The sequence below is a fragment of the Corapipo altera genome, unplaced genomic scaffold (assembly GCF_003945725.1).
Source record: "Corapipo altera isolate COAL_440 unplaced genomic scaffold, ASM394572v1 55, whole genome shotgun sequence".
NCBI classification, from domain to species: domain Eukaryota; kingdom Metazoa; phylum Chordata; class Aves; order Passeriformes; family Pipridae; genus Corapipo; species Corapipo altera.
The window spans coordinates 15,652,325-15,724,413 of record NW_020884882.1 but is presented as its reverse complement, the minus strand read 5'-3'; the positions used below and the strand labels follow the sequence as shown (position 1 = coordinate 15,724,413).

At 42.1% G+C, this 72,089-nt stretch overlaps 1 long non-coding RNA gene across 1 annotated transcript; it reads right to left on the bottom strand.

The window, feature by feature from the left end:
- Positions 1-21,780: 21,780 nt before the first annotated feature.
- Positions 21,781-65,860, bottom strand: LOC113945955. Its single transcript, XR_003527234.1, has 3 exons — positions 65,782-65,860; positions 25,722-25,957; positions 21,781-21,862 (listed from the first exon to the last, which is right to left on the bottom strand). It is a non-coding gene; the product is annotated as an uncharacterized LOC113945955 (long non-coding RNA).
- Between the last annotated feature and the right edge of the window lie 6,229 nt (positions 65,861-72,089).

Below are 72,089 nucleotides of genomic sequence, written 5' to 3'. Positions count from 1 at the left end.
AAGAGCCCAGCTTTCAGCTGCATCCTTGGAGCTTATCTGTAACAACCACAGAGCTGTAATAAAAATGAACTGGATGGGGATGCATGAGTAAGCTCTTCAGATGTAACAAACTGACTCGTGAAAAGAGCAGAATACAGTGGTGCTCATGAAACAGTACTTTCTTCCCATCAGAACTTGGTGCAGGAGATGGAAAGCTACAGCCACAAATGTATTCCCAGCATTGTGATTTAAATAACACATCTGCACTGCAAGGCTGTATCTACACAGACATAACCAGCACCGGGGCTTTGCTGATATCAGTCACAGGCAGTGAAAAGGACTGGGCTGAAAGCATCGTTTATTTTCTTTAAAACTGAACAATGAGAGGCTGTTTATGCAGGAAGAACTGTGGAAGAGACGTCTTGGGAGAGAAAGTTGCCTGTGAGCGAAATTCTCCCGGAAGTTGAGAGCGGATTGTTTGGATTTGAAGAACGTTTGTGCTTTGGTGCTCCCCGGTTCTCTCCTGCCTGGTCCATCCTGCTGCAAGAGCTGGGCAATCCTGCCCTGGGCAATCCTGCCCTGAGGCAAGTGGGACTTCACAGCAGATCATAGATCTCCTGTGCCAAGGCATCATTTCGGTCACTTCTGCAGTTGCTGTAAACAGACACTGTGATTTTCCTATTTGCTCCTGTGATTTCCCTATTTTCCTATTTGTTTCTGAAGCTTTTTGCTCTTGTTTTGTTTGCTTTAATTGCATGACCTGCTGTCTTTGCAATTAAGAGCCAGCAGTGCCCAGAGCATCTGACTGGTGAGTCTTACACTTTTATAAGTTCAAACAAATAAATACCTAATTAAATGCAGAAACAATGACCTGTAGTAAGTCTTTTTTCATTTCTTATGCCTGTGACTGGAGAGGCAGAAGAATCAGAGGGCTGTTTGCACATCTCAGTTTAAAAATGCCATCACACTCCTTTGACTGTACTAGAATAAAAGAACTGAGAGGGAAAATGGAAAGGACAAGGCAGAGATTTGGAAAAAAACATTCCCCCAAACCCCTCTGAAGTGAGGCATTGTATTACAGTAGGGGTAAGCTACTTCTAATGATCCTTAGTAGAACAGCATCCCTTTAATCTTGAATGGTTTTATTCTTATAGTGCCCTGAGGGCAGGGAAATGCTATTCCACTGTAGAATACGGAATTTGCTTAAGTCCAGAATAAAACCCCCTGATCCCTCACTAAACTGCTGCTGAGGCTGGATCTGACCAAACTCAGCAGCCTCAGGACAGGTTTGCTTTTTGATGTCAGTCCTAAGTGTCAAGTAGGCTCAGTTCACACCCCCACGGGGGTTCTGTCACAGCACAGCTGAGCAAGGACATCTGACAGGTCTTTGTGACCTCAATTCCCACAGCTTGGGTCTCACTTGGACCTTTCCAGCTCATGCAGCAGATCTAGGACTCTCTTATGCCTCCTAAATCCAAGAGTTGAACATGATCTTCCCAGATATCCAAAGCATTTGTGTGGCAACACATATTTGAAATCAGAAGTTCTGCTTTCAGATTTAACCACATAGTCATTTTTGTGGACTTCAACACCAGATCACTCACAAGGATGTTTTTATCAGCTAATTTGGACTATAACAGCTCCAATTACAGCAGAAGTGTTTCTATATTTTCCTGGATTGTTTTTATCCAGCTTTCCCACTGCTGCACTGAACAGGTAGGAAAACCAAAGGCACTTACTGTCCTACTGATTACAGCCATAAAATTATCCCCAGGGAGCAAGAACATGGAGGGACACAGCCTGGAATTAGGAGTGGATGGTAAACAGAATGTGAATTTTAAAAGAATTATTTTTTTTTGCAAAACAAACCACTTTCTAATCCTCTCTTGAGCATCTTACCTCCAACAGATTCTCGGAGAAAGGAGAAGGAGAGGAGTTTGTTCTGTGGTAATTTTATCTGTCACATCCTGTGTCAGAGCAGTGCTGACAATGAGCAACCCAGTATAAACTCTGTACTAATCAGGGGCAGAAGGGAGTTTTGTGTGCTGTTGCTTGCCAAGAAGAAGATGAGAAGGAGCAGAAGGCAGCCTGTCAGCCTGCTCAGATCACACAGGGCTGCAGCAAGGCTGCTCAGTGAGAGTTAGAGCTCAGCTTTGTTAAACTCGTGTGGGCTCAGACTGTGACCCTTTGATTTCAGGCTTTCCAGTAAGTACAGAGTGTTACTCAGATGTGTTCCAGTTCCCCCATCCCAATGGAGTGTTTGTGAGCAAGAATGATGTTCTTTATAAGACTTCCCATTCTTGTAGTAGTAAAAATAAGCAAACAAATCGTGAGCAGCAGCCTGAAGAACACGGTGTTTTACGAACCCTTCTGCTGGTGAGGGGAAGCCTTTGCTGACTCCTACTGCATTTAATTTTGTTATGGAGAAATGGCCATTGTGTGACTGTCTGCAAAGATCCCTCTACCCTGCATTTACAACATCACCAGGTCCTAAAATCCCCTCTAATTACCTTCCAAATATTTCCTCTTTCTTTGGAGAGATCTCCCAACTACTTCCTTACTTTCACCACACCCACCCCATACACACTCTCCACCCTGTTTCTTAGAGGAAAAACACTCCAGAAAAAAGAGAAGGGTTAAATTATTCCAATTTCTACCCTAAAATATTGCCAGTGAGGAGAAGAGAAAGCGATGTTGCTCCATGGCATCTGCAGTGGCAGCTGGAGACCAGCCTGACCCTGCTGCCAGAGGGACAGTCACGAGCTGGCCATCAGGAGCTTCCAGGAGACAAAGATGAAAGGAAATAACGACAAAGAACAGGAATGATAAGCAAAGGTTAAGTGGAAGGTCAAATAAACACGTTCAGCAGGTGAAGGAAGGGAACATGGGGTTGACACTGGAGTTTCAAGCTGATCCAGGTAGCTGAGTGCAGGAAAATTGCTTGGAACTGTGCAGGAGCACAAAGGGGGATTCAAAACTGCAGTGGAAGGAAGTCATTAAGCAGACAACTACCTTCAGCATTTGTTTATCTATCTCTATTACTGTTTGCCTTGTTTATTAGGATTATAAACTCAAGAGGCTATCCCAGCTCTGGAGTGACTATCCTGTGTTTCTCCCAACACAAGCTCAGTTCCTGATTACAACGCTCCTCTGGGGTGCTGCTCCAGGAAAATAATATAATAAATAATGGAAATGGACCCAGGAGGAAACTTAGATGTTAACTGTGTAGAAACAGGAAACCTGAGGCTTCATTGCTATATAAATTTAATGTTGGGTTTAAAGCTCATGCTGTTCGACGGGGAAGGCTTTAGAAACCTGAGCAGGGATGGGATGGCACTTTTAAAATGAAAAGATTTCCATTCTGTCTGCTGCTGCATTAACACCAGCTCTGTCTCTTCAAATGTTTCCTGCTGGTTCTCCTAGAGCACAGGAAGCAATGTTCTGGTGATTAAACAGCAGTATCATTATAAAAGCCAAATGAATAATCATTGTGTTAATGAACTTTATCTTCGAAAAGATTAGAGTTTTTTTTTAATGTTAAGCCTCTTTCTCTATGAAAGAGGAAATGCACTCTCATTTCATTTAATCAACTCTGAGCTGATCATGATCTATACAATTTAATTTTGTCTGTATTCTTCCATATCTGCACATCCAGTCGCTTAAATGATGGCGTCAAACCATTTTAATACATCAGGGATGATGCCCTTCTCTGTGTGCACTGCTTGCCAGATTACGAGTGCAGAATAATCTCCCTGCAAGGGATTTCCAGAGGTCACAGCTTCCCAGACCACTGGCCCACTGCTCTGTGGAAAGCCAGTGATGAATTATGGTGAAAACCACATAGGAATGGGATACAAAACAATATAAGGTGAAAAACACTTTATAAGTAAAAGAACACTTTATAAGTAAAAGAATTAGGAAAGTCAAGGGTTGGAACCACAAAATTCCAGAGGAAAATGATGATTTGGTGAGATCCTGCCTTCCAGATTGAGAGAACCACCAGCAGCTCTTTCCTCTGCCTAGGAAGAGCTAAACCTTGGGAGAGCAGCTCCCAGCATGCTCTGCTCTACAAGATGTTTTGAGATGAGTCCAGCTGTTGGTTTGGACTATTTGCGCATGTCTGACATCTTCTTTAAGAAGGAAAAGTAAGATGTGAGTGACAGAGGTGTCACAGCAGGATGTTGGAGCAGTAAAAAGGGACAGGTTGTGGTCACAACCATATCAAACACTGTTTTCAGCTCATTTCTCTGAAAGTTCCCATTCAAAGCATGTCCTCAGCTTGCAGGAAAATCCTGATGCACGAGAGAGGAGCAGAATACCAGGAGGGACTGACAGAAAAAGTCCTTCCCGGGAGCAAATCGTGGCTGGATGTGTCTGGTTGCCTGGGAAGCCAAGCCTGACCACAGCATGTTACTGAGAATCACAGGGCATATAAAGGAGAAAAAGCAAAGGCATGTTAGAGATATCCAGTGCCTGGGCTAATTTTCCAGAAGTGGAAAGCACAAGGTCATAGAAGTGGTCAAAGGAAGAGAATAATATTTTTATTGCCATAAAGTAACTTCTTTTCTTGTCAATAAAAAAAACAAAACAAAACAAAACCCCAACCACAAACAAACTGCTTTTGCCAGAACAGAAACATCTCAAATTTCAAAGTGGTTTTGGGACAAGAAAGCAGATGCATTGGAAATTCAGTATTAATTTAAGTCAATGGATTTCAATCAAACCAACACTCATAGTCACCAAATCTGGCCTTCAGAAAACATTGTGTCAAGTGAAAATATAAACTCTTTCTGGTCACAAGGATACCTTTATTAGAAACATAAAGGTCTAATGGATTCATTAGGGCAAAAGAAATATTTAGGATTCATTTTGGGTGCTCAGGAAGGTGGTTCTAAAATGGAAATGGGTCTAAAAACGAGCAGCACACGTTTCCTGAAGTGACAAACTTGCCCCACACGGCACCCGCTGCCTCCTGCCTTTCTGCACCTAATGCAGCGAGAAATGAAAGTGTTGAGCTGTCTTTAATTAGTATATGTTGTCTGGCAATCAGTGCAGCACTTTGGTACCCACAGCATTGTGTTGCCATGGCATTTTGCCCCCCGTAATGTCAGGAACAGCACGACAAGCACGGCCCAGGCTCACGTGAAGGAGCTCCGGTCGCTGACTCCGGGGAAGTTCTCGTTTATGGGGCTGTAATAGATTTGGGAAATGGGTAACATATGCTGCAAAGAGAGAGCCAGACACCAACACATGCTAAGAAGTCCAGAGGGAAACACTCAGCTAATTACAAGCTTTTTGTGGATTAATCAGCCTGCAAAAATGTTGGAGTGGTGTTAAGCACCCAAACACCCACCCGGCTCCCACCGAGACGCGAGGAGAGTTGTCCCACCCTGAATCTCCCACAGCAAAGGTGCTGGTTGCCTTTTCAACCAACTCTAACAGGGGACCAGATCCATTTGTGGGGCTCCACGGCACCAAGTTCCCCTGAGGGACAGCAGGAGCTGCACCACAGGGCTGGTTTTGGCACAACCCCCCTCGTACCAGGCGCTAATCAAAGAGGCGCCATCTGGAGCTGCCGCGTTGGCACCGTGGCAAATATTGATCCCTGCTGTGACAAAATGTGACAGAAAGTTTGCAAATGACAGGATGGGCTGGCAGGAGCGTTTTTGTGTTATTGGGACAGGGAAGCATCATAACTGCAACTGGATAATTTGATTTTTTTGTTTTTTATGTTTGAGGTAAATCCCCCCAAAAGGCCGTTATTAGGGAAAGCGAAGTTCTCAAAACTGAGTCTGGCTTAAAAAATGCCTTTAGAACAAGAAAATAAAATAAGTTGGTTTGAAAGTCTTAAATGATTTCCTTTGGAGTACTTCCAAAATGAAGTCTGATGTTTGGAAGAACACAAAAGACTTTCATTCCTCTTTTCAAAGGGCTAAACTTGAAAACATTGCTCACAATGTAAAAGTCCTTCTTGAAATGTTTGTGATTTGTTTTGGTTTTTTTTTTTTTTAAATGAAATACTATAATTAAAGATTTTTAAGGAAAAAAATTCTATTAAAGTTCAATCTGACACTCCCACTCTCCACCTTGTAAAAACTGCCTTTGAATTTCACTGAAGTGACTTTTTCCTGACAACTTTTACTTCATGCATGAATCTCCAAATTCAATACCTTCAACTGTAATAGAGAAAAAAGGGCCCAATGTCATGATTTTAGGCAGAAACCGAAACTAAAACACAGATTCTTTTCCCCACCCTCCTGTTTTTCTCTCCCTTAACTCCTCACTTGTCTTCTCTATGTAAATTAGTTATAAAATTATGAAGAATAAAATTTGTTAAGAAAAAGTGAATTGGGTTGAAAGGCAGGAAAGTTGGTCTTTAACCACAGCTTTCTCTGAGTTCCAGGAAAAGTTAGAGAGAAAAATCTGACAAACAAACAAAAAAAGCTTTCCACGTAGGCAGATGAGGTGAGCCAAAGGTAACAAAGTCAAAATATAAATGTGAAGAAAGAGAGAGGAAAAGCAAAGAGAAATCTGCCATTTTATTTTTAAACCCTATATTGAAATAGAAGAGCAGAGTGGGAGAAGGTATTAACCCAGAAAAGAGAACAGATTGGCAGGAAACAAGGCAAGGGTAAATGCCATCTGTATTTGTGGTATTACCTACCCAAATAATACTGGATGGAAGTTTTCAAGAAGAAAAAAAAGAGATAGCCAAGTTTTTGAAACAATTTCTAACTCTAGAGCAGGTTGTTTGAGGAAGAAAAGCTCTCCCCCCCAAAAAAACCCAAACCAAACCCAAAACCCAACTTGCACTTGGGCAATTTCTTATTTTCATGTTTCTGGAGTAACCAACAATCTCAAGTAACTTCCCAACCACAATACCCAACGTTCCCTCTCTTCTGTCTTTGTCCTTAGAGATCTACCCGACAGTTTCCATCTGAGCATCTGATGTAAATGTGATTTATGGGCTGTTTATTTCTCCCCTTCCCTGCCATTAATAAAAGGAGGATCACTACTTTTAGAGTAACAGTTAAAATAAATCAACGTGTTAATTGGAATTCAGGTGGGGACCTGCAGCAAACAGGATGGAAAGGCAAAGATCTGTGGGGTTTTACACCTGAAGCAGGACTGTTCAGCAGGGAGAGCAAGCAGGAGAAGACCATTAGTCTTCAGACTTGTCACATGGAAACACACCCAAACCCCTCCCCTGGGCTGCAATTCCCCGCATTCAGGCACCAAGGCTTGGCAAGTATTAGGAAGGAATTCTTCCCTGGGAGGGTGGGGAGGCCCTGGCACAGGTTGCCCAGAGAAGCTGTGGCTGCCCCTGGATCCCTGGAAGTGTCCAAGGCCAGGTTGGACGGGGCTTGGAGCAACCTGGGCTGGTGGGAGGTGTCCCTGCCCATGGCAAAGAGTGGAACAAGATGATCTTTAGGTCCCTTCCCACCCAAACCATTCCATGACTCTATGGTTGTGAACCCAGCAGGGCCAGAAAACGAGAGTGGAAACTACAGAAATGAAGTTTTAGGGAGTTTGGGAAATATTTATACATCAACAAAAAATGTCTTTACATTCTTTTTAAAGATCCAGAAAGTTTCCTTTGGCTGTGCAAAGCTGAGCTGCTTTGACTTGCTGAGCTGTGTCTGGATATTACATTTTCAGAGGGGGTCAGAGCCTGCTTTGATGTCCCAACTTGCATCACAACCACACCATGTGGATACAAGGACATTCCAAGTCTGGAATTAACAGCTTTCTCAGCACTGTCTGACTGGGCTGCATGGGCAGAGGGGGGTGTGTATGGGCAGAAAAGGAGGGGTGGAATTAGGGATTGATGCCCTTCATGGAATTGCTCCCTCCTACCCAGTGGCTCCACCATGAGACTCATTCCCACCTTATTATTCACTGCTTCCCTCCTCCTCCTCCTCCTCCTCCCAGTTGACTGAACTCCTGAATCACATTTCAACCCTCTTTACATAGAAAGCATATTGGGGAAAAAATAGGAATTGTTATATTAAAATCAGCTCAATAACAAGCAGCAATTAAAATATACAGAACCTGCAGCATCTACTGGGTTGTTCCTTTCCAGAAGATTTGGTCCAAGAACAGAGATACAAGAACAAATAAGCAAAAAGAACTCCCAAACCAAACCAAAATACCCCTGGATATGGGGAAAAATAACCCAAAATTTATACCTCTCAGTTGCAACAAAGCCCTTGTTTCAGTAGTGATGGAGCCCAAGCAATGTTTAACCCAAGAATTATCAAATATTTGAAACTACTCACTCTTTTCTCCAAACTTTCCTCAAGCTGATCTAAAAAGCTCCCAAACAAACAGAAATAGCAATTTATTATACTGGTTTCATTCCTTTTTGTCACCATCTAAATTAATGCACTGAACCTGGAACACCTTTACAGATGAAAAGCAGCTTTAGCATAAGAATGGGACAAGTCAACAGAAAGCAAGGATGCCAAGTTCCAAAACAGCCATTTATATTGTCTGCACCAGCAATGTGCTGAGAAAAGAGGTTTAGAGAGCCAATAAAAGCTTAAAAAATCCAAACCTAGAGCTCACACACATATCTTTTATACTAAAACACCAGCTGAGGTGGAGGCTGGACATGCATACACCACCCTGCCCAGCCTGGCATGAGCCAAGAGGCAGAGAGATGCACCAGAGCTGAGCTGAAATCCAGCCAACAATGGCAGGTTCCATCCCAGCAACCGATGGTAATGAGGGAGATAAAGAGGTTTTCCACAGCTGATGAGAACCTGCTTAACAACAACCTGCCATCAGTCTTTGTAAATCCTACCCAAGATAAGCACCAAGCTCAGCTTAAGACACTGACCTCCGTGGAAAATGGTTTAAAAAGTGTTTCAGCTCAAAGTGTGCATTTGGTGTGTCCCCTCTCCATCCCTCCCTCCCAGAGCCCTCCTCTGGACCTAACTGCCCACGGGGTGGGTTCCCTCTGTCAGTGCTGGGGGCTGGGAGGGATCAGCAGCACAGCCTTCACCTGCCAAAGAGAAGGTTTATGAGGATCATCTCATGGAATCATCATGGAATGGGTTGGGTTGGAAGGAAAATTAAAGCCCACCCAGTGTCACCCCCTGCCATGGGCAGGGACACCTTCCACCATCCCTTCCAGGGATCCAGGGGCAGCCACAGCTTCTCTGGGTAACCTGTGCCAGGGTCACTGAAATTATTTGGGTTAAGATTCCCCCTCCAATTCCCACTCATAAATAAATATGGCCCATGGAAATCAAGTGTCCATCACAACAGCAGGTGAAAAATCCCTGTTCCTTTGCTGGGAAAAGGCCACATGATTTTCTCTGGCCCCTTGCTCTGGATAAGCATCTCTGCTTTGTTTCCTTGCATTGCTGAGCAACCACAGAAGAGAAACCAAACTGTTCCATTATTCCATGTAGCCTACAAGGTTATTTGCCTAAGGACTGAAAAATAGAGGCAGGAGAGAGACATATATATATTTTTTTATGAGTTTGTCTGATTTTGTTCTCGCTGGCAGACTTATTCTCCTATTTTCAGGGCAGCTTAGTGTCAGATAAAGCACACCAAAAACATATTATTTAAAACCTGTCAAAGAGAACTTGCTTGTGTCTGTAGTAAGAATCTGGCACACTGCTGAATCCTAAAGTTTGCTGCTGCTTGAAGGGAACACAATAGACTGTGCTTCAGTGACACCAGACATCTCTCCCTTTTGTATGCTGGGAAAGACTAGGCAGCAGATTAATAATTCAGTGCTCATTAGAAAGTACAACATGCAGCAAGCAATCAGATATAACTAGGCAAAAATATATACATGATTAGAGAGTGAGCAAGATCCATGGATCTATTCCAGGTGAAACAGCATCATATTTTCAGTGGGAGGGTCAAGAATAAAGAATGCTGTGAAATACTCAGTTTAAATGCCTTTTTATTTCTCCTTACCATCATCTGTCTGTTAGAATAATTTTTCACTAGGAAACTGCAACTACATCCAGCATGTTCAGGCTCACTCCAGGTTTCTTTTCTTGCATTAAAATCCATGAGAAAGCATGTTTCTCCTCCAGATCCTTATATCACATCGGTGTACCTCGAGGCGAGTATATGACCACATAATTGAGGCAGTAAATTGATGACAATTAGCACATTAGCAGTGAATAGCAGCAAGTGATAGTCTTAATTGACAATGCAGTGGTTAGTAATTGATGTTAATGACTCAGAAGAAGGGGAGAATAGTGACTAATAACTGCAATTTTTAGCTGTTTTCCCTGCTGGTAAAACATTGGGGCAGGTGGGGATGTAGGTTGGTCAGGGAATTGGCAGAATTGACACCTGAAATCAAGAGGCTGAGGGTTTAACCAAATGTTTTGTGCATTATTGAGAAGCAAATACAGCTTTTGACAGCAAAATAAAATAAACTACAAAGTGCTGCGTTCACCTCCTTAAAAAAAACTGGTAGTTTCCCCCCCCCCCCCCCCCCCCACATCCACAATTCCTAATTCTCAGAGATTTTTGGCAGAGTTGTGGCAGTTCTTTGCCAGGCTGGGAGTGCAGCCCCTGAGGAGTGCACACAACAATTAGGGGATGTTGTCCCCTCTTCAAAAATGTATTAAAGCAGGACAGGAAAAAAACCCCAGGCATTAAAAACAATGCCTATTGAAAACTCCTAAAAACACTGGTTCTGCTGCCTGGACAGATGGTAGATTTTGGGGTCCTCCTGTCACTATAAACAACTCAAGGAAACTAAAACCTCGATGGCATTGACTGGGCTGAACTTGCCCTGGGGAAGGGCAGGATTAGGAGCTTTATTTTCCTGTTACACAGGAATTTTCCTGCTCCTAAAGATATATTCCCCTGCATAAAGCACATATTGTATTGAAGAAGAGGAGAATTAATCATCCTTCACAGCAAAACATATGGACAACCATGTGGGTTGCAACAATTATCCAAAGATACTTAACACGATGGCACGGAGAGAGGGCTAATTATAGCTTTGGTCTTCCCTTCAGTAGGTGATGCACAACCACATGCATGGAATAATCCCTTCCTTAAAGATTACTGCCACTGGAGAGTTTTTGACACGTGAAATGTCTCCCTCACTTCAAAGCCAAAAAAATTCTTAAGGATGAATCTCTTATGAAGCTTTTTATTTTTAATGTTGGAGCTCCTCTTCTGTATTTTATATCGATTTTTTAGAGCGATTAAGAGCCAGTCCATGCCTGGGCTTCTGTCTGAGGGTTATCATCTTCCAGGTGATTGTTTCCATTGGAGTTTAAATGATAAAGGACTCCCATAAATTTGAAAATTAACTCAGTTCTCTTTTTATTCCTCCTTGAGTGCTCATGACTTTGCTCCAAATGGTGGCCATGTGTCTCCACAGCCTTGGCAAACCTTCCCACGGCCAGTCTTTAACACCCAGAGCTGGATCCTCAGCCTCAGGGAACCAAATTTGATGTATTTAGGCTGATTTGCACAAAGCCAAGGCTTTATCCTGCTCCTTGGAGTGCTGGTGATGTCCCAAGAGCGGGGTCTAACTCCAGTTGTCACCCCAAGAAACCCACAGTGGGTTTTCCCAGTGTTGCTGCACCTTGGGATGAATCCCAAGGACTTCCACAAGTACTTTAGTGCTTGTATTTCCTTCCCATTATCATGAGAAAGAAATTTTTGGCCCCTTTTTGCTGCAGTTAAAGACACAGAAAAAGGGATGGAACTTCTTCCTGCTGCAGAGCTGTAGGAATAAATATTCATGTTTTGTGGGGTTTTTTTTATTCCTTTCTCCAGAGGGGATTGTCCCTGCGGGGAATTCTGTGCTTCTGTGGTTGAAGGAGAGTCTGGTGGCAACAGGTTTTACTGCAGCTTGTCTTTCTGCTTAGATTTGGAGGAAGACAGATGAATAATCTATCAAGAAAGAAGAGAACAAGAACACCTAAGGGGCCACTCCGAGTCGCTGAGGCACCTGGAAAAGCCAAACTGGGGAAATTATTCAGGTGCAATGAAAATGAAAACTTTTTTCCTGGTCAGAGGCAGTTTTTGTAGGTAACTCTTAAGCATGCAGACCCACAGAGTGCTGCATTAATGAAGGAAAATGCTTCATTCCCCAAAGGTGATAGTTTGGAAAGTATCTTAACCAAAAAGTCAAGGACTGTTTGCATACAGCTGTTACTCCCTACTGTACACTATTTTAAAGGACATTTTTAACAGCGCTGTGCTCATTGCCTCTTCTGTAGGTTTTTCAGCTCCTGTGCCTGAAGATTACAACGGCATTTGTCTTCACTAAATGCACTCATTAATTATTTATTTTGCAAGAAAATTCCCTCATTAGGTAGGATTCAGGCACACACTGATGCCTGTGACCTCTAGTTGTGGCACATGTTTCCCGGTGCTGCTACACAGTTTTCTTAAACCTCCAAAGCATATAAATGTGATTTCCATCTCTTCCCTGGAAAATCACAAACGACCAGGCTGAAAAAGGCTGAAAACACAAGGCAATAAGAGCATTCCAGCTGTTTTCAGGAAGTGGAAGGCTCTGTGGTAAAGTGCTGGGACTTCTTGTTGATCCTGAAGATGCTCAGGCAGAGATGGAGCTTTTCTTTCACTCAGTCAGTGCTCAGGTGGAGTGAGAGTTGCACAAGGATTTCTTCAACAGGAATCACAGGGATGGTGTCTCTGAAAAGACAGGCACCTGTCACACAGAGGGAAGAGGGGGTTGTGTATCACACAGCTCTAAAGCTGCTGTGCAGGGAAGGAACCTCCCTTTTGGTACAAAGACACCTCAAGTTCCTCAAGCCTACCAAGGAACAGCAGTGACTGAAGCACCTTAAAGAGCTGCCGTGTCAGGCTTTAGGAGAAATGATCAGAGAGACACGAAATCTTCCGCTGCTACTCTGATTTTATTTTGGAATTTTGTTCTCAGCAATGGACTCCTGTTGTGGAGTTGAGAACAGGCTTTCTCATAGCTGCTTTTCCCAGCCACCAGTCATTTTCTCAGCCTACCCAAGGCAGAACTGTGAGATAAAAGAGAAAAAGGCAGTCCCTTTTTTTTTTTTTTTTGCTTTCCAGGCATATTTTGCAGAATAAAGCACAGAGATTCCAGAGCTGCCCCCCGTGTGGTGGTGGGATGGCTCAGGTGCCTTCACCCCTAAGCTGGGCATGGATGGGTGATCTCTGGGCATCCCTTTGCTTGTTTAACACCATTGCTGGAGCACAGAGGTGCCAGGGGCTCCCTCTCTTGTGCTGAGAACAGTCAGGAGGGAAGGTGCCAGATCTTCTCTCAGGGTAACTTACTGTTGGTCCATGACCCTCAGAAAGGCTCTCGTGGGTTCAGGCCCTCTGGACCAGCCTCCTGTAAATCTGAGGAAATGTCAGATGGCTCCACCCAAATACAGACCCTTCTGATGTGTTTTGCAGCTCCAAACTGCTTTCCTCAGTGCTCATGACAAATTTTTATAGGTGTCACTGTAAGCCAAGGACCTGCAGCAAATTTTGCTTCTCCTGCTGATTAAAAGAAAAAGACCAAAGGGAGAAAGAAGAGAGAAAACCTAAAAGTTCAGTACAATTTTAAAGTATTAATTTTGCCCTGATTTATTGGCTGTATGTTCAAGATATACACAACAAAACCAAAATATTTCTCAGTGACATCTCTGTCACTGTCTGACATCAGTGTCCAGCTCTGTCTGTTGCACTTGTTTGGAATTATTCATTTACTTTGGTCACAAAAACATTTCAGCAGCTTGTAGAAAGTTAAATAACTCCCAGAAATGTGAATTTGCATATAACTTGAATTTATGAGCTTTTATAAATCCTATTTTGTGCAAAACTAATTATTATAATGATGGCTGAGTAAGAAGCAACACCACACAAGACATAATTCAAATGACATTTGTGTTATATTCTCTTGTTTTAATTTTGCAGCTTTGCTGAATAACTCGAAACCTTCACAGCTGTAGCAAAGTGCCTCATATATAATGTATAGATCTCATCCTCTCCCCATTTTTCACAGGTGCCTGGCTATTATATGGTTCAGAATTCATTCATAGTGCCTATTAGAGGTCTTTATATGTAACTGCCTTCCTTTCTTGAATATTTATAGCTTTTATGAGACATTTATGGGCAGACCCAACAAGAGTTTCTGAGGAAATACTGGGAAATGGTTCTGTATAACATCATTAATATACTGTTCTTTGATGGTAATGGCCACAAATGTCATCTAATTGCTATGTTCTTACTTCGTCTGAGCGTGGTATCGATGGGGAGGCTGCTCCACAGAGCCTCTCCAGCCTAAATCTTCTGGGAAACCATTTGGCTCCCAAGGAATGGAACACATTCCAGCCTAGAAATGAACCATTCCAGTCAGGATTTCTGCCTTCCAGTACATAAGGGGGGATTACTGGAAGGCTGGAGGGAGACTTTTCACAAAGTCATTCACTCTGCTTTTCAAAGGCGTGGAGGGACAGGACAAGGGGAATGGCCTTAAGCTGGAAAAGAGTAAGTTTGGATGAGATATTGGGAAGAAATCCTTCCCTGTGAGCATGGGGAGGCCCTGGCACAGTTGCCCAGAGAAGCTGTGGCTGCCCCTGGATCCCTGGAAGGGTCCAAGGCCAGGTTGGAGCAACCTGGGCTGGTGGAAGGTGTCCCTGCCCATGGCAGGGGTTTTGAATTGGATAATGTTTAGGGTTCCTCCAACCCAAACAATTCTGAGATTCTCTCTTGCCAGCAACCCCTGTGTGTTGCCTCAAAGGTTGCAAACACTCGAATGAGAGACAAAACACAGATTGTCCATGTAAAAGTGTCTGTGGAGCAGATAAGGTTGACTTGGCTCATGTGGTGACAAGGACAGTCCTGAGAGCACGAGCAACACTGCAAAGACTAATGACTTAATGTCTGAGAGGGAGAGAGGCTGTTTGGTGGAGTGATAGTGAGATTGAAATATCAGATAATATTTGTCAGCAAATTCGGAAAGGCAAAGCTCCTTATCAGAGATACCTCGAGGGTTTAAGACAACATCTGCTTCTTCTAATAAAGTTGTATTCATCAGTGACATCAACTAGGTTATAACAAAATGACACTTTTTCCTGCTCTACCCTTATTAACCACTTATGTGAGAGAGGAGGATTGGAAATGTGCTTGTGCATATATATATATATATATACACACACACATATATCTATAATTTCAGGCTTTGTTCCCTGTGTGTTTATGGATTTACCTCTTCAGGTGGCTTTGCTTTAGACAGTATTGTATCAAATAGAAAAAAAAAATATAAGGTAATTAATATTTGTATGAAAACACAGAGTCATATTTTTCCATCCTGAAGTTCTGCAGTGAGAGGGTTTCATACAGAAGGAGCTGCTGCTCAGCACAGTGTAAATCAGGAATTGTGGCATCCACACTATTTGAATGCCAGAGTTGGCCAAATAAATGGATTATAAGGTAAATTTGGGTGTGTGCTAAGACCTTTCATAAACCAAGCAAACTTTCAGAGTTCCTCTAGATGCAGAGCCTCACAACACATGTACAAACACTCTTGCTTTTGCTCACTGGCTTAAAATGACAAAGATCTTTCTATATTTTCTAGATAGAATATTAACAAACAAGGTGCGAAATTTCACAGACAATGAGGGTAAATATTATCTGTGATATAATTCACAAGAAATGAGAATTCAAAATAGTATTTGGTTGGTTTTGGAGGCAAACATTAAAGGCTTTCTGCATAATCTTCCCTTTGTCCCTCCAAGTGCTCAGTGTACTTTCCTACCACTCCCCGTTGCTGGGATGAGACTTCTCTCTGGAGTAGCTCCTGGCATCTGGAACAGCTTTTCTGCAACTTCCATGCTTCACCAGTTCCATCTATTTTTATATCTCATCTCTTCTCCCCTGACTATCTCTTTTAATTTCTCTCCATCTGCTTTTTATATTAACTTTATAACTCCATATAACATTTGTGAGGCAGTTTGCATGTAAAACACCAGCTACCCAAAATAAGGCTGGAGTTTAGTGTTAACACCACGGGATGGATTTGCTGCTGGGAGAGGCTGTTCCTCCTCTGGCACAGGCAGGAGCAGACCACTGACAGTGGTCAGAGAGGAGAATCTCAGCATTTTAATATTTCAGCATTAATCCTCGTGATGAAGAGTTGATTGCACTCACTCTTGGGCAAATATATAAACCAAGCTCGTAGACAAAAAAATGTAAAATATTTATAAGCACAATGGTGGCGATGATAGAAGAGGAAACATTGAGCAAACCCTGTTTTATTTATCCAGACCATGTCTAGAGCTCAGCTGACTGACAGCCCTGTTCATGGAAACTGCTCAGCTCCAATGCTTCAATATTCAGCTTTTTACCCCTAATTTTGCCCTCCTCATATTACAGATTTTCACAGCAGAGGAACAAACCTCTCCCTACAGAGGAAAAGTCCACATCAGTCAGTTGACTGTCAATGGACAACATTTACAAGAGGTTCCAGGTGGGTCATTCACCATCTCCAATACTGTGAGTATTAAAATAAATAAATAAATAAAGAAGAGTGCACTCAGCTGGTGCTGTAATTTCCCAGTCAGTTATAACAATAACACAGCAAAGAATATCCTGGATTTGGAATTAAACCTGATGGAAATCTAGATATAGAATTACTCTAGTCAGTGTAGGCTGGTTTTCACCAGCTCTGGAAGCCCTGTAGTGGTTCAGCTGCTGCCCATAAACCTGCATTTCGTGCTCTCCAGTGCCATAACAATTATTTACTCCAGCTAACAAATCTTCAAGGCCGTGTAACCTGTGTTTCACCCATCCTGACCTCCCCCACAACTTACCAGAGAGGTGTAAAATGCCATAAGTGCATTTCCCTGTGCATTGGGCAAAGTCCATTTTTCTTCTGGATGCTGCTGAAGTTCATTTTATCTACGGCCAGTATATTAAAAATCTATTAATGTTTCACCCATAAAATGAACACAAATTGAGCTACTGTAAGATTTATATTGCAACGTGGAGAGGCCCCAAAGTAACTCCAGCGTTATTATGCCCCTGCCTGTGCCAAATTGAACTTCCAACACTACTGACAAATGTTCCAAAATTCACATGCATTTCTCCCTGACTGCTCTCCCAGTTCCCACTACAAGTCAAGCCAGTGAATTACACCTGCAAGAGCTGCTTTCCAGTCCTACTCAGAGACCCCCTCACCTGCAGAGAGAAAATTTCTGAAGGGAATCCAAGTATATTCAGAATTACTTCACTAAAATGCATGTAAGTTATCCCTTGAAAATCAGACATCAGTCTCCCCCTTTTTATTCACTGTCTGCCCTTGGAATACTAACACAGACTCTAAATACCAGTTCTTTGCTCACTCACTCAGCTCTCTTCCCATGGTTTCTTTCTTTATGCACTCATGGCTTTAAAACTTACTTATGCCTCTTCTTTTGAAAATACCGTGGATTACAGTTATTTTCTTTGCTTGCCCTTTTTTTGGCAGTCCTTCAAGATGTCCAGCTTAACCTGCTATGACATATTTTATGAACTTAAGCCAGTGGTACGAGCAAACTACTGAAGCTGAAATCACAAGCTAAAGAACTGAGGAGTTTTCAAAGTTCGTGGTCTGAATATAGCAGAAAACTGGGTTTGGAGAGACACAGAAAGACTGGAAGATTCTTTCCCACTCTCCAGCTCTCCCTGGACCTTGCTGGGCAGATGCTTCTCTGACCTCTTCTTACTTCCTTTTATGCAGAGTCCACAGATTCCCTTGGCTTTTTTTTTTTTTTTCCCCAACAATCACCTTTCCAAAAAATGAAGTTTTTTTCTTAAAAACTTTTTTGTTGTTTTTTCCTTAAAAACTTTTTTGTTGTTTTTTCCTTAAAAACTCGAGTATCTCTCACTGCAACCTGGGTTTGTCGCTGCTTTGTCCAATGCACAGCAGGAGGGGAAAGCATCCTAACCTCTTCCAGGAAGTGACCTTTTAGGCTTTTGAAACAAACTTAATCCTGACAAAATAGCTCACAGTCCTTCCATCTTTTCTTACAGCTCCTGTTTTTGCAAGAGGAAGAGGAAGAAGGAATAGTATTAATGGTTGGCATGGGGGCACAGTGACATGGTGTTCTGATGTTGGTCAGCTTGGAATGTTATCATCATCACCCTCTCCTTCCTGCAGGGAAGGACCCACATTTGTTAGATGAGGGCCACAATCTGGACCAGAGCTCTTTTCCTTTTAAAGTCTACTAATGTTACCTTTCCTAATGAGTTCTTACATCCTATGATATTTGGATGGCAGAAAGGAAACAGAAAAATAAATTCCTCCCATAAAGGAAATACCTTTGTTATGTCTGTCCTTCCCACCCTTTGTTGCTGTCCTTCATAGTGATTAAATCTTGATTTAGCTTCATCGTTTTTCTCAGGTTTCGTCTCACATGCTCGCTACACCTGGTTCCATAATCTGTTGTCATGGAAATCAGATAGATGTCAAAAACATGGCTTTGTCACTTAATTGTGTGAGCCACACAAGAGAGAGAATAATGGAGAGAACCTGATGGGAAGTCTTGCAGGTTGAAACCAAACAAGGAGACAACAGTGAGCTAAACCCCCCACAAAAATTACCTTTTACATGTAGCAGTGTTCTCATTGCAGTCACTGGGAAATGAAAACTTGCAGGTATTTTTTTCTGTGCTCATTTTTGTCTAGTATTTTATGTGTTGGGCACTAAAGGCTCCTGATCTGTGTCCTTCAGATGATTTAGTGGTGTGGAATGTTACACAGGGAGTATCCATGTGTAAGCTGCTTACACAGGTAGGGCTTTGCAGGTGTTCAGCGAGCTCAAGCCCTGCAAGGAGCATTAGAGGTTTCATGCATGTTTAATCCTTCATTAACAGCAAAACAAGAATAAACCCAAGCATCGATCCCCCAAGTATCCAGCAGGATGGGCAGAGGAGTCTCAGCTCTCTCACCAGAGGAAATGGCATTTCAGTTCTTCACTGAGGCTCAGCGGCACCAAACCGAGGGCCACGTCCTGCAGAACGTGCTCAGAAGTTGTAATTGTCCCAAAATTCTGTGATCCAACAATGTATTCTTAAGATTAGCTGAAGGATAATCCAATGAGAAATGCAAGGATGGGCAGAGAAGTCTCAGCTCTCTCACCAGAGGAAATGGCATTTCAGTTCTTTCTGAGGCTCAGCAGCACCAAATGGAGGGTGATGTCCTGCAGTGTTCTCAGGAGTTGTAACTGTCCCAAAATTCTGTGATCCAACAATATATTTTTAAGCTTAGCTGAAGGGTAGGGTGGAAATCCAGTCTTAAGGTAAAATGGCATCAAACAAGAGCTGGAAATAGAGGCATCAATAAGAAGCTGTACTTTCTGCTGAGGGCACTACCCTAGTGACCAAGACATTTATCACATCAACATCCACAGCAACAAATTCAGGAATTCTGTGCTTTTAGTGCTCAGCTCTGTTGAGGGTGTCACCTTCCGTGTGTGTTCATCCTGTCAGGTTGTTCCCTTCTATTTTTTATCAAGTTTCTACTAAACCCAGAATAGATTTTTTTCAGGCCTGTTGCAATAGCAGCCCCATGATACCTGCTTATACATCTATTTGAAACGTCAGCCAGACAAATGAATCCACCTAAATACTGCTGGATCTACAGAAACTTCCCCCCTGCCACAGGAAATTTGCAGGGAATCCTTGTTCTGGGTGCAGCTTGATTCTGCTTTGAAAATTAACTATATCACGTTGGAAACACAGAGTGGAAACACGGTTTTCTTTAAGGTATAAAAATACTCTGAAGCTCTGTTAGTGTAGGTAAAAGAGTGAAATGAAAGAGTGAAATCAGGATGGAAGGAAGGATGGAAGGAATAAAGGAAGGACTGAGTTGAATCCCTGATTTCAGGATGAATTTGCTGAGCGTGGCTGTCGAGGAAACAACCTTGAATTATAGATGGGGCACATCTGGACAGGAACCACGCAGAAAGCTCAGTGCCCACAGTTTCACACAATCCAGATGAGAGCAGCATTTTCCACAGCTCAGGATCTGCAAAATGTGCAGGGAGAGCTTTCCTCCAGGCAATCCACATGGATGTGCTGAGACCTGCTGGCTGCACTTTAGATCTGCCCCAGAAACTGCTGCGCTTCAAACCAGCACAAACACGGCGACACCACACAGAGTCTACCAGGCTTCTCATATTTTATATGGCACAATGAATTGTAGCTTTCCAGGATTAATTCCTATTGCTGCAACAACGTTATTACCAGGGAAGGGGAAAATTAACGTGTTATTTATGCTGGAATTGCGTTGGCTCGCAAGCGGTTCCTGGAAGGCTGAAAAACGGAATAATTTTGAATAAATTATTGATGATTTTTAAAAGCCTTGCTTATTGATTACAGGTTATACTCTTAGATTAAAAGAGTGCAGCTAAGTCCTGTCAGAGTCTTTCAAAGGCAGAGTTCATCAGAGTAAACAAGTGCTGTAACCCAGAGCAAGGATGGGCAGAGGAGTCTCAGCTCTCTCACCAGAGGAAATGGTATTTCAGTTCTTTCTGAGGTTCAGCAGCACCAAATGGAGGGTGATGACCTCCTGAGTGTTCTCAGGAGTTGTAACTGTCCCAAAATTCTGTGATCCAACAATGTATTTTTAAGCTTAGCTGAAGGGTAGGGTGGAAATCCAGTCTTGAAGTAAAATGGCATCAAACAAGGCCAGTTCTAGAGCTGGAAATAGAGGCATCAATCCTCTTTGGCAAGAGGAGTAAAGTGCTAAAAAATTGCTGCGTGGTTTTAAACCATTCAGTTTATTATTAGTTTTTCTTTCTAAAAATTACTCTAGAAGAAAATTAAATAAATTAAATACTCTAGAAAATGAAATAAAATTAAATAAAATGAAGTATAACTATATGAGATGCAGCAAGTCCTCGAAGATTGGACGTGGTGTTCAGTGCTCTGGTCTGGGTGACGAGGTGGTGATGGGCCAAAGGTTGGACTCGAAGATCTTAGAGGTCTTTTCTGACCTTAAGTGTTCTGTGAGTCTGCTCCATGATTCCCTTCAGTGCATCCATGACTGGATGAGTTGGGTGATACCTTGTTTGCTCATCCAAAGGAGCTGCTCCAGTTGTGAGATGCCTTAACACCACTTAGCTCTCATATTTTTCCCCGACTGCTCCTCTAAAAATGCTCTGCAGCATTATAAACAGAGTTGCAACATTACCACAGGCTGTTCCCAATTTACTCCTGGATAATTGAAGTATCCCATTACTGTGTTTAGTTTCTCATTGTGTGCTGTGGTCATGTGCATCTCACCCCAGAGGTCTCCAGCAAATTCCTGTAATTACTTCTCCGCATCTCTTGTTCATTCATTCCGACCGAAATTATCTCTGAACATTAGTTCCATTTGCTAAATCTCTCCTTGCTTTATTAACTTTAATCAAACTAATACATCCAGCTAAATGAAAGGTGGGCCAGGATGCCCATACCTGGCTCAGCTCCCTTCCCAGGGGTAAACACCCTCTTGAAACAGTGACACGAGTTAATTTTGCAATTGTCAGAATAGAGAATTTGGCTTCTGCAATTTCAGTTATTGAACAGGTAGCATTGATGCCATTTGAGAGCTTCATTGCTACTGCAAAATAGATCTGAAAAACATTCAATGTATAGTCACTTGAATTTCAAAGTGAGCTTCCCCTGCCATGAGATTGCATCTCCATTAATGTTTGCTTTTCATGGAGTTTAGAGTGGAGGAAAATTCACTTGGGCAAAGTGCACTCCCTACTCATGGAGGGATGTGATTAAAGAAGTGAAAGAGAAAGGGTTTGGCTTTCATTTGTATTTATTTTTAGAATTTGTGAGCTGCACAGATTCTATGGTATTGAGAAAACACAAAAGGCTGGTTGAATACTCTCTAACTCCCATCACTGCTGAGGAAAAAACTGCCAGAGAGAAAAAAATCCATGAGAAGTATGACAGCTTTAAAAATCCTCATTAAAATCAACCTAACTAGACCTCTGAAACCATTTGGACTTCAATTAGTCTGCTTTTCTGTGTCAAATACACATTAATGGCCCAATCCTGTTCCCATGGCAGTCAGGAGAAACAGTGCCCCTTGTCTGAATGGGAGTGAGCAGCAGTTCAAGAGTCAAGCCAGAGATCTCTGAAGAACAGATAAAAGCTGAGCCTCAAGCTCTTGTTTTCAGAGTGTGTTCAAACTAAGATAGCTAGAAAAGTTGATTTTTTTCCTTTTACATAGCAATATGTAAAATTACTATATAGATAAATTTAGCAGGTATGTTCATGCTGTTCATTTTATAATTTATAATTGAATTATTACACAGAAAGATATGGAGGAGAAAGTCCTCCTTTGTGCCATCACAAGTAACATGAGCTTAGAAGTAGTTTGGTGTGTTTCTGTCAGCTATAAAAGCATTGCTAAAGCACACAGATTGTGAATATATATGTTTGACTTTAGGATGTTTCCCAGTAATGAGCAAAAAAACCACTTAATTTATCACAGTAAACTGAATTTCTTCTGCTGTGTGTCAGACATTGCATTAATTACTTGATTGGGACAAACACAGTGAGTCATGTGGAAAAGAAAAGGTTGTCAGGGCCGTGATGACAAGCCTGGCATGACACACAGTTACCAAACCTTCTGTGCCAATGAGAACCAGCAGAAAGGGCAGAATAGATCCTTAATGTGTGATTTCTGCACCAGCTGTACCCAGACAGCTGTTGGGCAGCTTTTGGGGGTCTGTGGCTGTCCTTAAAATGTGGATGGAGCTTGTTCTGCCTTTTAATTGGAGACCAAAAATCGTCCAACTCGTGCAAGAGCACCTAAAAGTAGGAAATGTGAGGTTGGAAATGACTGAACTTCTCATTCCCACGGAGTGACCTCTTCCAACAGCAGAATATCCATCATTAGCCAGTTTTACAGGAGTATTATGGGTAATAGACCCAACTCAGAAAATTCCCTGACTTCTGGGATAACAGCAGGCGATATTTTTTGATATGTTTGGGAGTTATCACAGATTTTTGGCGCAGTTTAGGTGGAATTTTTGACCCTGCAAGCAAAGGGGGCAAGAACCTGCCATGTAACAGCCCAGGGCAGGATCCCAGCTGCCACACTGGATTCTTGCTGCCTTCACAGGTGGGCTGCATGTGGAATCCAGCTTTTTAATGGCACACATCACTTCCTTCCCAGTGGGTTCTGGCAATGTGGAGCTCAGGACCCATCCCACTTTGCTCTCCACTTGCTGTGGACTGGAAGTTCCTATAGGATTTGCCTTCCCTCCCCTCTTTCCTGGACAAGACATTTTTAGAAGAACTGGGAAGGAATCTGGGCTTGCCAGTTAAAAACTAATAAGGAAAAGCAACAGGGGAAAAAAAAATAGATAAAATAATAAAAATAAAATTTTGTTTCCAAACCTTCTGAGCCTTCAGCTGTTCTTTGTCATTTGTGGTTTTTTTTTGGTTTGTTTTTTTTTTTTTTTTTCCAGGCACATCTATAATCCTCCCCCTGCCTCCCAAAGAGAGCTTTCCTAACCTGTAGAAGTTAGATAGCTGGCCTCTTTTGTCCTGAATTTATCTTTATAGGAGTCCCCTTGCGGGTTTCAAAATTAATAACAGCACAATCCTTGTACCTTACCCGAGTGAATTTGATGTATTTTCGTGCTGTTCATCTCTAAATATCTGGACTGGTTGTTCCCACTCTCCCTCAAGAGAAGATTTAAATCACTCAGTCACATACTGGGTACCAAGTTATCATTTTTAAGGCTTTGTTGTAAGACTTAGACCCTTGCTGGTCTAATTATATGTTAGGTAAAACCACAGAAGATGTGTATCTTTTACATTGCTTGGCTTGTAAAATCAGATATCTCAAATAACCCCCTGGAAGCTGATAAGCCAAAGGGAAAAAATAGCTCAGATAACACATATGAATAGGACAGACCCACATTACCTTGTGTGTTTTGGAAGGGACTGGCAAATACTCAGACTAAGGAGCCGGTTTTAGATGTTTCTGAATTTGTACCCTTTAAATTAATAGATTCACACTTACTCTAAAGTTTGCAATGGGTGGATCTTTCCTGAAGTTTCTTAGATGTGACAAAAGTATAAATCCCCTTAAATCTTCATTTCAGGCACTATATTATATAACATTTCTTATCTGATCCTTTCACTATCTTTAAGCCATCAAAGCGTAAGGCTGAAAATATCAAGATCTGCTAATTAGCATCTTAATGTGATTGATGTGTTATTTTGATTCCTTCAGTTTTATAGCATTTAATTTTAGACTGTGCACAGGTCTCTCATGTCAGGAGCTGTATCATTTATACAAAGAGTGAAGCCCCTTTTAGTAGCAATTTTTAGTAAAGGAAATTACTGTAACCCAGTAAAAACCATTGCAGGTGGCTGCAACTGGTTGTTTAAAGCATTTTGTTCTCCAGATTATTTTAAAATGGGAAATCTTCCTGGATGTAGTAGCCAGTGCCTTCACAGAAGATATGATTTATCTTTCCAAGAAACAATATTTACAAGCAGAGTATAATTGCCACGACAAACAGCTAAAAAACCCTAAAATATTCAAAATATGAATTGTTCCTAATGAAAGAAATTACAGAGGTAGACATAAGTATTTAACAAATACATATCTCTATTCTTATATTAGTGTTTTCATACACACAATGGTGGATTTGGCATGTTTTAAATCATGTAATTTTAGTATTTAGGGGATGGACAGAGCACACTTCAGCAGCAGGACAGAGGTGCTGGATCTTTGCCCAGGACATCAGGGATGTTGTAAAGGTCTACTGAAAATATAGGTTTGAACTGGAGTCATTTAGTGGGTGCCTTTGATAGGCTGGGCATGTGGGAAGAGGCTTAAAACCTTGAAGTCAAATCCATTCTGCCCAAGGACAGAGTTCAGGTGTCTCATCTGGGGGGCTTGGGCTGAAAACTTTCCCTGGTATTGGCAATATTAAGATATTATCTATTTTCAGGGTTGTGCTTGTATCAGGATCAGAGGAAACAAAGTGATAAAACACGGATAAAATTTTCTCTGGGGCCCAAACTTCTCAGAAATGTGGCTGAAGGCTGCAGCAGGAGCACTTCTCACACCTGGAGTACAGAAATGTTGTGGAGGAGACTAAGCCGGGATGAGGGAAAGGGGACACTCCTTCCCAACTCTGTGTGCCTGTTTGTCCTGAAAATCAAATCCACATGTCCCAGATGGGCAGCTCAGTGAATCTACAACTCCCTTGTGCTTCCCTTCACTCCTGGCATGGCTTAAAAACAAGACTAAAATTGAGATATCTTGAGAAACTGTGTGGAATAAATCAAAGCTGATGGAGCTGCTGTTATTTTACACTGCAGGGACACCTGGGAGAGGGGTCCAAAGCCCTGGGAGCCACCCAGGGTTATGAAAGACCTACTTAGGACACGACTGAACATGGAAACAAACGGCAAGACAGGAGTTTGAATTACACGGGTATCGATTGGGTTCCCAAGAAAGGAAAGTCTCGGCAAGCACATTTTAATACCTTGCAAAAACCTTGTATTCAGAGCATGAAGAGAGCAAGGTTTGAGTCATCCCAGCACAAAAACACCCCCCTGAAGCCCCACAGTGCCATTTTCCCAGCAGACCCAACACAGCTAAAAAAACCCTCCAGCGCGTCAGCAAAGGCTCCGGGCCCTGCTGCCGTGCCTGGAATCCTGTTTTCCTCCTGAATCCCTCCCCTAAACTCTTGAAATACCATAAACTTCCCGTTGCCTGCCTGTCCTGGAGCCCGCTCTTACCTGCAGCCCACGACGAGCAGCTGGCACAGGCTGTGCCCAACAGATGGCTGGCACAGGGGCTTGCGTGCATCGGCTCATCCCTGGCACCGGCAGGGATGAGAGGGATAAAAAAGCTCCTCACAGTTGCTGGATGAAAAAAAAATCCCCAAGCTGGTTCACCTGAGCAGAGTCGTTATTTTTGTTATTTTCCATGAGAGCAGGTTCAGACTTGGTGGGTTTTCAAAGATCAGCTGAACCTGTGGAAAAAAAGATCAAGAATTATCTGATGTTGTTGTTTATCAGCATTAATAACAGCGATGCTGGTTGTTGTTTAACCACAGGGATTCCTCTGGCTCTTGCTTCAGTCAGCAGCTAAGAGAACTCAAGTCATGCTCAGGGGATTTTTTGTGGCATAGATTTTGTTAGGACAGAGAAGTTGTGGCTGCCCCATCCCTGGAAGTGTCCAAGGCCAGGTTGGACAGGGCTTGGAGCAACCTGGGCTAGTGGAAGGTGTCCCTGCCCATGGCAGGGGGTGGAACAAGATGAGCCTTAAGGTGCCTCAGCCCAAACCATTCTGTGATGTCCATTAATACAAGGAGATCAATCTTTAATCATCCCAACCAATTATTAGGAGAAACAAGAACCAACAGCGAAATAGCAGACTTGATTTCAGCAAATTCCATCTAATTCCTGCCTCAATAGGCTCTGGTTTTTGGATGTCAGGCTATTTCAAAAAGCAACATTTAGTGTGTGTTGTCTGGGCACGTTTTGTATGTGCCCTAAATGATATAGGAAAGAGAAGAACCTGCAGGAAGGAGGTCCTGGAAGAGCAAACAAAACATGAGGCTATTTGTTAAGCCTTAGAAAAATGAAAAGGGAGGGCAAAAAGTGGAATTTAACTGAGTTTGATCTGGTGCTCTCTGATATTCGTGGTTTTTTCAGTTCATGGCTCCTTGTGTATGTCCCTTCAGGATGGCTCAAAAAGATGAAATTGTGGATCCCTACTAGGGAAAGTAAATAAAGGAGAGCTCAAACCAGTCTCAGTGCTGACTACAAATTATTACCCTAATAAAGTTTCAGGAGAAGTTAAAAAAATTGAGTTTAGCCATAGAATCACAGAATCATTAAGGCTGGAAAAGACCTCCAAGGCCATCAAGTCCGACCTTTGACCAAACCCCCCCACGGCCACCAAACCATATCATGAAGTGCCACGTCCACTTATTTTTTGAACCCTTCTGGGGATGGTGACTCCACCACTTCCCTGAGGGGCCTGTTCCAATGCCTGCCCACTCCCAGTTAGCACCCATGGTGTGCTGTCCTTCAGCTGTGTGTGTGAAGCACAGAAAAAGCCTCACCTGACAGGCTGAAAGAGGAGTTTTCCTGATATTTCTCTTTCACAGTGTGCATTTCATCAAATATTGTAAATTTAATGATTTTTCTTTTGCCTACTCAGGATATCTATCTGTTGATTTCTCCTCCCAGTGTCACAAGCTTTGATAAATCCCCCATTGCTAGCTGGAACTAGTCCCTTCACAAAGAAACCTTCCTTGCTTATGCACTCCTATTTTTCTCAATCTGCTGTTTCATCTTCAGCTAAAAATAGTGAGAAAAAAAAATTAAAGTTTTAGTGAGAAAATGTAAACCTCAGTTAATTTCCATATCTATTAGTGAAGAGTTTTTCCTTAAGGCATGGTCCACAAATATCTGTAAATCTCAAATTGCAGCTTAAAATAGATTTTGTAAGTAAAACTCTACAAATGAGCAATTAAAATGTGTTCCCGTCTTTAGGAATTTCTGTCTCTTTACAGTGAAAGATTTTTTAAAGCATCAGGCTCAACTCTGCACTTCCAAACAACCTAAAATAAAGGCAGGGAGGGGGTTAAATCCCCTTTTAACCTTCAAGAAGCATCTGATGAGCAGTAAAGTTGTCAAACTAAGCCCACGCTACCCAGGGTGTAGACCTGGAGTAGGCACCTCATAATGAGACAGATTTGGAAAACCCCTAAAGCTGGGATTTTTAGGTTCTGCTTGAGTTATTCAGACTGCTGGAAGATGTTTTCCGTCTATACCCTCTTGCCAGCTCTCATGGTGACCTTCAGCACTGTCCCTGAGAGGCCACTTGCTCCCTGTGAGTTGATGTGTCTTTCCGAGGGACAAAGACAGGAGGGATGGGGCTTTCTCTGCTGAGGGATCCCTTGGGGCTTTAGCTTGTCACTGGCTCTGAACCACCCAGGGACAGCGGAGGACATTTAGGGACAGTGGTGTCTGTGCCCTAGGGCTGCTTGGTTTGTATCTCACATCTGGACCCTGCTGGGTGACCATCCCCAGGATCTGGCTGACACCAGACCAGCAGATCCAGTGCTGGGGGAGATCCAGTGCTGCAGCTTTTCCCTGTGTTTGGGATATTTGTTCTGTTAGGATAATGATGCAAAACCTTGAGAATACAGGGAGCCCCCATTACCCTTCAAAACCTTGAGGGAAAAACATACTCAGCCAGGCCAGGCTGGTTTTCATCGAATCATAAAAGCAAAGAATATCCTGAGTTGGAAGGGACCCACGAGGATCATTGAAGTCCAGCTCCTGGACTTTTCTTTCTGGTGCAAAGTCCAGTGACAGGATGTGCAGGAAGGGCTGGAGCTGTGTCAGGGCAGGGTCAGGTTGGATCTCAGCAAAAGGTTCTTCCCCCAGGGGCTGGTTGGGCACTGCCCAGGCTCCCCAGGGCAGTGGGCACAGCCCCAAGGCTACCAGAGCTCCAAGAGGGTTGGGATGATCCTCTGGGGCACAGGGTGTGACCCTTGGGGATGGGCCTGTACAGGGCCAGGAGTTGGACTGGATGATCCTTGTGGCTTCCTTCCAACTCAGCACATTCTGTGATTCTATAAACACAATTCACACCTTCAGAGCTTCTGCCACATGCCCAGGCTGTGCCAAAATTCTCAGCTGGGTGACATGGCCAAGCAGGCTATGACCTGTAGAGTTGCAAAACCTAGAAATATCAGTTTCCTATAATGGGAACATATGAACTGGAAACCCTGACAAATGATAGAATATGTAATCCTCATATCTCTTTTTTTTTCCCAGACGCGACACATCTCGAAACCACACGTGAGCAATTGAGTTAAAGAGAAATAATAAATGTAGCAATATAATTGGGGCACAAATAACTCCAAACCAGCAGAGCAGCACAAATGCACTGGCTAGAGGTCAGGGCAGCATCTGCTTTTGTGATCTTGCATATCTGGAGAGGCAGGTAGAGCAGTTTGTTCCCCCGGAGCCGTTGGAGCGCCCGGAACGCGCCATTCCAATAAACGGAGACCTTCTGCTTCAGCTTATGTTGCTTTCTTCCTGCTGCTGTTCTGGGATTTATCTGGAGTTCACAGGCTGGGGAAAGTGTCCACTAATCTTATGGCAGCACACTGAGAGTGTTTTCAGCAGAGCAGCTGGTGCAGAGGAAGCTGTTCCCAACCAGGCACAGGAGCCAGCGGGAGGATTTGGGGGATTTTTCCCTGGGAACAGGTGAAAGCAAGGATTCTTTTCCACCTGAAAATTTGGGAGGGGAAGAAATTTTGGCCTCACTTCAAATGCGGCTTCTAACAGGAATCAAACACAAACTCCAGTTTCCAGGCTGTTCATGGTACTGTTGGGAAGGGGATTTTGTCTGTGAGTCAAATTGCTGCGTCCTGGATAGTTGGGAGAAACCACACGCATGGAAAAAACCCCATGTGGAATAAAAATATAAGGGAAAGGCACGAAACAGAGGAGAAAATACTTCCTCAGAAGCCACTGGGGAAGGCAGGTTTAAATGAGTGTTTTGCTGTGTGTTAGTGTGTTTTATTGAAGATGTTCAGTTGGGCTTGTAGGTTGTATTTAAGTAAAACAGAAACAGCCTCCTGATCGGGCATCCAGTGCTGTGCTGCTGATCAATTCACCTAGAGAGTCTTTCCTTTGCTTCCAGTCAGTATCTATCTATTCTCTTGGGTGTTTATGTCTAAACAGAAGGTTTTTGGTCAAAGATGCAGTTTCCTGTAGCTGGTTGGTGCTTGCACAGCTCCTGGGGTGGGTGGTCCTTCCCCTGCCACTGCCCTGGGAGGGGATGCTGAGATAAAGCAGGAAGGAGTCAAGGAGTGAACCACATGGGAGGACACTGATTCCCTCCAGCAAAGCAAAACAGGTGGCTTTGCCCCAGACCTGGATGCTCCTTGGGAGTGCCAAAGGGGGAGAAATAATCCAACGTCAGTTTTCAGAATTGGACCTGCTGAGCTGCCCCTTGAGTGTTGTAGAACCACAGAAGCATTGGAATTATGGTTGGAAAAGACCTCTAAGATTGTTGGGTCCAGCCATTAATGTGCCATGACCCTGTTCACCACTAAACCACATCTTTTGAGCACTTCCAGGGCTGGGGACTCCACCACTGCCTTGGGCAGCTGTGCCAGGGCCTTACTGCTTTTTGTATGAATTTTTCCTGAATATCCAATCTAAATATTCCCCTGGCTCCCCACCCCTGTCAGTGAGTTGCAGATAGTGAGAAAGTCCCCCCTGAGCCTCCTTTTCTCCAGGCTGAGCCCCCCCAGCTCCTCCTGATGTTCCAGACCCTTCCCAGCTCCATCATCCTTCTCTGCTACTATTCCAAATTGTACCTCAGAAACACAGTTATGTTGTTTAAACCATCAGCATTAATCACCAACATGAACAAATTGAGAAGAAAAGCTCAAAATTTTGGCCACAGACACTGAAACCATCTGCAGGGAGGGCACATTCACCTGCAGGAATTTGGGGATCCCCTGAGAGCCACAAAACCCCAAAGGGCCAAATCCCACAGCCCAGGGTAAGGTGTCAGAGGAATGGATTTTTTTTCAGCAAAACAAATAAACTTCTGACTATAAATGTGAGGACAACCTGTGCAGCCACCCAGGGCTCTGCCAAGAACAGCAGAAATCAGAGGTGCTGAAATAATTCTCCCTTCTTGACCTCATCTTCCCACAGCTCAGCATTCATTACAGGCCGGCCTATATTTAGCTACAGAAAAATTAGACATAATGTAATTAACCCAGAATATTCTTTATTTTTTTCTATTGAAAGTGGGAATAACAGCAAATTATGGTAAATAATTATTAACTACTTGCAGAATTTCCATAGACAAGACAATGCACTTTCAGTTGATGAAAGATTTCGGAGCTGTGGAGGTAAATTACTTTTCACGTGGTTTCAACATAATGGGCTGTGCAGAGAAAGGATTTTTGTGGGAATTTGAATGCTTCCAGATGTTCCACATATTCCTCTCATTGATTTAAACTTAATCTTCACATGATTGTGCATAGGGAGTTCATACAAGGTATGAATAAAAGGCAGGGACTTGGAACTAGAAAATGTAGAATTTTATACCAGTTTTAAATGCAAATGATGATTTGATTGATTATAGCCAGCCAGAAACATTGCTAGTGTGAGATTTTGTGTTATTTCTCATATTGTGCCAAGAGAATTCAAATCTATAAAACTAATAAGCTGATTGGAATAGTGCCAGTTTCAATATGTGCACTCCAAGTTGAGTCTGAGGGTACTTGTTGCCCAATTTTAAGATCTGCCTTGATTCTAAGATCTACTAAATGATCATGAAGATATTTTTTGGGAAACAATCAAACATTTAATCCAAAAATTAGAGACACAGAGGCTTCCTCAAAGCACAAATAAATGTGTTTGGTACATGAGTATGACAATAGACAAGTAACCTTCTATGACACAAAGTTTCTTTAGTCAGTGGATATTTGAGTTTAGGGGTGGAAGAAAGCAATTAGTAGGATGATATTTCCTTTTTTTATTGCTAGAAATTCAAGCAATAAATCATAAGGCCAAAGCACAATGCTTTGGAGAAAGGTTATTTACAGCAATAATACCAACACTGGCTGAGTCCAGTCTGCAAGAACATGGGAATGCTTTTCAGACCAGGCAGCTGAAAATAAAAGATTTTTTTTATATATATATAATTACACCAAGGATATTCATACTTTGTAAGGTTCCTACCGGTTTTATTGTGTATTTTATTGTAGACTCAAACATATCGTGAAATATATATAATTTTCTTGCAATTTACCTGGATCAATGTAAAACATTTATTGTTTTGAGATCTCCTTGCTCGTGCACACGGGTGAGTAGCTCAGTACCAGAAAGCATTTAGTCCCAGGCTTAACTTCAAGCACACACTTAAATCCCATTGAAATCAGAGCTTTGCAGGTGAGATTAAAGCCAAGTGTACGTGGAATGCTTTGCTGCACAGAGCCTTGTGCTGGGGAAGGGGTTTAATGGTACAGAATCCCAGGATTTTTGAGGTTGGAAAAGCCCTCCCAGCCCATGGATCCCCCCTGTGCCCGATGCCCACCTTGTCCCCCAGCCCAGAGCACTGAGTGCCATGGCCAGGCCTTCCTGGGACACCTCCAGGGCTGGGCACTCCAAACCTCCCTGGGCAGCCCCTGCCAAGGCCTGACCACCCTTTCCAGCAAGAAATTCCTCCTGATGTCCAACCTGACCCTCCCTCTTGTCTTATCCCTTGTTCCCTGGGAGCAGAGACTAAACCCCACCGGGCTCCACCTTCCTGTAATTGTAGAGAGAAAGGAGGTCCCCCCTGAAGTCTCTTAAATTACATATAACTCGAAGCAGACAAAGAAACTTTAGGTTGGTGTTTGAAAGCTATTTTGTTAAACACACGTCTCCCATCCATGTTAAATGGATTATCTGCAAAATACTCATAAAAATGCGTAGCAAGAAAAAAACCCCATATTTTTCAGTGAAAATTGGTATCCAATCTCTTTTAATTTTACATAGTAACACAATCCTGAAATCCTAAGTTTCATTAAAAAAAAAAAAATCAAAGTAATGCCACTTTCTTTAACTGGTGATTTAGCAGCTGAAAGCAAGCACTACAATGCAATTTGAAAGTTTATAATAAACTTTAGAAATGGTTAGAAACAAGATGTAAATTAGCCTGTGATAGAAAAGCAATCTTTGCCAACTTATTCTAGTCTTAACTAAAGTTTTCAGTAGCATTGGGGATGTTTTGGAGAGCTGAGTTATGTGCTGGCTCCAGGCATTCTGATCCCAAAATCCAGCTCTTGTTTCATCCCAGCATTTCCCCCCTGAGAGATCCCACTTCCACCACCATCCTCACAACGACACCATGAATTCCAGAAGTTTTCAGACATGACAGTCTGAATCTTCAAGAAGGGGTTTTTACTTCTAAATCAGTGTTTTGGAAAGATTTCAGAGAAATCTGGCAATTATATGGCAGTGCTGGGTTAAGGGATGGACTCAACCATCCTACAGGTCTTTTCCAACCTTAATGATTCCGTGATTTTATATTCATGGGAATGCCTTAATAACTCCATGTGAATGTTTCTGACGAGCAAAGAGCAATAGCAAGATATTTCTGCCTTAAAATAATCAAAACTCCGTGTTTTGAGGGGTCCATTGAGAACAAATAGAGGTGCAAGAGGAACATATTTGACTTTTTGATCTCCTGACCATCTCCAGCCACGAGCCAAGAGGATATTGGCAAACACTGTGAAGCACAAAATAAAGTACTAATCTTTATGAGAATGTCCATACACTCCTAAACCTGTAGGGTCTTAAAAACCACAAAGTGATTGTGAATATAGAGCTCCCTGGTTAATAACTGGAAATCAAATGCATTAGGAAGTCCAGTTGGAAGATGCTGATATGAAATATCCTTTGTTCCTCTGGAAACAGCAATACTTAAGATAAAAAGCGGAATGCATTTTAGAGTGGAGATGAATCTAACTTCCAAATAAAACATGAAGTGAATATTGGAAAGAACAGCAGGGGAAGCAGTTTTGATTTGGTTTTGGAGCTCAATATATCTGAACTACAAAAATAATTTATTTCTTTTTTTTTTTTTTGGTGTTGATAGCTCTATAGTAAAACAAAATCTCAGGTTTTGCAGGCTTTTTATAGTCTGTATGTTTCTTTTATATCTTGTTTGCTGTTGTGGTTTGGTTTGTTGTTGTTTTTTCTTTGCTTTAAAGCAGTGTTCTCTGTTTCAACATTACTGACATCAGGCAAAGAACACCTGACACAAAAACTGCATGATGGGTTCAGGACATGGAGTTGAGCTGTCATGGGGTGTCCTCTGGGCTCCTCCATGGGTGCTGGTGAAGGAGGAATGTGGCAGCACAGCAGAAATGTCCCAGGTGCTCCATGAAGTGACACTGAAGGACATGAAGGGCAACTGAGACCCTGCTTTTTCCCACATGGATTTACCACCACTGTTCCTCTTCTATCAGCCCATCGAGCCCATCCTGGCTTTAGCAGCTCTCTCCTTACACAAATAAACCCCAGAGCAACAACAACAACATGGGAATCTCTTCTTCCATCTTTCTACTTGACAAGCAAAATACAATTTCTGGGAAGCTCAGCAAAACATCCACATGTCCAATGGCCAAAACATTGCCAAGGAATGTGAAATAAATTCCAGAATTCTTGATCTTTGTCAGGATCAGGGGAAGGCATCTGGGGACACTGAGGGCACGTGGTGTGTTCAGCTGGAGGAGACTGAAGGGAGAGCTCATGGCAGTGACAACATCCTGGGCAGGGGCAGAGGAGGGGAAGGGACTGAGCTCTGCTCTGGGGGGACCAGGGACAGCACTCAGGGAATGGCTGGAGCTGTGTCAGGGCAGGGTCTGGTTGGATCTCAGGGAAAGGTTCTTCCCCCAGAGGGTGGTTGGCACTGCCCAGGCTCCCCAGGGCAGTGGGCACAGCCCCAAGGCTGCCAGAGCTCCAGGAGGGTTTGGATGATCCTCTGGGGCACAGGGGGTGACTCTTGGGGATGGTTCTGTGCAGGGCCAGGAGTTGGACTGGATGATCCTTGTGGGTCTCTTCCTACTCAGCTGGATATCCTGGGATTCAGCCCTGGTCACTGGATCATTTCTCCCCTTCATTAGCCTAATTCTCCATGATTTCTTTTCTTACCTACATTCAATCCATCACCTCCCCACTTCCTTTACATGTCCAGCCACTTGTTTTCCCTTCATGAGGAGAACTGCAGGCATTGGAATGAGCTCAGAATATTCAGTGTGGCAGCAAACCCATCTGTCTGTCACGTGTTCATCTCATTGGGATATCAGTAACATTCACAGGTATTTAAAAGAGGCATTGAAACCTCATTTACTCACAAGCCACATCAGGTTTGCAGTGCTCACTCTGCTGAACGTTGCACAGCCCATTTTTCACTGAAGGATAAATAAATGGGTCTTTTCAACAGAAGGGGAAGTGGAGAACATGACATATGTAACAACTTCATGGGCCTTTGATATGACTCTTATGGAAAATAACCCTCAGAAGTTAGGCTGTAGCAAGCACAAGTGTAGGGATAAATAAGAACTCCACCTTCATGTTAAAAGTCCCATACAATCAGGATTTTGGACAAACAAGACAAAAAAAAGATGGAAAGAAAAGCAGTTTCCTTTGTCCTTTCAAACTTCTTGCAGGTTTTAAATATAATTCTCTAGGATTCAGCAGGGAATCTCAGCCATATGAATTGGTAATAGCAAGGGTTGGAGCTCCCTGGGCTGTAGGTTTTTCTCAGGATGGAAAGTCTTCTCTATGACTTGAATTTATCATTTTATAAAATATATTTTGCTGATATTCATATTCAATCCTTCCATAGACAGACTGTCAGTTAAGACCTTTGGACCCCAAAGATTCCTTTGCCCACTCTGCTTTTGTAGGAGGAACATCAGCCCCAGCTGGGCTCCAGCAAAGCCTTTGGGTTGAAGATAAGGAAAATTGATATATTGACACCGTTGAAACAAAATCTTTAGCTTGACATCACCTTTTCTTGTGGGTGGTCTTTTGGAGGTGCTTTTTCTATCTGAACCAAATTCTCCAGTCACTACTATCAAGGATTTTATAGAGCTCATATCCTGATAGAAAGAGATTTCTGGAACCTAATGATGGAATTTTTTGGGATCATTGATAACCTTATATAGGAGACAGGAAACATCCTTCATATCAGACATCCCAGTCGTACAAAAGCCAAGAAAACCAATGTCTTCAGTATTTTCCCCTTTAAATCATCTGGCCTTCAATGGGAAAACCTGCCAATATCTTCAATTAAAATAGAATTTCATGGCATCAGTGAAATAATTTAGAAGGTTTGGCTCTGATTTCTCCTCAGGGATTTATTGCTTTTCTTACCATGGTGATGTTATTGCTGCAAGAAGGGGACAATTGCTGGTTCCTGATACTTTAGATATTTCCTCTCTCTGTTTTTTTAACTGGTTAACTGTTTGTTCAAGTGAGGAGATTTTACAGCTCTTTCTTTCTTAACTTCAGGGAAGGAGGAAAACACACCTCTTTCAAGCTTGACTGGATTTGAAATTATCTATTGTTGTGCTTCCTCTAGTTCAGCATCCTCATGGGCTGCTCTTAGGAACATCTTCATTTTAGGATTATATAGTCTATTTAATGCATATGCAGCAGACTTCTAATTACCTTTGTTGCAACAATCCTGGGTCATCAAATTCCTCTCTCAAAGGCTGGCACACGCTCCTGGAAAAACGCTTTTTCCACAGCAAGTTCAAAACTGGGGCAAACACGAGGAGCTGGGAGAGGGTGAAGGAGGAGGGAGGAAAAGCTGGAGCATCTCCAGTGAAGCTGATGGATGGGAGAGCAAATCCTAATCCCTGTGCTACCCATAAAAATTATCAGGAGGAGGAAAACGGGAGGCGTTGGCCAAAGCTGAGGCAGCAGTGCACGAACAGGCAGAAACAGGTCAGATACGAAGGGAAGGGTTATTTAAAGGATTTACAAATACTTCTGAAGTAAAATCACAAGTTGAGGAAGTTTCTTGCCTGATACTATGTCCCTTTTTTCCACTGATGCATCATTTCTGGTGGAATTGAGGTGGAAATGCAGAAGCCCTTTGGAAGCTCAGACACAATTCCACCATTTCATTTAAAATCGTTGACCATCTAATTAAAGTGGGATTAGGTGGGCTCTGACTGCTATGAAAAGGGTTTCCATTCAGTCTCTTCTCACGTTTCCTTCATTCAAAGCTTGGCTGAACTGGACATGTATATGTTCTATCTCTCCATCATGTGGCTTTTAGAGCTCACTTTATCTATTTTTCATATTCATTTCTCGGTAACACTTGTGAGTCCATTAGGGTGTCTAATTCTTCTTAGCCAGCAAAAGCAAGGCATTCCATCCCATTTCCATCCTACACACACTGACAACACCACTCAGCTCACACCAGTCCTACAGCCTGACCTGGTAAGTGCTGGAGGAGGGACTGCAGCCCTTAACAGTTTTACTTAATTACAACAAAAACAGTTGTGAAGAACTAGAGTAACATTCAACCACCAGGAAAGCATCACAGCCTTGTTTACTTCCTTTAATTAGCAGAAAACCCCCTAACTATAAACCTTAACTAATGAGAATATAAGACAATATCTTATTAAGAGACACCATCGTGCCCATAACATAATTTACTCTGGTGAGTATCTAAGATCTGTTCATTGCTTATGTCAATATTTTTTCAGAGGAAAAAGCCTCAAGATCCACAAGATATCCTGTCAGATTGGGCTATTGAGGCAAAACATGAAACCTGGATGTTGGAAGTGTCTGGACTAGACACCAAGACTCACTTCTAGTGACTTAACCACTGTCCAGAAAGCAAGAGTTAATTGGTAAGAGAACAGCGAGCCCATGGATGCTCCTGGCTTCCTATCACAGGCTTTTATGTGAATTTTGGGACCTGGAGATTGGTCTCTTACCACTTGAGCTCCTCCTTGAAGCAGAATAACGTCACCCACACACCCAGAGGGCAGAAGGTCATGGCTGTTTTTAGGGGACAGCCTGAAATGCGGCTCTGCTGTCACCCTTCCTCCCCAGAGCTGCTGTTTGCAGCCTTTGCCAAACCATATAAATCAGCCACTGCCACGTTCACAGCTCAGCATTTCTCAGAGGAAGAGGCACCATCTCTAGGAATAACCCCAGTGAGACAGAATCCCTTTTTCTCGTCAAAACAACTCCTCTTTTCACCACAGTCTTTTAAGACAGAGCTTTACAAAAATCTCTGACTGGAGTCAGATTTAGGATCAGTCAAGGCTGCTGTGATGAGGGAGATATATGCAATTGTTATCTTATATATTTTCTAATATTGTGCATATTTTTAGCTTGTGACCTATATTTAACAAACATATGCAATGTGACACATGCCATCAGAAATTAGCCATGTCATTATGAAAATATAAAGAACGTGACACACACCATTAACACGTGTCAAAAAACATTACAGTCCTTCTCCATTAAAGCTGTCCAAGCACTTCTAAAATGAGGACACCCAGTCCCTTTAAAAACACGTTGTTTAGCTGGTACACATTTAATTTTGTCTTATAAAGGCTCATGTCTAAACCCCGTGTCACTATTCCATATTCCTTGTTTGCTGACATTACATCCAGTCTTTCCTGTAATACATGGTCAGAAAAGTGGCAGCAGAGGAGCACATTTCTGGTAGCACTTGGCACATGCCCATGGGATTTATGCAGATTAAAATGCAAAATGAAATGATAATGTAATGCAAAGTATCTTCCAGCCTTAAATCAGAAGCAGAAAATGTAGCAGTCTTGTTTTCCCTTTCACTAAGTCTTTCAAGAAGTCTTGATCTTTGCTTTTCTTCCCCATAAAAGCAGGTGATGCATTTCTCACTTTCTCCATTCTCAGTATAAAGTAATTAATTAAAATTAAATTCCTGGAAGTGTTAAAGGGGTTGCAGCAACAACATGTGTTAATATCTCCAGCGCTATCAGAGTCATCTCCACTTTAAAGAGGCTCTTTGTTACTAGGGAGAAGTGGATAAAAAGCACTTTCAAGCCAAAATAGCTTGTTTGGAAGGGCTGTGTTAACTGGGTATTAAAGAAACACACCTTTATGATCATTCAACCCGGGAATAACGGAATAAATGTGTACATTGTTATTAAGGGAATAATTTGAGGGTCATGTCAGGAATGTGCAGAGGAACCTCTGAGCCTGAACAGCCAGGTGGGGAAGAGGGGTGAGACACAGACAGTGGAGAGACAGAGCACTGCTGAGGATGCATTTTGACACCCTTGTTCTGCCCTGTCCTCTCCCATTTTTCACCTTCAAAAATCCTTTTTTTGGACCTGGGAGATGAAGAAAATTCTATTTGCTCTTTCCAAGTTCTGGGGTGGGAAACGTGAAGTCTCAAAGCTCCTCGAGGTCATCGAATTTAGGGAGGCCACAAAAATCACCCTGTGCCCAGGCAGGGAAGTTCCCCTGGGATGGTTTGGCACAAAGAGGCAGAGGCAGAGGTCACAGCCAGGCTGTGCATGTGGTTGTTTGTGCAGAAGGTGGCAGAACGAATGAGCAGCTGTCGTGTTGAACTGCCGGGGAACGGGGAGAGAAATTTTAAAAGCTTTGTCAACGTCGATTTGCTTCCAGAGCCCTTCCTGCCTCGCGGTCCGGGGTGTCTCTGGAGTGATCCTGGAGAACTCCCGAGCCCCAGATCTCATGCTCTATTTATCCCTGCTGACTGCTGCCCTTTGATTCATTAGCACAGACAAACTCATTTCCTCCCACACCCCAACCCGAGGACTCGGCTTTGCTGCGCCGCCAAAACCCAGCCTAGCAAGTCCTAAACTGAAAAATGTTTCCACCACATCTGGCTTGCTGGGAAAGTCTTATCCTCTCCTGCCACACTGATATTTCTCCCACTGCTTTTGTTCTCCCCTCAGCATCCCCAGCTGCCTGCGTGCCGTGGCGAATGGAACACGGGCAGGATGTGCTTGTCAGCGTGTTAGGCTGAAAATCCTCTGATTAAAAATTATGTTGCTCATTAGTCATTGCAAATCATACTGAGAACAATGCTCTCTCTGGCCAATTTGTAAACAAACATTCTGTTCAACCTGTTCCGTGGTTTCTCTTTAAGGGAGAGAGCAGGAGACCAGCTCATAAATAAATAACTCCCTAATTCTGCAGGAGACACACACTCAGGGCAGCTTACTGGGTGAATAAATATTCCATAATTTCATTTTCTACAAAATTGCCTCCTACAAATTTGGGCTTCAGATATCCCTAATGCCAATAATGATTCATAAATATTTTATGGCAGCGAGCTCAGTGTATGTGTGAGTGTCTGTGTGTGATGTGTCTGTTCTCATGTGGACAGAGAATTATCATTAAAAGTAACAAATTAGTATCCTGAGAATGCTGTCAAGAACATCACATGAGTGGAAAAAGAAAAAAACCCCCAGCCCTCAGTCTCAAGAGAGATGAATGTTCCTCTTCAGTTTGTGAGCACCCAAAGCCCCTGTGAAAATGTGTCAATATTACAAAAAAGGCATTTCCAGTATAATTTCTGCATATTTTCTCCTCCACAAACACTCTTTCAGTTCTCCTGGGCACCTGCAGGTCTAGGAAGAGCTTTGAATCAGTCCCAGGGTTCCCTCACGTGTGAATTAACATTCACGGCCACAGACAAGGCTGAAATCAGACACCAGGCTGTGCCTCAGAAAAGAGCATTTCCTTAGACTTCCAGCAGAGCTGAAGCAAGCACAGGCCCATGGACCTTCCTGCTCTGTCCTCCCAGGAAAGTGGCTGATTATCAGTGGAAAAAAGAAGTGTGAGTGATGTGTTGATGAAGGTGTTCAATGGACTGAGCAGCCCCCATGGAAGGCAGGGCTGGGGCCCTGTTTGTAGGTGAAGTGCTTTGGGCAGGTCTGAGCCTCTCCAAGGGATCACTTCATTCACAGTGCAGCCGTTTCCCAGCTGGAAAAATGGCTCTGGGTTTGGTTCAGAGCACAGGAATCACTAAGTGGCCCAGCTCCCCAATGTCCCATCCTCTCTGTGAAGGAGACCAGAACAAACTCCAGAAAAATGCCCTGCCAGGGTCTCCAGGAGATGGTTATAACATAACATGCTCTGCAGAAACATCCCTCCTTACTGCTGGCAATTACACTCCTGGAATGATCCTATCCTAGTTGTTCCCAGACCCATAGAGAACATTATTACAATCTTGATTTAATGTTCCTGATGGATTTAGTGGCAGTTGTGTATGTACAAATCCTAACATGGAACTGAAGAGCTCCAGCCTGAGGACTAAGAGAATATTCAGTTCATTTTTTTGGTTTGATTATTTTTTTAGCAGCAATAAGTGGGATCTATAAAGAGTAAGTGCTATAAAAATAAGTGCTATGAGATCAAGGTGTCCCTGCCCATGGGGAAGGGGTTGGAACTAGGTGGTCCTTAAGGTCCTTCCTAACCCAAACCATTCTGTCTGTGATTCTGTAATCTATATATTTATTACAGTTTAGTTCATCACATTAACATCTATTTTGGTTTGCCTGTTGATTTTCCAAGATGGTGTTCACAGACAACAATAAACCATCTGCTGTACTCTATTCTCCTGCTCTCTTTTATCTTTGTATCACCAAACCCATGGAAATGGAGAGACCCTTCAGGAATGGGATGGTCTGTGATCCAGAGCTGTGGCTGTGCCCACAGACTGGGCACTGGGAGCTCTGGGTGCTCCCCTACAATTCATGCTCCTGCATTTTCTCCAACAAAACACGTGTGGTTCTGCAAAAGTTCATTTTCAACTCTAGCTCCACTTACAATATCCCCCAAGACTACCAAGTCCTACTGTTTGCACACCCTGATTCCTTAAACTTGAGCAGAAAAGGAAATATTCCTGTCAGACCCTGTTCCACAAAGCTCTATGGTGCAGCACAAAAAACCCCCCAGTTTTTCCTGATTTTTACCCCAATGTGCATGAATTCAGCACACTGGCAGGAAATTATTTGCTTTTATAATATTAGATCATTCAATACTCCCCTTATATTCCCAGTTGAGCATCTCTGCTCCAAGGAGCAGCAGGGACATGAGAGACAAGACAACCCAGGCACTGGATCTGGTCAGAAGGGAGACACATTCCAAGTTGGAAAGACAAAGGGAAGACTCTTCCAGATCAGCCACATGACAGCACCACTTGCACCTCCAAATAACTGTTCAGGTACCAGCTGAGGCTGCAGAGAGGGTTCATCAGATTTTTTATGCAAATTTCTTCTTAAAATACAGAAAAACCCCCAAGCTCAGGCAATTCAAGTTTCCCACTCAAGACTTACAGAATCACAGAATGGTTTAGGTTGGAAGAGACCTTAAAGATCATCCAGTTCCAACTCTCTGCAGATTTCTCGTGCTGTTTCTAAACTTATTTGTCAGACGAGTTAAAAAAAAAAAAAAGTCACCCTATTTCCATCAAATTCAGTTCTTTAAATCCCCTGCAAACCTGAACTAAAAGTACAAAACTGAGAAATTACACAACCGCTTGGAAAAATTTCTTGGGCTGATTGGTAATATTTTTGCCATTTTCGTTATTTGCATAATAAAAAATGGCTAAATGTAAGCTGCACAAAAATTATGGAAATGTGTTAAATAGATGCAAGGCCATAATATAATTACAGAAAATTAAGGCTGCGCTACCAAGTAGAAAATAACTGTATCAAAACAATTTCTAAATGGTTCATTTTGTTCTTGCAGACCTCCCAGGGGGAAATCCCAGAGCCAACATGGGCTGTCCATCCTTTTGCTTTTTTTTACCTATTTCTAAGGAAAAAAGAGCTTTTCCCAGTATTTAAATAGAATTTCAGGATACAACATGACTGCCTTTTGTCTACTACATCTTTAATTTTGTTAAGGCCAAACCAACACTCAGTGAGGGGAGAATAATTTTAACGTATCTGGTACTTCTTTCCTACACATTCTTTTAGTTTTGTGGTTGATTTGTTGGTTTTTTTTGGTTTTTTTTTGGTTTGGTGTTTTTTGTTGTTTTTTTTTTAGTCTGGACACTTCATCAAGGTATTCTGAAATTCAACTTTTATCACAAGTCTGAAAGTTTCCTATTCAATCATTCACATCAGTAATAAATACTGGATACTACTACAAAATCCCATTTGATGTATCTTGCCCTTTTTATAAGGAAATAGGAATTCTTTAAATATATTTATCTAGTGAGTTTTGCAGCCAACTCTTGTTTCACAAGACAATTCTTCCTAAAAATCTCTAAATTATAGGAAAGGTCAAAAAAATGGGGAAATCGTACCAAATAGAAGTTGGCAATATTTTCCACCACCCTGATTCCTCACAGACCTATTTCTTTGGTGATTTATATTATCAGAACAATTGCTTGGGTGCTTTAAGTCAAGTCCATACTGAAATAATTTTAGACCTTAACCTGGCTTGAGTATTTTGAGAATTTTGCTTCAACTCCAAGGCAAAATACTCTGTGAAAATATAAATACTAATGACTCCAAATTAGTGAATTCAGTAATGATAAATGATTTTAATTACACCAGCAAATCTTTATCATCAGCTGCATTCTCCTGGTCCTAAAGTAGGGAAGGTTCATGGATAAAACTCCACTGCTTCCCTAAATAACAGTGGCTGAGAGATGAGCCCTGGATGCTGATAAGCTTCTCATTAAAACAGATGTATTGATGATAGTATTGCCTATTAAGACAATATCATATATAGACAGTTGGATCATATATAATTTAAACAGTTCTCACTTTACAAACCTGACAACTGAACAAATATAATTGATTCGTGTATTGCAATATTCATTCCATTAGTTGGAATATATATCCAAAATTGAAGATGTCAATCAAATCAAATGAATGCATGTTTTCATAGAGTGCTGTGATTCCTTTTATTAAAGCAAAGAAAATAAAAAAGAAAATCAATCCCTATTTTTGGATTCAGATTCAACCAGAGTGTGACTCCTGCAAGTTATGTGGCAATAAATATACATGTTTGTTTTGCTCGTGCTAGAATATTACTCTGGCTACCTTTGATCTTTTTAATGTGTAAGAAAATAAGCTATTTATGCTTGCAGGGTCTATAAACACTTTAAACAAATAGTTTCACCGACATATAGGAACAGGAGATAGTCCTGATTCCCACTTACACCAATTTTATGCTCCATTGGTTTCAGTGGAAGTTACTCTTGATTTACACCAGCACAGAAGAGGCTGGAGCAGCCCCATATTTTAACTGCTGTCTTTCACACCCTGATCTGCAGCTCTTCCACTTTGCTGGATGAATAATGTGGAGGCAAATATTACAGGTTTCTGTCTGCATTTTTGTTGTAATTTACTTCTGAACCTCGGGAATAAAACCAGAAATCTGTCACAAACAAAGCACTCGTTTCCCTCGTCTGGAGCTCTGGTTGAGCTCTGCTTACCATGTAAAACATGCTAGGAGGGTTTTGCTTCTTCAGAAAGGATGCACAGACACTGGTTTAATACATTTAGGGTTCCTGGCACCTGCTCTGAGCTGAAGGTGTGCTATGACAGCCCCATGCCTGGGCAGGACATCAGCTCAAGCCATGGTGGCACTCACAGCAACAGATTAGGAAAGCTGAGCTCGTTGCAGTTCAGCATGACTTTTTTTTTTTCCCATCTGTAAAGAGGTAACATTTTTCCTCTTGGCACCTTTTCCATGATATCTATAACATGGAAACCTGTTCAAGGAGCTCCCTGCAAAGGGCTAATACAGCATAACAGAGCTGGGGTTCTTTATTCTGCAGCAGCTTTACAAGCGAGTAAAAATGATTTATGAGCGATAGTGAAAACCAAATGTCTTTGTGCCTCTTGCACAATGTGAAAACAGTGGGACAAGCCAGGACCCCAGGAAAGTTTCATGCACAATTAATGCATTTTCAGGCTAATTTATCCACGGAATGTACAGACACAGGGAAGCAACGAATCCAGGAGAGTAACAGGAATCAAGAATCCTGAAATGTGGTGTGAACAAAATAAGCAGAAATTATAGAATGGTTTAGGTTGGAAAGGACCTTAAGGCCCATCCCATCCCAACCCCTGCCATGGGCAGGGACACCTTCCACTAGCCCAGGTTGCTCCAAGCCCTGTCCAGCCTGGCCTTGGACACTTCCAGGTATCCAGGGGTAGCCACAGCTTCTCTGGGCAACCTGTGCCAGGGCCTCCTCACCCTCATGGGGGAGAATTTCTTCCCAATATCCAACCTAAATCTCTCCTCTTTCAAATTAATTATTAATTGAAAATATTTTTGTTTCAACATCTTTTAAAACACGTATTAAAAAAAACCACCTTGTTTTTCTGCTTAAAGGTATGAAATGAGCAGCCAAGTTTATCCCACAGCATCAGTGCTTAGTGCAGGATTTTTCCAGCTTTACCTCTGGAATAAACAGACCACTAGCACCAAAATATCTGTGCTCCCTTTCCAAACTAAACACTCCATGTAGCTTTTTATTTTAGTCTTTATCATGGGGATGCATTTCTTCCTATCAGACTCATGCTGAAAGCTCAGCAGGAGTCCTTATTGCCATCAATACTGTCCAGGCTAATAGTATATCTCATAACTACTCACAAGAAGAAATGCATTTTTCCCTGGAAAAAAAAAAAAAAGGTAGAATATTTGAAAATATCTGGGAAGCTTCTAAAACTCAACTACATTGGCTACAGACAAGAAATTGTGCATTTACAGTTTACACACAAGTAAAATGTACATCAGTAAATGGTCTTTTCCTGATGGAGGAAGCAGCTCATTTCCAAGCCTCAATTCTGCACCATGAAGGTAACCCAAAAGTTCAGGAGCCTGGAGGGTAATTAGCAAATCAGTGTAACAGGGTTTGTTTGCACTCCCATAATTGTTTTATGAAGTCTGTGTGGTAATTGGGAAAGCAGTTTTTAAGTGGATGGCTTTAAGAAAATTGCTGTGATGTTGCAGGCTGGGAAAGGCCAATTTGTCTCAATTACTGTAACCCAACATCATGGAATTCCTGTGACAGGAGAGGGCCTTGGTGCTTCATTGACCTCCCCTCCATGTAATCAGGGCCTGGCATCAAGAGATCTGCTGGGATGGTGGATAATGCCTGGGAAATCAGAGCAGTTGGATTTATTAGTGCTTGTCTTGTCCCTGATGATGATGTTCAGACAGGAGCCCCCCTGCTCTGGAGCCAGGCTGGGAAAGCTGGGGGGTTCACCTGGAGAAGAGAAGGCTCCAGGGAGAGCTGAGAGCCCCTTCCAGGGCCTAAAGGGGCTCCAGGAGAGCTGGAGAGGGACTGGGGACAAGGGATGGAGAGACAGGACACAGAGAATGGCTTCCCACTGCCAGAGGGCAGGGATAGATGGGATATTGGGCAGGAAATCTTGGCTGGGAGGGTGGGGAGACTCTGGCACAGGTTGCCCAGAGAAGCTGTGGCTGCTCCTGGATCCCTGGAAGGATCCAAGGCCAGGTTGGAGCAACCTGGGCTGGTGGAAAGTGTCCCTGCCCATGGCAGGGGGTGGCACTTGATGGGCTTTAAGGTCCCTCCACCCAAAACACTCTGTACTTCTATATTTCTATGAAAAAATGCAAACCCTACAGCAACTACATCCTCATTATGTGCATGGGGTGCCACTGACTTCCTCTGAAAGTTGTCTGCCATCCTCATGATCTTTTGATGTTTCTTCAGCAGTTCTCCACCACTGACACCTTCTCATGCTGCCTGCAGGTTTTCTTTGCTTTAAGTTTCCTCCCCCAGCATCTCCTTTGTCTAAAAACTTTCTCTTTCTGATCTGCTTCTGCTCCAACTGAAGCCTGAAGTGCTTAAGAAAATATGAGCATTATAAGGAAGCTCAGAGACAACAGCTGGTTGATCAAATATACATAAGGAAGAATCTGCTGCCTGGTCCTTTAAAGCTCTCTTTTTCCTGTAGTCATCATCAAACTCTGCTTTTCCCTGGTACAACATTAGAACACATTACATGACTTGTCTGTCAAAGGCCTGGCCTGAAACACATTCCCAGCATGGAACAGCTCCTGAATCCCAAATTGCTGCAGCTCAGGATCTTTGTTAATCAGTAGGTTTAAGATCTACGACACAAAATAAAAAGGTGCATAAGAGAAATAACAACAAAATTGAGCTAAAACTGAGTTTTGCTGTGAGCCAAGGAGCACCACTGGGCTGTGCTGTCCTCAGAATGGAGCAGGGATTAAATTTTTAGAGACTGATGTTTTTTCACAAATAAAAGTCTGATTTCTCAAAAGAAAACAACACCACTGGTGAGGTGGGGGATAAAGCAAAATGGGGCTTTGCTAGACCCTTTATTACACCTCTGTAGATGTTATTGGTGATAAAATTGCATGGTTTAGAACAGAAGTGAATGCTCCACATCTTCCTACAAAAGGCAATCGGGAGAATGTTGAAGCACAGCAAACATTCCATAAGTTCACACACACAACAGTGCAATATTGCCTAAAAATTACTCTAATGGACTATGACATAACAGAAATGATCTTGCAGACTGTTTCTGTGTTAACAAAGATAAAAGAGAGGCTCAAAGACATCACTCATTTCAGGTTGACTGGGTTTTGCACCACTTGAATCAATTTATATTACCCCAAATTTAACGTGTTGCATTGCATTAATTTGGAGAACGATCAGCAATGTAGTAACTGGCTCTTTACGGGGCAACCAAGTAATCTGAAAGCCAGAATTATTCCATATTTCCAAGTTAAAATAATCTGCACACTTATGGCTCTTAACGACTAGATCAAGCGGAAAAACTGAACGTGTATCCATCAGGGATTGCAGGCATAGTTAATTTGGGATGAAATAATAAATGCTTGATTTCTACAGGATAGGGTAAACATCCAATTAAAATAAGACACAGTGTACACTTTTCACTCTCATTAGTCAAAGCATAAAGCATTTTTACGTTTCCTAAATTATTTACTTGTATTAAAATAAAGTGAGATGCTTAAAACATTAATAGGGTACTTTACAATGCTGTAGTCAATAAGTTGCTATAGGAAGGCAGGGTAAATAATTCATGGCTCTGTTCAGCAGGAACAGGCTGCAGTTCTCAGCAGAGCAGGGTCCCACCAAGGAGAGGCAACAGGCACCTGGCCAAGTTGTGCTAAATCCAATTAAACGCAATAGACCATGGAAAAAAATATCCCTTGGGGACCAAATTTGGTGATTTGAGCCTGTGGGTGTTGGAAGTACCTGGTGGAGCTCCCACCATTCCAGGCTCCCTCTAAAGGAGGCTGTGCTCAGCACCAGCTCCCTGTTGGCTCTGGGTTACACCACACCCTGCTCATGAGAACCAAAAATGGGACTGGTGGTTTCTGAACATGAAGAAACAGTCCTTGACCCCAAAGATAGCCTGAAATGGCAGAGTGGCACAGACTGGAGGTGTGGGATGCTGAGCCACAGGCACAACACCACCCAAGGGCTCTCCATGGCCTGGGCACTGACCTCCCAGCAGTGCTCCTGTCCCTGTTCTGTGCTGTCCCATGAACCCCTAAACATTTCCCTTCCAAATCCATGGATTTATAACGCATTGGGTTAAACCCTGAGCACATGTGATGCTGACAGAGCCCACGTGTGCTGGACCTGAACCCTCCCCTGGCCTGAGGGCAAGGGCAGAACTCTCAATTTTCAGAAGCCAAGTGGGCACAAGTGGATCAGAGTTGTGAATTTGAATAATGTGGGTTGGTGATATGCACAACACAGCAGGCATTTCAGCTTCAATTTTCTGCTAAGAGTCAAGGTATGGATGTTAAAGCTGGGCTCTCTGATGAGAAAACACATGTACTGACTATCCAAGCAGATTCCTGGATCAGGACTGCACTACATTATCAGCAAGTATATAATAGGTGTGTGCAGAGAAACTAAATTAAGATATTTTTTCCCATGTAAAGGAAGTTTCCCTAAAGTGTTGCATTATATAGCTACAATTATAATAAATAAGAATGAATTTCATAATAAGAAATTTTTAAATGCTGTCTTTTGTCAAGTGATGTAGGTAATATCCTGCTCAAACTTTGATTTATAGCTCAGAAAATATATAGAAACATGGCATTTGGCTGAGACAGCTTTTGAGGTTTCTCAAATGCTGGAATCACTTTTCATTAAAGCTGTGACAGAAACTGAGAATCTGGCACAGTGCCTTTTCTTATATATACATTAAATCATCATTTCATGGCAGGATTTGTACATTTTTTTCTGTTTATAGAAGTCTTGTACAATACCTTCCTTGAGTCACATCAAGATCCATCTGTATAAAGACAGATTTGCCTGGTAAAGAGGTGAGAGGAACGTGCTGCCCCCAACCCCTGTGCCAACCTCCCAGTCCTGGTTGCTTTACATGACTGATAAATGAAATTATTGGAAGCTCATTGTGGACAAGGTTGTGCCAACCGTAGGCGGAGAGCAGGTGGGAAAATATGTTTGTGGATATTTGGGTGCAGAAGGTCAGGTTGGATGAGGAAAACCGCTTTTTTTGTAGGTCCTTTGTGCTGTTGAACACTCAGGGCTGTACAACGTGGCAGCAACTCTTTGCTCTTCCCTCAGCATCTTTTCTTTACTAGTTACATTTTTATTATTTTTACTGTTCTTATACAACCCATTTTAAGGACCTCCTGTGGTATCCTTTTGTAAGCTGGGTATCATAAGCTCAGGAAAGAAATTAAACCCAGCTTTAGCCCCGAGGAGACCTTTGCCTCAGGGGATGACTCATTATTTGGAAACACAAAAACCAATTCAAGCTGACAAATTCCATCTTCAGGGTCTCCATCAGGTGGGGGAAGAAGAACAGGGACCTTTCCTAGGGCTGCCCATGTGGGTTTTGTTATCCTTGGGCCACTTTGCCTCCCCACCTCTGGTCCCTGAGCCTCCTGGAGTGAATATGCTTTATTCCTCATGATTCCCTTAGAAAAGAATTACAAACAGCATCATCTTCACTTTCCCAAACTCTCTTGAAGCTGTGTGAGAGGAAAGAACCTACTCTCACTGTCTGCAACTCACTCCTTTCTACAGGAGTCTCGTTTCTATGACAAGGTTGGTGGAAGCCTAAATTAAATTTGGGACCTAATTTTAAAGAGAATCTCAACCTCCCCAGTAAACAATAGCTGGAGCCTGCCTATTAAATCATCATGTTTTAATTAAATCCTTTGCAGCTCGTGAGTTCTTTGAACGGGAGCGAGGTGATAAATGCATTGTAATTTTAATAGGGTTATATTTTGTGTTAAACTCACACACAACAGTGACACGAGATAGGTGCTGTGTTCCCACAAAATCCTGCATGGCATTCTGCTGATAACTGCACGCTTGGTATATGGCAGGATGGATTCAGCACAGAAACAGATGTCCTGTAAAGTGGGTTATTTTCAATTACAAAGATGTAGAAGCACACGAGTATTTGTGGCACTTGCAAAAAAAAAAAAAAAAGAAAAAGTATATTCTTCATTTTAATTCTTCATATTAATGATTCAGAATCCTCTGAAACCAAAGGGAAATCCACCTATTGCTTTGAAAGGCTTTTGGGTCAGGTCTCTGTTATTGAAGTAATAAAGTGAAATAGAGAAATTCACAAAAATTGTCGGGAATTGCAGTTATAGGACAGGGGGGAATGGTTTGAAACGGAAAAAGAGCAGGTTTAGACGGGATATTAAGAAGGAATTCTTGGCTGGGAGGGTGGGGAGGCCCTGGTACAGGTTGCCCAGAGAAGCTGTGGCTGCCCCATCCCTGGAAGTGTCCAAGGCCAGGTTGGAGCAATCTGGGCTAGTGGAAAGTGTCCCTGCCTATGGCAGGGGGTGGGACTGGATGATCTTTAAGGTCTCTCCAACCCAAACCATTCTGGGGTTCTATGAAAATGCAATCCAGCTTCTCTCAGCAGCACATGTAACAGCACTAAATCTAAATAAAAAAGAGGCCCGAAGAAAACCACCGACAATTCTTTTGTACTTAAACGACACAGAGAGCTTCAGGAAGTCACTTAAAAAAGAAAAAAAGTTGTAACTTTAAAATGACCTCCAGCACCATCCCTGAACATCTCAGCTGCTTTATCACAGCCTCTGTGCAGATATCTCCCCACAAAGCTCTGGGCATCGTAAAGTCTCCTGGTAGGAAATATGACACACTCCTAAAACATATGTCAGGGATTTCCAGAATTGCAAACATGCTATTTGAGATGGCGAGATTCTTTCCCTCATAAAAGCATCTTTAAGTTGTCTGACAGAGAAAATTCATATCAGGAATAAAATCCTGGCCCCAACGGAGTCAACGAGAGTTTTATGCCTGATGTGAGTGGAACCAAAGCTTCATCTCTGCTTTTTGCAGTGTTCCTGTGTGTGAGCACGTGCTGATGGTATCAGCACCTGCCCTGTGACTGAGGGAGGATGAACTCCTTGTTGGAGCCCACCCTGTGTCCCCTCTGCCCGCACCGAGGTTGGCACCAGGCTCCCCGAAAAGGCACAGCTCTGGGAACCTGAAAATTAATAAGGCACAATCCCCCTTCCCTGCCATGTGTGAGTGATGCTTAGAAAGCATGATATATAATGGCAGAGTTGATAGCTTTCTGCTTGTAGAGACCTGATTATTCCACCTGGATAGTGGTTTAAACAAAAGAACAACCAGACAAAAGAAATATATGGGTAAAGTCCAAGAAGCAGGCTATTATTTCCTATAGAGGTGGTGTGGAGTTTTTTTCTCCCTGGCATTAGCTACAGTAAAATGAATCATGCAGAGCAACATTTTTCACAAACCCCAAACATCCTACATTCACATAAAACTGATGTACACCAGGAATGTTCACTGGGCTGGAGAATGGGAACAAAGAGGGCTGCAGACATGCAATTTGTCATCCTGATTTTATATAATAACAGGATATAAGCATATAAATGGGCAGGTTTGGCAGGTGAAAAGGAAAATTATAGGGAGAGAGGAATATTGTAGCTAACTCAACAGTGGCCATATTGCCAATAGATCCTTTTGCCATTTGACAGCTGTCTCAGCAAAGGGCTGAAAAATCATGTTTACTCAGATCAGCCTGCTCTCTCTTTTGGTTATTTAGAACTCTGCATATTCCACATAAAAACAACACTTTCAGCTCCTAACTCCAATTGAATTACCATGAAATGCCCATATTGGAGGACGTGCTGTCTGCACCTCCTGCAATAGGTGTGAGCAATAAGGTAAGCCCAGTTCTTTGCACATCCCAGTTTGCAATGCCAGGTAAGAAAAGCAGTTTTTTCCTGCACAGAAACAGGAATAAACACAGCTTATTTTTTTTCCCCCAGCCTGATATCGGTATTTCTTTTAAGATCAGTGGGTGATTAATATGCAAAGGAAGCCAGTGAGCTGAGAAAATCTCTTTCTATGGGTAAATAAGGAGGGAAGATCACAAGGGCTGCCCTGTCCAGCAGGTGTGACAGAGCCCAAGCCCATATTCCAGGGACAGATGTCAGGGACAACAGTGAAGGAGGGAGTTCAGGGAAGGCTCAGTAAATAGCTGACAGATTGCTGCTGCCTTTCTGCAGGGCTTGTTTTCTACTGTACTGAGAAACTTGTAAGACTGGACTGAGCTGAAGTGGTGACATTAAACTAGGTCCTTGTGCTCCGGGCTAGGTCTGGTGCTTCATCCAAAATCAGATCATGAATAGTGCTAACTTTGTTGTTGACAGACCTTTCATTCACTGGGAGCAGGTGCTTGGGGCACTTTTCTGATGTTGACCTGATCACTGGCATTTGGGGTAAGAAACTTGGAGAGCAGAGCATTATTTACTCTCACTCCACTGAGATGGCATTTCTGTAAGGGATCTGCTCCTGCCCAGACAGGATCTGGAGCAAGGAAGGATATTATACAGTGTGAGAGCATCTTATCCTTTGAAATTATTAGGTTGTTTCTATGTTTTCCAGAGTTCTGCTGTACAACCCTCGTGTGAAGGGATTTTTTTTTAAAGGGTGCTGACCAAAGTGCTGATTATGAATCTCCTCTGTGTGGGCTCTGGATTTTAGACATTCACCTATTTGACAAGTAGATGCAGTCAGGTAGATTTGATGGTTATTTGAATTGAACTGGATTTAAATGGAAGAACAAAACTAGCAGCTTAAAACCCTTCCTTCTCTATATGATTCAGGCATTAGGCTGAAAGCAGAGCAAGTGAGCAGCCAAGTACACCCAGATAGACATCAGAGCAGGGAGAGAAAGAACAGGAGGGAGCTATTACAGAGGGAACTCATGTTTATAAAGCACCAAGAGTAATGGATGAACTCAACAAAAGCCATTAAAGCATCAACAGAACCTCAGCAATAGTTTAGGCAGCTCAGACTAATGAACTCTGAGTGGTTCACCTCGTAATAAATGGATAATGAGCAGATAAGAGGTGCATACATTAATATATTTGCAGGTTAAAGAAATTGGTAAATGGTTCCCTGGTTCCTCCAAGTCTCTGTTCTCAGGAGCAGTGGGGCAGAGGAGGTGGACAAAAGGCCTGTCCTACACCCTTATTGATCCATGTGGAAGTACAGCAGGAGCCTTCCTGAGTTTCTGTGGTGGGGTAGTTTTGCAGAGTAAATTATACATTTGTTTGATGCAGCTCAGAGCAGCATCTCCACCCCATCTGGGTGCAGATTTAATATGGTTTTGTAAGTTTGTGTGCAGCTTATTCCTGATCTCCCTCTCTCCTCCTGAAACACTTCTGGTAACTGCTGCCAGCAAGAGGTTCCTGGACTTTCCTGTCTGTTCACATCCAGCAAATCCCATATCTAATGGGAGGGGAAGAAAAAGGAAAGTCTGACAGGGGAAAAAAAAATTGGGCAGCTGAAGAAATAGTTCACATATCTGAAATGGAGTGGGAAGTTCCACAACCAGGTGCCACAAGGGTTGGGCTTCTCCTTGTCCCTCTTTCAAACGAGGGTTAAAATCTGAAATATTAAAAGAGGATGTTTTCTACTCTGCAATCTGTTGCAATTCTGAAATGTTCATTGTGGCCAGTGAAAAATTCCTTGAAATCAACTTACTTAAGCAATGTTAGAAACTGAATCCCTCAGCTACACCTCACAATCTCATGACAATGAATCACGTGAAATATTTCCAATATTTACGAGTTCACAAGGAAAATCAAGGTTCAATACACTTGTAAAGCGTAGGGAAATACTCAAAGCTACAAAAACCTTCTAGACCTCCTTGTAAATCCCAATGCAAGGTGAAATTACCTCTTAATTCTTACAGAAAGAGTGTTTAGATGCATCAGTCAGACACAAAGAAAATAAACCAGTTTTGTGAAAGAGTTGGGACTGCTGGGAATTGTATGGAAGTTTTTGGGACGTTTTTGGAAAGTTTTTTTCCAGACAGGTATTGGATGAATCATGAACAATCCAGTGTCAGCAATCACCAAAGCTGAGAATCCTCAGCTTCAGACTGTGCAGCAGATTCCCCCATAACTTAATTCAGCTGCCAGAGGGGGCTGTGCTGGAATAAAAAAAATCTGAGGAGCACTCCTGAGCTTTCAGTAGATTTCTGCAATATCTGTGCTTTTACACTCATTATTTTCTGTGCAAAACTGCCAAAATATAGACAAGCTTCTATAACACACACACACACAAAAAAGGCTCCCAGGGAGTTATCTGAACCAAATATTGTGGGAGAGTTCATTTTGAGGGAGTTAATCCAGCCCAGAATGGATGGCAGCGAGATATTTAATCATGGCATATCCTGTTTAATCACATTTAGAATCCTCTGGAAATTAAGCTTATACAACTTCCTTAATTTAGAGGACAGTATAATGCTTAAGTACTTAATCTCCTTAGGATTGATATTGGACTCGAGTCTTTTGCAGAGTTTCCTGAATAGATGTAACTTCAGAAAGACTCAAATTAATGAATCATCCATTTCTCCTCCAAACAATTTTTTAAATTATTTTTTTTTTCGCCCTCAAATTTGTAGTTATTTTGTTTTGGTCTTGATTTTTCACAATTTTATTGGATCTTTCAGGAAATGGATGCAACATGATAGTTCTCCTCATTAACACGTGGCTTAATGAATGGAGCAAACCCTCCCAACACCCTCTGGAGAACCTTTATACTGTGTAATTTTTAGCCTGTGCCTAGAACTCAGCTGCATTTTAATCTCCAGGCTTCTCTTAGTGAGATTTGGGATGGATGTGACAGACAACAAGTTCCAAATCAAAGCAATGGATGATTTTGTTTTAGCCTACCCTGGATTTTCATCCTGCTGTTCATTTTATCATACACAGATTACAAAGCTTTACATAAAATACCTCAATTTTGGTAATTTCAGGGTGACTCTTGAACAATATTTAGCTCTGTTCTGTCTTTATTTCCAGGGAAGGCTCCTAATTCAGGATGGTTGATTGTGCAAGTGATGGAGGAATATTGTAGTCATAAATGTAGGATGATTTTCCATCCTTTCCATTTTCCTAATGGGAAATCTTACCAGCCCTCAGTGGCACAAGGATTCTTTGTGTGATGGGAAGTCTGTAGAGAGCAAAACCACCTCCCTTCCTTGCCAGGAAGGGCAATTCCTGTAACACTGGTCAGTGTTCATGTGCAAAAAATAGCTCCCCCAAAAATAAATATAAGGCAGTGACTACTCCTGCTGATGAGTAATACCTTCAAATTTGGACCCTAATTAAAAAAAGCCACTGCAAAGAGGACAAGAAAATGGAATCACTGAAAGCAGCACCAGCGGAATCAAATTATTGCAATAAAAATATTCACTAGCAATTTCTTATCCCTCTTATCAATCTTTTTAAGCAAAAAATAATCACTCCAAGTGTCTCCTGTACAAGGCTCTAACACCATTCTAGCATTGAACCATGTCTCATAAAACAAGATGATGCCTTGTCTCGAGATGTACTTTAATAATATAGTATTTGGGGGTTTTATGCCTAACAGTAATTTGATTTTTCTGAATTTATTGATGAAGAAAGGGCTGTAAATTCACCATGCGTTCTTTCAGTAAAGAACACCAAAATATTTCCTACAAAAAGTGCAGGGAATCAAATTGAAATAATAAATTCCAAACTCATCCAGGCAGGCAAAGTGCAACGCTGAAGCAAATTCATTGGCAGATTTACAATTAAGTTCCATATGGAAGGGAAATAATAATAATTATAAACTCCTAGAAATGCTAGAGCAGCTTGTACCTTGGAGTCAGCAGGGACAACTAACTCATATTTAGTTTCAATAAAAGCATAATTCCTGATACCTTCAAACACCTTCTAAGATTGGCTTAATTCACCATATTCCTTGAGAAGGAATCTGTTTAAAATCATATATTTCTGGAGGCAAAAAGGAAGGATGAACTATCCTATTCCCCAGGAGGGAAAGCTCCTGCCAAGCATTACCTGCAAGAGTAGAGCTATCCCAGAGCTTGATGCTGGGACCATGCTCCTGGAACATCATTTTTGCCCTATATCAGTCAAAACAGACCCAAAAAAAAGCAGGTCTGATGATGGCTACGCAAATTAACTTGTTTTTTCCCCTCCCAGTTGATCTGTGGGTCAGCAAAGAAAATGAAGCCTGTAATTAAACTTAGTGTAACATCACTTAAAATAGCTGATATCTTACCTAAAAAAAAAAAAAAGAAATCATGAACAAACTGACTTTTTTTCTTCAAGACTGATTTTTTTTTAAAATGATTTCAGTAAAGGTGTTTGAAAGTATGGACAGAACATAAACCATGAGATGCCCAACTCCATGTGAAGTTCAGTTGCATAGACACAGGACAGTGTAGCCTTTAGGCTTTAACTCAATCCTTTTTAAGGGAAAACCTGTCACTTGTTTGGGTTTGTTTTTTCAATTTAGTAAAAGCTACGAAATATATTCACAAGGAGAAATTGAAATCACGGTGAAATGCAGAAAAACAAAAGTTACTTGTAACTTTTTGACATTGAATCAAAATTATTCCTCTCTACCAAAACGTGACCATCCTCATTGCAGATCTTGTATAATCCCTTATCACTATTATCAGTATTTTACCCAATTTTCTGGCAAATTCTGTATTCTGGGATTTCAAACCCTCAGCTCTCTTTTTCTGGGTCTTGTCCTTGAAAATGCATCACTCCAATCCAGCTCTTCCTGTGCTCCCAGCATTTGTTTAAGGATGGAGAGAGCACATGAGAGCCAAGGACAGATTTTTCCCTCTCACCATCTTTTGCTGGGGTACTTTCCCTGATGAATTCCCTTGGGAAGCTCCAGGTTACCTTGGACACTCTACCCTTGCCATCAACACACAGAAAAGGAGATTAGCTGGAGAATTTTCCCTATTAGTAGCTTGTCTTTCACTCCCTACACATGAAACATGGGAAGTTCAAGGATGTGGAAAGTTCAAGGATGAGGCAAATCACTGCAGAAATTCTCAAAAAATTACCAACTTGTAAAAACACAAGAGAGAAAACAAGTAATTTCTGAGACCTGTGACTATTGATGTTTAATGAAGTTCTATCATCTGTCAGAGCTTCAGTGGGTATGAAATCTAATATTTGGGGTGAGAAATAACAACCAAAACCCTCTAAAATTAGGGTTTTAAAAGGAAAAGGGACCTTCAGGGGAGATTTCGCTTTCCTACCCAGCCCAGGTGCTCTTCCCTCTGCTCATGGCCATGTTACAGCCAGACCCTGACTGACACACTGGCCACTGATTGGGCTTTCTGGGAAAGACAGAAGGAATTATTTTCACTTAATGCTTGAATAAAGCCATTGTACATGCTTTGGGTGAGGGATAAAATTGAACTGTTTCAGGCTAAGCACTTAAATGTTGGATCCCATCTTATACATACTACTTAAATCTCATTAGGATAGAAATCTTCGCTCAGAAAATGGGGCTATTTTCTTTTTCCAAAGATTTCAGGTCATAGCCTGAAACAAAACAGGAAGGTTTTTAAGAAGTCTTTTCAATTCTTGCCTGGCCTAACAAGAACAATGAAATGTATCTTAAAGATATAGATGGAAAATAGCTAATCCATAGGATTCCAAGCAAGAGGAAAAAGATAGCGAAACTTTTTCTGAAAATACATATACTATACTGCAGTGTTCTTAGAGGGGACAAAAATCATGAGGAAAATAGCAGTAAAATAAATCCACGTTGAAGGAGAAAGACTCATTTCTCAATAGAAGTGAGGGCATAATTAGTATTCATGTCATAAAATCAAACAAACCATTCCTGCTAATGGCTCCAGGCATCCCCTGTGGGCTGAATGCCCAAAAAAAGTGAAACACATCCCCATTTCTGCCTCGGGAAGAGTTGGAAAGAACACCACTGTTTAGGGGAGATGGAAAACAGGATGAGCTAAATATTAACATTTCAAGAAAACAAAAACCACAGGAGAGCTCTGATGGTCCCTTTATCCTACTGAGTGTTTTAATGGAGAGGTTTATACAGTCTGAATGAATCACTGTTATTATTTATTGCCTCGGAGCACGATAGTCTAATATGACAAGGAAGGGCTGAAAACTTACTATTTCCCTTCCAGCATCTCTCTAACAGCTGTAAAAATTAATACACACTGAATTATGGTATAAAAGACTCATCAACAAGCCCAAGCATCTAGAAACTCGAAAGACAAATACCGTGTGCATTTAAAAGGTGAAGAATAGTCCATTCATGCCGCTTATAAATGCAAATGTCACCATCAGAAAGGTCGATGGCAGTTGTTTGTAAAGAAGAAGCTTTTCTTAAGAGCTCATTCTCTCCTCAGCACCACAGTGCAGTAGCCAGACATTCCAAAGGCCTCAATCCAGCCACGAAAATCTTGTTTGCACCAAGGCACAGGCAGGGAATTGTTGACTAAGAGAATGATTTTTTTACTTCAATGGCACCTTCGTTTCCTTCAAAATGCTTATTATTCACGCTAGTACAACATGTTTGTTTGTAAAGCCTATTTTCATCTTGGAATACAAGAATTTTGAAGGTTCCTTTGCCTAAAGTGCAGATATTGGGAGGTACACACAGCACCAGACCTGTTCTTTTTGGAAGAGCTTGATAGCAAAGAGTCCTAGAATGGTTTGGGGTGGAAGGGACCTTAAAGATCATCTTGTTCCAACCCCCTGCCATGGGCATGGATGCCACCCACCAGCCCAGGTTGCTCCAAGCCATGTCCAGCCTGGCCTTGGACACTTCCAGGGATCCAGGGGCAGCCACAGCTTCTCTGGGTAACCTGTGCCAGTCCATCTCCAAGAGTTAAGAGTGGCAGGAGCTGATGTTGCAGGAGAACAGCCACCACTGGGCAATTTTATCAGTTTATCCAACTTTAACATCCTGTTTCCCTCACAGCTTCCAACCCCTCCCCAAGGGGAAGCTCATTCAGGCTTGTTGGTGCAGGCAGAGCAGTGTGTGCCAGGGAATCCATTGGATTTACACCTGGGAGGAGCTTTCAGGGAGGGTTTTTGGAGCAAGAAGACAGAGGAGGAGGAGCAGGAGACCTTACTAAGAGTCCTGCAGATATTTAGACCAGGAGCACCCTCGGTATTAACCCCCTGAGTGATGTGAGCCCCCAGTGTGAGCAGTGGCAGGACAACCCAGACTCTTCCTCCAGGGCAATTCCTTGGGACATTCCCAGTGCCCACGAACACCCCGAAATCCTGAAGCTCATTCCAGACAGGAATGGAGGATGCTGGTCCCTTTAAATGTTTGGATTGCCTATGGCTGTGCAGTTAAGATATCAGTTGAGTACACTTTAATTAGCCCAGAGGAAATCACAGTAGGGATTAAATGAGTTGGGTTGTTATTCTTCTGTTTTTACTGGCGGCAAATAAAAGCATGTAATTAGCTTTTTTAAAGGCATTTGCAGGATCTTAAAGGTTATCATAACTGTAAACAATAGTATGTTTATCTAATCTGAGAGTGGTACTTGAAGTATGTTTTAGTTCTGAATAGGAAACATTAAAATTGCAATTGGTCCACAGGCTTTTGAGGAATTTTAGTTGGGTTGAAATGTGCAGTTTAGCACCAGTGGCAAAGGAGAATTTTAAAGATTTTCAAGGAAGAAGTGCAAAGTTTCCTGATTTAATTTAGCAACGCCAAAATATATACTTAACATATTTTTTTTTATTTATTCAATCAATTTATATTAAAAATTTGGTTTGAATAATGTATTAATTGTACAATATTACATAAATTAAACTCTGAAAGACTAAGATTTATTCAAACAATGCTCAAATTAAAATGTTAGTCACTTCAAAATGATACAGTTTTGTTACAACTGAAGTGAAATAATTGGTTGAACTCTTTTTTGAGGGTTTTCCCAAAATATGATATTTTCCACATCATAATTCTAAAATTTCCAACCAGTTTATTCCACTCTTTTCTTGCTGTCTGCATTTCAGACAGACCCTTCCAGCCTGGCTTTCCTCTCACTGATGCTGAGGTAAGTCAGGAATCATTCAATGAAGTCACATCAGCACAATTAAAAGAGCAGTTTCATCAGATGTACTTGACTGAAATTTCATTTATTAGTTGCAATAAATTCCTTTTACAAGATTTGTCTGAAGGGAAAATCCCAAGGCTGTCGTCTTCTGAAGAGTCTTGTGGGTAGATTTGAAACCAAAAAATTGGGGAAGTGGTTTGAAACAGGAATTAAAGCATATAGGAAACAACTGCAAGTGGCCTTTAGCAGATATTTTATGGGAGATATTTGTGCTGTTATCACTCCATCAATGACTGCCCCCATCCTGCAGCCACAGCAGAGGTGCCTCTTCAGGAGGATTAAATAAAGCTTCACGAGAAAGTTGGTTTGTTGTTTTCTCGGGAAACTACGGTGCAAATTAAATATCTGAGGGAAAAATCAGCACCAACAGGTTCCTTAAAAAGGAATATTGTTCCTTTAATGGAAAAACAGTCAGTGCTTGAATCCATATTACAAACCTAATGGGACACAGAGAACGAAGCACTACCCTCCTGCTAGGCTCACTCCTGGTTTTTATTTGATCTAAATCCCCCCCTGGGTCACACCCAGTTCCAACCTGCAATTTGGGAAACAACAGGAACATCAGCCACACCTACTGGAGCTCCACTTTGAGAACCCCCAAATTTTTATAACATTTAAAGTCTTACTGCTAATCATAGAATGATTTGAGTTGAAAGGGAAATTAAATCTCATCCAGTGCCACCCCCTGCCATGGACAGGGACACCTTCCACTAGCCCAGGTTGCTCCAAATCCCATCCAACCTGGTCCTGAGCACTTCCAGAGTTAATTGCATGTTGTAAAAGGGAAAACACCCAAAAAAAGGTTCCCTCATGAAAAAATATGTGGGAAAAATCCCTCTTAATTTTAGAAAGACAGCATAAACTCAGGGAACAAAGAAACAAAGAAGAATTTATTCGGGGTGCCAGGTCCTTCCCCCCCTGAGTTTTTGGGGAGAAAGACCCTTTGGCTTTACATCTCGTTCATTTTTTAGTTTTACAAAATCCCACCCTTTTTCAGATAAGTTAAATATATTAATTTTTATCTGAAAAAGATTTTTTCTCTAAAAAGGGGTTTTCCTTTTATTCTGATTGGTTGCAAGGTGTCCCCTGTCAAGGACGATGGATCTTCCTTTGTTCTTAGCCCAAAGAGGGAAAAGAATCCCTTTTGCACAAAAATGGCCCCAAAAGATTTTAAGACCTCTTGCATTTCCCTTATCCAGCCAAACAAGACCCTGATGCTCAAGTTCAGTTTTTTTGAACCTGGATATCTTACAACTTTGCAATACTCCTGTAAAAAATTGGATTTTTATTTCTCATAAATACATATAAACTATCAACAGCTACCTTTAGGAATCACCTTCCAGCTTGCACAGGGAGGTTTCCCATCTCCCCTCAGCCACAAAACTCCCTGTATTTTGCAGGGCAGACAGAATGAACTGACAAATACATTCACTATCAGCACTGCAGATACCAGCCCGGGGGGAATGGAGTTTGTGATAGTTCCTGATCAAAGGAATTATCACTGAATCCTCTGGACAGGAAGCTCACAATTCCCATCCAGTACAAGTCCATCTTGTATCCATCAGCATCACACTCTTGTAGTCTGCCTTAGTGACATTGCAGTGATTTTTAGTCATTTTACCACCCCAGAACTGACACATCCACAGCTGAATGAAACATTCTTAATATGGTTGTGATGGTCCAGAATTTTATATGCTAAATTCCTACTGATAACCCAATTCTCCACTGAAACTGGTGGGAGTTGATACATTAAAGTGGATTTGAGGGGACTGAGAATCATTACTGCAGCCTAACCAAAGATTAGTGGGTGGAGAAAGAATGACCAGTTGTCCAATTTGTAGCATGTGAACCTCCCAGCATCAGTGATTTTGATCACCATTAGGACATGGAGGGTTTCAAGCAGTTGGGGAAACAAACTCCAACAGCTCGAAGCTGACTTTGCAGACAGAAAACATTACAAGGCAATTGGCTCTGATGGGAATTGCTGGCTGGGTGACCAGTGGAATCCCACAGAGCATCCTTTCCCAAGGCAGGTTTCCCGTTCAGAGACTCATCCTCCTGTCAACACACCCTCAGAGCCCCTTAACTCCTTACACACCCCCTCAACAGTAAATCTTCCACACTTGCTGACTGTTCAGCACCAGATTTTGAATACAATAATCTAATGAGCTTTTCTACACACTGACCTTTTCTAAATAAATGCAGTAAAAACTGTGGTTTTTTTCTGTGCATGAGAAATCCTCATTCATCTTGCAGTACCCTCCATGATAGATAGCAGCATAAACACTCAGGATTTTGAGCTCCCTGTAATAATTCCCTGCAAAACATCCCTAAATTCCTGTCCCATCAGCATATATTGATAACACCACTGATAACTGCAACCCTGCAGAGTTTATGCTGCTGTACAACCCTGATACTACAATCATGCATTTCCTTTCTTGGCTACGTAAAAAGATGCAAATATCAGGCTTTATTGTTTATTTTATTGTAGAAGGAGGGATGAGAACAGAGTACTGTTGTTATCCAAAATCAGGAATGCTCCTCAGAGCCTCTGGAAGCTCTCACACACACCCCCCCCCCCCCAAAGACAAGGAGATAAAGGCATCAGCACTAAAGGGAATGTCCAAGGTCAGCAGCTGAGGGGTCAAGTGAGCTGTGTAGGGCAGAGAGACTGTACAATGCTGGTATCAATAGGGGATCTGTAGGGCTGGATTTTTATCCCTGATGCAGCTTTCCAGGGAAATACTGGTTTGTGGCATTTGCTTTATAGGCTTGATTGCAACAGATCCAGACAAAAAGCTAAATGGACATCAAACATCCATCTCCCCCTGCCAGCAGTGCATCGCCAGCCTGAAAGTCTATTTTAACTCAGAATAATGACAGCATTTAGCTCTTAAATTCTGCTTTTACTTCAACAAAAGCAACAACACATCAACCTAATGTCTTCCTTTATTTGGTGACATCGAGGTCACTGCTGGGAGATTTATTTGATTTCACAGTTTGGTTAATTAATTTGCTCATTCTGAGCATACACCATCAGCATTGCTTTCACAGTAATGCCACCAAAGCAACAGATTCATTTACATGCTACAGTGCATCAGGAATAATTATTACCCCCCAGAATTGTTATTGCTCGGAATCTGAGGGGAAAGGGAAAAGTTTCCTACTGTGATAAAAGGGCTCTGTTGTGGTTTTATCTGCTGAAAACAACTACGTGGACTAAATGACAAAAGCAGCTTTTTGCAAATGTTAAGCAGCATATATTACAAAAGTCCATTACAAGACCAAATTTATTCTTCTGATTTAGTCCTTATCACATTATATTAACAGGCTGAAGGGTCTGAAACCACTCCCACTCCTCCAACAACTTCACCAATCAACACCAATTAATACAGCAGCATTTTTTCACTGCTGAAGAGTCCTGCTGAGCCCCTGGTCTGGAAAAAAATCAGCCTTTTTCTAAAGATGTGCTTGAAAACTGGTGGGATCACAGGTATAGAAAGCAGAAGATTTTAGGGAGATAGTAAAGTGTGATTGAAAGCATTTCACAACAAGATAGTTAAACAGTTGGAGTTCTGGACAACTGATTGACCAAGAGGAGCAGATTTGTTTTTCCATCAAGAGTTGATCTAAATTCACTGGTTCCAGTTCTTGAGTCTTTTATTTGCTGGAGACTCTGCTTTGACCAACTGATTAGTTCTTTTCAGAGCCCTGCAAGAAGCAATCATTCCTGACTTCTCTCTGGACATTCCTGCACATCCTCCCTGTTCCTGTAACTTGCTGCCTGTTCATGAGAAATCAGAAAGCCTGGATGGATCATATAGAATATTTATTTTCTGGTATTCTTGGAAATTTGTGCATTATTGCAGTGATAGGAGCTGTAGGTTTTCACTCTTCCTGCCAGCTGAATTTTGAAGTTAAAGGTCAGAACAACTGACACTTCTATTCTCCAGCATTTTCAGTTTTCCAGCAGTGATTTCCTTGGCACACATGGAATCTGGGCAATGCCAAGCCCAGGGACTACCGAGGTAGATCCCAAAGGAGAAGAGTTTAGAGGTGGGAAATCATATGTTGGGCAGATTTCATGAACATAAGAAAAAAAGCAGCGAGTTTTTGAGTTCTCTGGAGTCCCCTGATGGAGGTGTGAGCAGTTGACAAGTACCATGAGGTAAAAGGTGAAAAGTCAGTGATTACCCTTTCCTATTAGCCTCGGGCTGAATTTGAACAGCTATCCTCGAGTCAAGTGAGCCAGGAACAGCCTAAAACATTAAGTTTTAGCAGATGATTGGCAGAGGAGAGCACCTGGAATTTGCAACCAATTCAGAACTGCTCAGGTGGGCACGATGCCCACACCCCCCATTCCCTGGCAACACAGTCACACTCTTGGCTCAAGCACATCCTGGATTTACCTTTTTGTCCCATTCTTAACTTCCCAGAAGCAATTACTATATTTAAAAATAGAAAATACTGCTTTGATAGACATGTAGAGTCCTGCAGGCCTTGAGCACTTAGATTAGTGTTTCAAGTGTAACAACTTCAAACTGTTGTCAGGGAAGTTTCTGGATGTTCTTCTAAAAATGTTGTTGTGACAACTCTTCTATGGGAGCCCAAAACTATTTCATCTGACAGAAGGATGTGACCTGGGCTGTGACAGCCCCCAAAAGCAAGAGGAGTAACCACACCAGTACTTGTGTGTCAATGCTCCTCATCTGCAAAGAGGCAAATATCAGTATGGGATGGTTTTTAGGGATTACACTACTGTTGTTTTCCTGCAACTTCTATTAAAAAAAAGCCACTGCTGTGTTGACCACATGAAGTTCAAAGTGATTCGGAACAGAAGTGTTTGATAAAATAAGCTGAGAAAAGTTTTATACCCCTCTCGTCCTCATTTTGGCAAAATCACCAAATAGCAAAAGTGAAACAAACACGTAACATCCCCCTCAAAATGTATATTTGTTATTAAACTCTTTATAAAAATGTGGAACTTGCAGTAGCAGCAGAAACAGCCATTTCCTGACCTTTGGAGTTTATTCCTCTGTACATCAAGCCTGAGAAAAAGGTTATTTGCAACTATAATTTATCCTATTTTGACCCCATTCTTAGGGTCAAAAATAACAGCACACATTGACTTCGGGGAATTTTGAACTCTATTTTCCTACACCAGCTCAGCACTGCCACGGGGAAATCAAACCAGCCCTGCATATGAGAAAAAATGCAGCATCACCCCCATTTCACATGAACTGGTCAATTGAACTGGAATATTTGAAGATTAAGATATTTATTAATCCTACTTACATGCCATAATGCTGTCTGCATACAATGCAGACACTGCAAATAGAGAAAAACCCATTCACCCTGCATGAAATATGCACCAATCCTTCCAATCAAGTCTTTTCTATAGTTTCCAGGAATCCTGAAATCTTAAATACAATCAGTCTGCTCCTGGTTGTAAATGCACAAGAACTTGCCTGATGTTAATAGCTTAAACCTATGGCCCACAGTGAAAGGTGAAGTACTTGATAAACCAAAGTTTGTACCGTAGTAAGTTTGTTTTTAGAAAGAAAAGAGGGAAAGAGTGGAGCTCTCCAGTCCAGCCTCTGTTCCCAGGTACAACTGTAGCAGAAAATAAGCAAAACACAACACCTCCACTGTTTCTTTCCCCTTCCACACAACACCTGGATTTTAAACTCTGTCCCCAAGTCTTCACTCTCCAGCAAGGCTGTACCTGCCACAGACTCCACCTCCCAGTCTCCATTAATTGCAGGACATAAAAAAATTCACACAAAACTCTTGCCTACTTTGTGTTCCAGGTGCTTCCCAGGTCAGCCACAGCCCTCTGCTGCTCTCACTGAGGAAGCCAAAGCTCCTTCTGCACCTGCCTTAAATAGATGCCCACAGAAATGCAGAGTTTCAGCCCACAGGTTCAGTTAGATTTGACAAAATTGAGGGGAATCAAAATCACCTGTGTTAACTCTGGATTCCTCCCAATAAGATGAAAGGAAAATGTACAACGTGGTAATTAAGGTAATTGCAACCACATGAGGGTCAGGGGCAAGTTGTTGCCTGAAGGACTAAAACTGCCTGAGATGCATAAATATATGCAGATATATTTATCTATACATCTATACACACGTGAGAATATATTATATATGTGTGCATTAAACATATATATGTAACAATGATATGTATAGGTGTTTATTTAATATGATCTTTTCCAACAGCTCAGCTTTTCAATGAAAGTAAAATGAGCACTGTTGTTCCTTCTGATCATTAATTAACTCATGGCTTCCAAACACCTCCCACCCACTTTGCCAGGGCCATTCATTAGACTTAGTGCTGGTTCTGAGGCTTGTCATGTTCTTCATAATCCTTTGCTTTCAAGCAATGTGTTCATAGATATTTAACCCTGATGAATGTTGGATGTCAGCATTGGATTACAGCTGCATGGACCTGATTGAAAACACATTATCTGGTAATGGCAGAGGGAGCCTATTTCCCATCTCTGGCTTTCTCAGTCTCTCAGTCAAGTTCAGATCACACCAAAAGATGTGGTTGTTGAATGCAGAGGTAATAAAGTGTACAATGAGCTGTGAGAGTGACCCATTGCCTGCAGGACAAGTTCCACCACCACAAGTGACACCCACTGTGCTGCTGCAGGTGGGATTGGGTGGAATTGCTGGGGCAGAATTGCTGAAATCATTATATAGATACATAGTTTTTCAAAAATCAGTTCTGTACTCAAAACTACTGCTTTTCTTTACCTCCTGTGGAATTACCTCCAAGGATTTTTCTTTTGGGCTCAAAAACAGCTGGTTTTGACTGCACATGAAGTTTCAAGGCTGTTGTCTGAGCATCTCCACGAGTGTCAGACATGGTGGTGTTGCCACAGAACCATGGAATGGTTTGGGTTGGAAGGGACCTTAAAGATCATCTCATTCCAATCACCTGCTGTGGGCAGGGGCATTTCCAAGTAGAAGGAGCAGCAAAAATTCATTTTTCCAAGGAGTCTGCAGGTGATTTTACCCTTTGGAACATGAAGGACCTGTTGATCTGACCCTTGGCTCCATGACCTGCAGACTGGGACAGCATCAAACCAGACCATGTCCTGCCAACTCCTGGTCTGCAGATGTATGTGATGTTATAGAATCTGTGGCTTCCTGATTCCCTGGTTTAGTGACCAACTTTATTCCCAGAGCTCTTTCTAGTAAGCAACAACACTTAAATTTTCTCCTCCAAGTGACAACCAACATAAACATCCTGTGGTTTTCCAGGCTGCTTTTACACTTCCCATAAAAGCACAGGGGAACTGCACTGCACTGAGCACTGCAGGAACTGTGCACAAAACTGTGCCACCTTTTTATTTGTTTGGTCTATTCCAAGTGCAGAAGAACATGAACTGAGTGCCTAATTAAAATGAAGTGTAACTCATAACAGTTTATTTGCTCTGCAGTGCATTTGCCATATTATTTATTACACTGCACTCAGCACCTTCCCCCACTTAGTCCCATGCACTGGAACTACCACTTAAATAGGAATGAAACATGTTCTTTCTAATATTTGTGGCCAGAGTCTTAAGCATCTGCTTTATGGGGCCTCATCTGTCTGTACATCATGCTACTAACTGCAATAAAACTCTAATTGAACGTGTGATTGAGCTGATAAAAAGGATCCATGGCTTTTAGCAGTGGGCAAAACTTCAGTGATTTATTCCCCATGACTTTTCTGTACGTAAAGTTGTGTCAGTCTTACTTTTTAATGAGTCCAAAAATCAGTGGAATATGATGGCATAGTAAATTTTGTTCAGAGTAAAATTAGTCCTGCAGAGCTTTAGACTGATTTTAACTGGAGATGGGATTGCAGTCTCACAGGATGTATATAGATATATCACAGCTGCAGTATCCAAACCGTCTCCTCACTGGAGAATATTTGGCTTTAGCTAAGGAAATTCCCATTCATCATGTCATACATGTCTAGAGAAGTGATGTAAGTACAGACAGAATGATTCTGCTCCCAGGGAGGACATATTTCCCCTGGTTCCTTTTTGGAGGTGTGGAGTTCATACCTACGAGAATGTATTATATTAGGAATATTCTACATAATTTTATTAAGGTATGTAGAATATAAACCCACTGTATATTTCCTCTGAGCCAAGGAATCAAAACCAATATACAGCATTTCCAAGGCAGTTCATAGTTGTCATTATTTGAAGGCAGAAGTTAGTGCCTCAGATGTGTGCCCAGATGCTCAGAGAAGTCAGAGAGCAAACGTGCATCAATAAAAGCAGCATTTTACCATCAGAAGTGATGTTGCCCTTGCAAAGATTCACACACAGTTATGTTTATATGTGAATTACTGATTTGATGAAAATCAGCGAGCAACACGAACTAATCATTTTCCTGTGCACATCCTTAATGTTGCAGGATGATGCAAGACTGGGATAAACTTTCATTTTAATGATATTCTCGAATGACTCCTTATTAAAGTCATTCTTTAATTTGTAGTACAAACCAAAGGCAAATGACAGCCATCCTCTGCAATCAGCTCCTCAACAGTGTCATCTCCCCCCCCCTTCCCAGAGCACAGCCTGAAGGATTTATTTTGTTTCTAATTGCGTGCGGTGACGACAAAACTACTGAATCTGAAATTTAAACCAGGAACCAGCACACTCCTAAACTGATGTGGAAAGTCAACAAATCTGCATAGTCTTTGAAGAACTGTCTGTTGGAGAGAAAACAAAAATAACAGGGGGTTGTAAAAAGACTTGCACAGTGCCCATACTGGCATGGAGAAGGTTGGGGCTTATAAGGGCTGTAACAACACATTAATTGATAAAAATCCATTATTTGCTAATGTAGATATTAAGAATGTCTCTGGGATGTAATTACATATTGAATTCTTACAGCAGCATTGAAAATAAGGGAATTTTCCCCAAATTAAACACTTCTTGCAGAGGAAATGATGTGCTACCACCTTCACATCAAACACAAGGGTTTTAATTCAATATCAGTGTGCAAAAACTGGGTCAAAATGTTGGTTTAAAAGCGTTGCATCTCTAACTAGGAAGGGGAATTGTTAATCCGTGAATGTGCAGACCACTGGTGCAGCTGATGACTTTTTCCTAATTGTTTTATAATTGTTTCCATTGGTCCTAAGCCTAAACTTTGGGCTTCAATAATTCTGCTTTTACAGGTCGGGTGAGGAAGTTCAAGATATCTGTTTATTTTTTAAAACAGCCTTTTCAGAACAGTAGGAAATTAGAATATTCAAAGCAGTGCAGGCCAGTTTTGGAGATGTGGGACTGGACACACACATTTCTCTCTTTAACCCAGCCCAGCCCAGCCCAGCCCAGCCCATGGACTTTTGCAGCTCCTTGGAAAACCTGCAAGGGAAATTTATACTTCTCAGGTTTTCCTATCTTAATCCATTTTTTGACATTTTTTTTCCCCCTCTAAAACTCTTAAGTCTACAGAGAGAAAATGCTGTTGTAAACATGACCCAGATATCCACTTCAAGTCTGATAGTGATCAAAATTATCATACAGTTTTTGCAATCTGCTTTCCAAAGTTCTGTTTGTAAGAGCTTCCTTTGCATTTCTTTCCTTTAAATATATCTTTTTTAGAATATTTATGGAGACTGTTCTCCTTCTGCACAGTCCTTGCCCTTGAAAAGGAAGCAGCCAGTGTAGTTTAGGATATACCTCAGTATAAATAATTTATTAAAAGCATAAAGTATTGAAGAATATTGTCTTAAACTTTATTCTCTGACAATATAAAAAGAAAACATCATCTAATTAAAATGTAGGCTTTATAGGAAATGGAAAGAATTTGTTTTCTCTGAGTTATGGTACTGCAACCTTTGACAGGATGGGTTTTTTAATAAAAGAGAAGTATGTTTTCTAGAAAAAAAAAAAATAAAAAAAACTAGGAATGACTTATCCCTCAAGTACCTCAAGTAAATATCCAGCCTGTGGAACATAAATAACAAGGCTAAAGGAAGAGGAATATAGATAAACCAGATTAAGAGAAAAGATGAAAGCATAAAAAGCATGAGTGTGCTGAGGAAACTCTCCTGGGCTAAGTAGAAAAACTTGTCAGAGTGTGCACAGGGAGAAGAGAAATAAAACATTAAAGATCAAACAAAAAGCTCCTGCAGATTGGTAATAATTCCAGGTATTTTTGTGTACTAACTAGGCAGCTACATATGTAAGAACCACTGGCAGGAGAGGAAATGCTAATGAGGAGGAGGCAGAACGATGAGCACTGAGGAATAAAATGCCATTTCACACCAAGGTTCTGGTACCAGGTGCTCTCGTGAAATTCAAATGCTCTCTCCCAATTCTAGGTCGTGTCTTGCTCCACTGATGTTTTTCTGATGGTGGGTTGGGTTTGTGGGGTGGGGGTGCCAGCACAGGAACCCCGAGACTGGTGGGACTCCACTGGGGTCGTTCCCTGCAGAGGAGGAGATGTGTGGATGTTTATGGGCACAGCCAGAGTTTGTGCTTTCAGACTGACCCAGTATTCAACAAATAGGTATGAAAACTCATCAAAGGTGGTTTTCTAGCCTGGTCACAGGCCAGAGCACCCTCTCCTATCAGCACCCAAGGACACCTTTCCTGAGGTCTTTAACAGGAGCCCCACCTGCAGCTGGGTGTCCCAAACCTCAGGGTGAGCCACCAGCTCCGTGCCTGGGTGTCCCGACTGGCAGAAGGGGAACTTCCCCCCCTGCTCGAGCCTGGGGGTCTCAGCCCCTCTCTGTGGCCCTGCAGAGGTGGTGGTGTCCTCCTCCCAGCTCCAGAGCAGTTCTCCAGGCTGGACTTTCAAGTTAACTTGATTATAGAGTGTTTAACTACAGGGTATATTAATAAACCTGCTTTCCTTAGACAAAAGATACCCAGGGCCATGGGCAGCACTGGTGGCACCACTTGGCTCCCAAAGCTGCTTGGTCTTTCAGTCCACAGGGTCACATCAGCTGGAGGGAGGAAAACTTCTGTTTCTATGGAAGGGGGACATTTTCCAAGGCCATGTAGCAGTAGAACAAGAAAGAATGGCTTTACACTGCCAGAGGGTAGGGGTAGATTGGATATTAGGGAGGAATTCTTCCCTGGGAGGGTGGGGAGGCCCTGGCACAGGTTGCCCAGAGAAGCTGTGGCTGCCCCTGGATCCCTGGAAGTGTCCAAGGCCAGGTTGGAGCAACCTGGGCTAGTGGAAGGTGTCCCTGCCTATGGCAGGGGGTGGCACTGGATGGGTGCCTTCCAAGGGCCTTTAAGGTCCCTTCCAATCCAAACCATTCCATGATTCTATGACAATTCCATGACCTACAACTCCATCCATTTCTCCAGTAAAATGAAATAAAAGGCAGAGATAAGTTGGGCAGCTTTGCACCAGACAATTTCTAATACCAAATACCACCTGCAATCACAAACCTTTATGACTTTTGATAGAGGAAAATAGAACAGAACAACTCCATATGCAAATATATTCAAAATTATCTCAATTTGTGCCTCCTCAGCATCTGTTCTCTGCCAGCTGTGGCTCTGCAGATAGGACTTGAACCCAAGTGGACTCTGGGCTCAGAAAAGCACATTCCTGTTTTGCTGATAAAAAAAAAAATAAGGAACTTGGCAAAGGTCAATTCAGAATTAAACCACACTCCAAACCTTTTGTGGAACTACATTTAAAATGACTTTATTGCAAGATGAATAGCTGAGATATAGCAGAGTTTTCTTCTTGTTTTCCACAGCTCCCTGACAGGGAGGTTGGAACCAGATGAGAGAATTGTTTTCTTCTCCCAGGGAACAAACAACAGGACTACAGGAAACAGCCTCAAGTTGCACCAGGGGAGGTTCAGGTTGGACATTAGGAAAAATTTCTGCACTGAAAGAGTGGTCAGGAATGGGAACAGGCTGCCCAGGGCAGTGGTGGAGTCACAACTCCTGGAAGTGTCCAAAAAAGTGTAGCTGTGGTGTTTAGGGTGGTGGGTTAGAGGTGAACCTGGCACCTGTGGGTGAATGGGTGGACCCAGTGGTCCCAGAGGGCTTTTCCAACCTTGAACATTCTATATGTAGCTTTTAAATTCTTATAAGTCAATGCTTAGTACTTTGAATTCT